A 72,089-nucleotide genomic window follows, 5' to 3' on the forward strand; every position below is an offset into this window, starting at 1 on the left:
TACCTGTATAGAAAGAGTTCCAATATGGTGCCAGACCGTACTGCTTGGAAGTCGTTATTAAGATTGTAGGACCCATCCAGTAGACTGACGAGATGGGCACCTGGACTTAGTGAATTTGAGTGTGAGGTAATCTACAGAGCAGGGAAGAAGTATGGAGATGTGGACAGGTTAAGCAGGAAAATAGCAACCGTACAAGTGCTTGGTCCAGATATTGTTGAATGGCAAACGGCACAGAGCACCAACGAGGTGTGAAGCAGTATAGCATGTCAAATAAGTTCAGCATGCGTGATGAACTATTGCGTATAGGAACAAAATTAGGACTACGTGTGGTTGTGCGAGTAGAACTGAAGCAAGAAGTATACCTGAAATGCATGGTCACATCTTATTGGGCAATGGGGTCATAGGGCAACGCATCGTAAGGTGGTGGAAAGATACTGGTGGCAGGGAAGAAACAGTGATGTCGTTTGGCACATCAGAAATATTGTGAAATGGGCACAGTATCCTGATCTGAATCGGAAGCAGATGATATTTCCGAGGTTTGTCATCAGCAACAGAATCATTTAGTTTGATTGATGCGGATTTGTTAGGAATATTCAGCTGCAGACGAGAAGGTAATTACTTCGGGCTAACTCTAATAGACCATCATTCTCCTTCCATCGCGATCTCGTACCGATGTCGGATCAACAGACCATCAGACGTCAGATATGACAACATTGAAGTTTGGGGTGGTGAAAACAGTTATGGACCAAGGGACGAAATTCACATCAGACCTGATAAAAGAGTTATTCTATTAAAAGTAAATACGTTAAGAACTAGTCCACTTTATGATAAAGCTAATGGAGGGACGGAACATGTTCACTGGAAAATTTGGAAGCTGCTTGGTTATTAGGTGAATGCACACCATTCAGACTGGGACACAAATTTATCCTTCATAGTGAGTACATATGACTCTGTAAGCCAGTGGGTGATAGTGAGGAGTCCGTATACTCTGATGTGATCGGATAAGATTTTAACATTGTATCGGTGTCTGTATTAAATAATTGAAGGCACATCATCAGTAAATGTGAACGATCCACGATTTTGCATATCGGTCATCTACAACCATTCAAGGGGGCACCAGACAAATTCCACGAGAGTTATTTACGAAGTCCATGAAGGAGGCAATTCCTTTTTTGTGTGTATTGTATAGGTTACTGCCGTTATATAGGATAAGGTTATATGTTAGTGTTAAGTATCATAATGCGTGCGCTTTAGAGACAGCTGGTTTCTGAGGGAAGTGGAGTTGATAATGGTCATTGTGCACACGTTATCATAGAGATAGATGTGCAAGGAGAATTACCGCTGGTGCTGCAGCTGGTTGACAGAGCCGTACAGCGATGGAGCAACTGTGGATGTGACGACAGATAAAGCACGGTAGTACCTATCAGGGAGGATACCAGGAGCGAAAAGGTATGCAATTTTTTATGTTACACAGAGCACACCTATCCAGTGAAGCTGGCGGCTGTTGGGAGATTAGTGCAATTAAGACAGGAAGGGTATTACTACTGGTGGAAAATGGGGATCGACACTTGGTGATGACCGAGGGTGAGCTTCAGCAACACCACACTCTGGTGGTCACCATATACCCGATTCATGAAGTCGCGACAGTTGCAAGCACATGCATCATGCAGATATCCAGGGGTAAAATTGAGGGTCGCCCTAACCAAAAATCGGTGATGGAACCAAATACATATTTTCAGATGGCGGGTACACATTAGATAATAACAAAATAGTGGCTGCTAGTTGCTAGAGCAGAGAAACCTCATGGGAGCAAATCGTTTGGAATTACAAGACAGTGGATTGTCGATCAGTGGTACTATGTGTGATGTCATGGGTTCTACGTTTCATTTACCAGCCACAACAGCACGAGTTACTCTGTTGATCATAACACAGCCACTGCTCTGTTGGTCACTTGAATCTCTAGAGATGTGGGCCAAACAAAACTCCACCTTCCTAAACGGCATCTCGGAACCTAGGCAGGACCATTCCTTAAGTCAGATGTTAGTTGCACAGAATGGGTGGATCACTTAAACAGCAACTGTTGCAGCGTATGGAACTGTATTGGAATGTTAGACTTCAGCGAACCTTCATATAGGGGTATAATGTCCTGGTGACTTTGATTTTGCTCTTCCTAGTTTTCATGTATCTGAAATGGTGAGATATGCGGAAAACCATTTCAGGGGTAATTCAGGTTACTATTGGCTGGATTCGTTGAGCGAGAGATGATAAATAGATATATGAAGTTGGAAATTAATATGGGACCTTATAGTAGTTAGGAGTAACCAATCTAGCAGTATGTACTTGCTATACAGATTATGGGCGAATGTGTTTTCAATAGAAAACCAGTATGAGACACAATCTGAGGGACTGGATCTTCTCTCGTGGGAGGAGCTTAGTGTTACTACTCAAGGTTTTTAAAAAAGGTATAAATAGTGAGAAAATCACCGTAATGTATTGTATCAGTACTGTGTGCAACCACAGTCTGTTGACATGTAGGTCACACTACATGCTCATGACGAGATTGTAAGATAAGGTCAACAACACTGATCGTAGAACACATGGTGGTAATAACCCTAGCAGGCAGGCTGACGTCATCACAGCAGGAGAAGTCTGTTTTTATGAACGACAAGACAAGATGCCTAGGGTTAGTGAAACAATGTACCTGAAACAGCCATAAGTAGGCCTTATTTTTGAGGTAGAAGCATCCTCTTCAGTAGAGTCCATCAGCACCACCAGACGCCAGGGCAACACTGGATAGCGCAAAAATGACCATTGCCCACAGCAGCTATGGGTTCGAGTGTAGGCTGTGCTTGTCGCCGCCAGCACTAAATTCCTCATGGGAGTTCGTGCCAATCACCATCAACCTGCCATCCACTCCTGGGGCGCCAGCACTAAAGCTCCCCCCTAGGACGTAGTGCTACAGCACCATCTGATGTCTGAGTCCTGCCAGGAAGCAACTGGTCGAACCCCACTTACAGCAGCCTCCACGCCGCTGCAGCTAACTCCTGCATAGCCAAGGGACCACTCCAGTCGCAGCTGCAGATGGAGAGATAGCACGACACTGACAGTGCGCTTACGGCCATCAAAAGTCGCCAGCGGCCCCAGCCAGATGTTCAAAAATGTTCATATGTGTGTGAAATCTTGTGGTACTTAATAGCTAAGGTCATCAGTCCCTAAGCGTACACCCTACTTAACATAAATTATCCTAAGGACAAACACACACACCCATGCCCGGCCAGCTGTCTCGAATGCGGAAAATCTACACAGCACCATCTCACCAGAATGTAAGGTACTGCTATTACGTCAGCGCTGGACAAGGTCAACAGCGTGATACGTGTTTTTTCTCACAGATCCATGACAAAACATGTACCGAGATTGAGTAAAAACTTCTTTATTGTCGCACCCTGTTTTCACTGAAACCACCACCACTCACCCATACGATTGCAGCAGCAGCCTTTGATGTAGTTGTTTCCCTTCTTTCCCAAGGCTTTTGTAGTTTTCCTGTAAGCGGCATCCATGTTACCCACAAACATACATGTGTCTACAGCTTTTCATTTGGCTTCCAGGTTCTCCTGAGCAGCCATTCTTGCCCATTTAATGTTTGAGTCGTCCGTTTTTCCTTTTGCCGGTTTCATTGTCTGTATTTTTATATTTTCTTCTTTTATTAATGAGACCTTAGCAATCTCAAATAAAGTAAAATTAAAAATCTTTGACAATATTATAAGCTACTTCTAAGTTTCGAAGTACCAACCAATACAATGAGAAATAATAAACTAAGATGTATAAATGTAAATAATAAACTAAGATTACTAAACTGAAGATCTCCTTTCTAAGACTGGATGATATCAACGCAATATCAGCAGACTGTAAAAATATAAGGCTCCTGGAGACGACACCACAATAGCAGAATCCCACATATGTAGCTCTGAAGAAGAAATAGATGTATTACCTTACACGAAAGTAATGCCTGAAAGTATGGTAAGGTAGATAATGACTGAAAATTAGTTCTGATTCGCCCCTTGCATAAGGAAGAACATGCAGTTACTAAATAGGTTAGTAATATTATAACATCTTTGTATAAATCGAAAATACGATGATTATATCGACTGCGATGTGGTACTTAACGTATAGGTGGAAATAGAAAACCATTGCAAAAGTGGCGCAGGAAATTAGTAGGTACAATCTTTTTAAGTAATTAAGTATTGGGACAAAGAAGAATGGTGCAGAAATAAAGTATTTCACTTTTCGTAAATATTTTAATCGTAATGGTAAATATTATTGAAACATCATCTCCACACCTTGATACAGCCGGCTAAAAGAAGTAGAGGAGAGAGCTGACTTCCAAATATCTTTTAGAAAATGGAAGAAATGTGAAGTGTCATGAATAATGCAGCCCACCAAAGCATCATGCAAGAAGAAATAAAACGTGTGACTATATATACGGGGAACACTTGATATATGAGTGAATCAATAACAACAAATGGCCACGATTAAGCACGTTTAATATCAAGAACCAAATCAACGGAACTGGTTTCTCAAAAATTATGAAACACTGATAACAAAAAGTCGTTTTCCGTTAGTTACAAAATTCATCTTTACAGCCCTATCTTTATTTCAGAGTGCCTAAAAAAATCTGAGTGTCTAATCCTATGTGATAGATGTTGAGCACAAGAACTTTATCTAAAATAGAGATATATTCCATTTAATAAACAAGAATTACGTTAGAGAAATTTTTAAAGTCAATAAACATTACCTGAAAATCTAGCTGATCTAGCTAGAGAATAACTACAATGATCTCATGCAATTCCCTCTAGAGCCATTCACAACTACTTGGATTATATGTAGGTAGAAGACAGACACTTATAAGTTCACGTTCCAGCAAATGACGCAGACAAATGTGAATTCCAAAAATAACGTATGGGCTCTGTAAAGACCGCAAACATATGGTGAGAAGATGAGGAAGTTTTGGAAACATAAGAACGATAACGGGACTCAAGCTCAAGTTCACTGATGATGAGCCGGCAGAATTAGCGTTTTTAGTAAAAGTATTATTTACGACTTGTTATTGCAATGCATGTACTACTCAGTTCATAGCAACGAAAAGCTACTAACTTCCACAACACTGAAAATTTTACAAAGCGTATATACTTATCGATCTGGGTCAGAAAGTTGTTAAAGGATGCAGGTGTGAACATTGGAGCACAATGAAACTCATCAGGAAAACCCTCGCGGCTCGTTGCCTTATTTCAGCAATTATATTTTTCCCTTACGGGCAGTCCAGCGTTAATTGATACCGCAGCCGTCGTGGCTGTACAAAGGAACTTTTTTAATATTTTACCCCTCAATAATCATGCCATATGAAGTTAAGTCCACGTGAGCTCTAGGCTTTCTCGTCTTCGGTACAAAAAAGGAATTCACGCGTGAAATTAAACCCTGAAACAACGACGTGCATCACACTGATATTTGTCGGTGTAACAGCTCAGAGAGAGTAGCGCAAATTAGCAACATCGTAAAAATGTTTTAATTGCCATAGTGATTTATATCGAGGCTACAGATGAAGATTAAAAAATGGAATGGGAGAAGTATAGACGACTTTGCTGCAAGAATCGTAGAACCATCATACGCGTAGGTGTAATTGCCAGATAAAAAGAACGAGGTATGATCGTTGTTCAGGGTAAATTACGGGAGTAGTAGTCACAATAACGCTGAAGGGGGAGACTAGGAGATGTTTAGACAAAAACAGTGCTATTCGTAATGTGTGGAAAACAGTAAAATCTATCCGAAAACCGGAATGCTTGGAAAACAAGATGTGAGAATTGGTTGATAATGCTTTTAAGAAACTAGAAGAAAAAGCTTCGACGAAATAGCAACAATGAATCTTCTGTATAAATGATGAGTTATCCACACACTATAATATGGATGGTTGACTGTAATCTGTAAGCATCGAATTCTAGAGACGTTTTGCGGGTATACTCCTATGATCCATGAACATGGCTTAACAACAATACAAAATGGAATGTCAGAGTTAGTTTATGTCTAAAATCTTGTGTTTTGTACTATTTCAGTTATTTAAAAGCATCAAAGAATTAATCTGGGGCGCCAAATTGAAGAAATACCCTTGAATAACATTCTATCAGTTGCTCGTATCTCAGTGCTCTAGAGTTTTCTTTAAATAATGCTCTTACATCTTACTGGTGACCATAGCATCCTTTCAGTATTAAAATATATATCTCTGTTACATTGTTCTTAATCATTTCACTGGGCATTTAGTCTTAATGGCCGCCTGCCATGTGCGCGTCATTTTCAAATGATGTGTACATACACAATGAATCACCTATAACATGCACCGCAGATGTTTGCAAAATGGAAATAGCTGTTGATGTGCGGTATCCACAGAATCGATTGGTCGTCGGGGACTCTTGTTACTAGCCAATAAACAGACTGTATTAACTTTAGAGGTAGTGTACTTTTTCTGCAAACATACACTTATTAAATCACAATGCTAAATGACATTAACGAAGTAAAAGTAGGTTAAATTAGAATGTCATTAGAGTTTGTTGCAGGATTTCAAGTTAGAGTTGTTTATGAGATATCGTATTTTGAGAAGTTTCGACATCGACACTTTTTCATACCATTCAACTTGCGTAGTTGCTAGATACGGTGATGTTATGATTGCTTATTATGTACTTGTGTGTTCCTTGATCACATTGGGACTTGCTGGTCAGTTAGCGTGTGACACTCCAAGCTGTAGGTCGTGAATGTGCCATGGCATTTACCAATGCACGGCCGACAAGATCACGGTTTATGAAGAGTGTAGGAAGAATGCAGTTCGCTCTTGTACGGAAACGAGAGAGTTTCGATATTAACAACCTCTAAAAGAATTTTGTATGCAGTAAGTCGTTCGGGCAATTCCCAGTATTCCACCAACTATACCACATACTTGTGCAACAATCATCTCCAACTTGGTGGCCAGGTAGTACATGTTTTATGTATCTACAGTACACGATTGCAGCAAGGAATTGCTGTACATGATTTTCCTATCAAGTCGTATAAACACAGCCGAGCCATTGAAACTATTAGCGTAATATACACGTCTGGAGCGTACGCTACTACTTTCTATTTTAGCCTTGATCTTAAGCGTGTGTGGCGTTCGTGCTCTTCAACGCATTCTTTTGTTCCCTTCCAGTTTTATCTATGTGTACATCACTACGTCAATGCGTCACATTATTACTACCATAACGTGTAGGCTATCAGTCACATCCGTTGTAGGCTGATAATTTTAATTTTATTACTTGCTGATTTGAAGATATGTTCCTTACATTATCCTTCTGAAGGATAGTCTAGCAAAAACAGTAAACTTACAGAAGGATAGGGAAGATACTGGCCTTCACCAGCATTCATTATCTGTGACCTACCAACCAGAGTTAAATTTCTTGCATGAAATATTAATGGCCAACAACTATGAAGATGGCCTTCAAACAAAGGAGTAATAATGATGCAAACAAAATGAAAAAGCAAGCCAAAACAGCACTTCATAATTGAAAGTGAAACTGAATCACGAAAGTATTCAGCCACAACGATCATAACTAAAATCCTGAAGAGTTTTCCAGCAGAAGTTTCAAAACGTGGAAAACTCCAGAAATGAAGATGAATCTGTGCGGCATAACAATTTGGAGTACATTACCATTAATAGTAATTCTGTCAGAGAGAATACGACATGGAGTATCACCTGAGTTATCTTGAACAATGATTATAAAACCAACTGCAATAAAAGTAGCATAATGGAGTGTAGGTGAATTTAGTCATGTGCTGCTAAGAGGATTAGATTAGCGAAGTAAATACAAAAGAAGTACTTGAATTTCCGACATTGAAAGTAGTAGACACGATTTGTGGTTTTGCTTGTAAAGGAACAGACCATTTTAGATGTAAGGGGAAATAAAATGCTGAATGACAAAAACAAAAGTATAGTGAGAAAGAGAAATTTATTAAATAAGAATACAATTACATTACAATGCATTTCGTGAATGTAGTTGTTGGGAGTAGGATTCTACGGAAGTTAAATATGTACAATAAAGTAACAAGCAAAATTAGGTTTGTAACTTTTGAAAATTGCTGAGACATAAGAGTTCTGTAGATTATGTGGGTAGATGGGATCACCAAAGAAGCTAGGGTCAAAAGAAATTCATAGCACAAGCTGATTAAAAGAATGACTGAGGGCTGGTTGCTATGAACTGTTCTGGGGTATCAACAGAGTAGTTAATTTGAGAATAGGGAAATATGGGAGTGATAAGAATTTGACAGGGAAATCAAAACTTCAACACAGAAATTTCAAAATGATATCGATAGCAGTAATTATGCAGTCCTAGAGATAGTGTATGAGTCATTGCTGTGGAGGGTAGCTTCAAAGCCATCTCCGTATTGAAACCCACAACAAATAACGTGACTGATGGAAATGATATGTCCACACTCAAGCTTCATTGTCTATGAATGCTAGAGAACTATGTATGAAGGTACATAGTGAGTATGATTCAAAAGCTTTGTTGTCTTCCGTACCGATACGACAATAGATATCAAGTCAGAACTTCACAGTTTATGCCCAGTGTAACAGTTCTGCAGATTGCGTAAACGTTCAGTGACTTCATCGCGTGATTGTGGTCTGACTTGATGTCATTCTAAAGCCGCATGTTTCACACCATTTTATCGTTCATCCTCCCTGTACCTTCTTCCAAATCGCATGATAGTCAGTTCAGCAAGCCTCTGTAACTCACAAAAGTTGACAAATATCCCGTGTTTGTATATACATACTAATACCATGAAAATTTTTATCTTTAGTTAATTTCTAGTAATACAATCAAGCTGAAGAGCGTATATGATGGTTCAGGACAGCTTATTTGACTATAACGATAAGTACTAAGTGCCTGGTTCGATTGCAACACAACAAGCCCTGTCGCCTCTTCATACTCTTATTAAGGACCATCAAAATAGCCTGTATTGGATTTCTAAAATCTCAGTTTTCATAGAAGCAAATTAATATAATTATCTTACCTTATTACACTGGCATGCAGAAGAGTAATCATAAGCTATACACACTATGTGATCAAAAATATTCGGACACTTGGCTGAAAATAACAAGTTCATGGCGCCCTCCATCGGTAACGCTGGAATTCAATATGGAGTTGTCCCACCCTTAGCACTGATGACAGCTTTCATTCTCGTAGGCATACGTTCAATCAAGTTCTGGATGGTTTCTTAGGGAATGGCAGCCCATTCTTCACAGAGTGCTGCACTGAGGAGGGTATCGATGTCAGTCGGTGGGACCTGCCATGAAGTTGGCGCTTTACAACATCCAAAAGATGTTCTATAGGTTTTAGGTCAGGGCTCTGTGCAGACTAGTCCCTTGGAGGGATGTTATTTTCGTGTAACCACTCTGCCACAGGCCGTGCATTATGAACCGGTGCTCTATCGTGTTGAAAGATGCAATCGCCATCCCTGAATTGCTCTTCAACAGTGAGAAGCGAGAATATATTTAAAACATCAGTGTAGGCCTGTGCTGTAATAGCTACAGGCAAGACAACAAGGGCTGCGAGCCCCTCCACAAAAAAGACGACCACACCCTAACACCATCGCCTCTCAATTTTACTGTTGGGACTACACACGCTGGCAGATGACGTTCACTGGGCATTCGCCTTACCCACACCCTGCCATCGGATCGCCACGTTATGTACCATGATTTGTCACTCCACACAACGTTCTTAAACTGCTAAATCATCCAATGTTTACGCTCCTTACACCAATCGATACATCGTTTGGCATTTACAAGCGTGATGTGTGGCTTATGAGCGGCCACTCGACAATGAAATCCCAGTTTTCTCACCTCCCACCTAACCGTCATAGTACTTGCAGTGGGTCCAGATGCAGTTTGGACTTTCTGTGTGGAGATCTGGATAGATGTCTGCCTATTACACACTACGACCCTCTGCAGCTGTCGACAGTCTCTGTCAGTCAAAAGACGGGGTCAGTCAATACAGTTTTGTGCTGTATGGGTCCCTTTATATTTACACTTCATTATCACGTCGGAAACAGTGGACCTGGGAATCTTTGCGAGTGTGGAAATCTCGTTTACAGACGTAAGACACAAGTGATACCCAATCACCTGACAATGTCCATGAGTTCCGCAGAGCGTCCCATTCTTCTCTCTCACGATGTCTAATGACTACTGAGGTCGCTAATATGGAGTACCTGGCAGTAGGTGGCAGTACAATACACCTAATACGGTTTACAGTTAATTCTGATCACATAGTATACCAGCATATATGTGATCAGGAATAGGATGCATGCATGTCATCATTCTGTTCATTTTGGTAAAAGGACAAGCGGGAAGTTTTCGGCTGTGAGGAGGCAAACTGCTCGCAATAATGAGAAAGGACGGGGGTGGAACATTCAATCGCTGCAAACTGCAGAGAGAATTCTGACCAACGGCAGGCAGTTTTCTCTTCTTATGTGAGGTCTCAGTGCCACAAACTCTTCCCGTTTCCATAAGTTGTGATGTCTTCTGAATTTTTTTCTCAATAAGAGACACCATCGTGGTCTATTATTTCAGTCATCCTGTGTACTATGCGAGCAGCAACATGATTTACACAGCGAGGCGTCCAGTTTTCTTTGAGAGCCAAAGGATCTGAATGTCTTAATGTTGATTTAGCACCTGACACAGACTTCGAAGCCTTGGTGGAAAAGAAAAATGTAAGTCAGTGTACAAGGCTGTAGCCATACACTGCATGGACGTGTTACAGAAGAAAAAAAGCAATACATCAGACTGCTTATGAAAGAAGACAGGGAACCTCTCTTGCGATTGATAGTTTGTGCGCACAGTAAACGTGACAAAACTTCACACTGGGGTGGGGAAGCGACTTCGATCACTGGCCACCTACTCCAGTGGACCAGTACACGTCTATTTAATGGGATCACCACATATGGTCGAGCCACCATGCAGACAGTATTTGTTTCCCAATATAATGGAAGACAGGGATGCAGTAATATCAAGTTCTCTAGCTAAGATTTAATAATGCATTGGTTTTCTCTGCTTGATGTTACGAAATAACGAGGGGTAGAGAATGCTTGGGTGACATGAATGCACCCCGAGAGACACAGATCTTCCTCAGACTGCAGTATCTCTATGTAGTTTGAAGATGCACCAAATTGCACTAGAAAAATCCTCATCCTTCTTCAAGTTACTGTGTGATTTGGTGTCTTCCTAATTTTCCTGGTAAGATACACCGCCATTTGGCGCTGGCCTTACACTTTCTACATGATTGGCTGATCAATTTTCCATTAGCACTGACTGGCCAAATAGAGTCCTGCCACATTAACGCAACTCACTCTGTTTCTCCATGGGATGCAGAAGGTCTTAGATATAACGTTCTCCAACTTCCATTCATTTCCAGCTTAAATTATAACAATCCCAAGTACAAAGCTGGAGGGAAGTCGTGGCAGAGACTGAGGAATAGTTGCATGATGCAGAGGGACTGTCAAAGCACCACGCTGGAGTTTTGTTGTATGAGGTCCTTAGCAGAGAGGTTCGAAAAAGGTGACTCATTTTGAGATGTGAGAGTGGTGTGAATATCATCCCTCAGTAGCTGTAATCATTAAAAGACATCTCCTTGGGATCTAACACAAGTATGTGGCTGAATGGATATACTCGTTTCCAAACCACAGACAGCATTCCTGCCAGACAGTATAACTATAGCAGCGACTCTTGTGTATGCCTGTAGAACCAAGACTACTTTTTATACATGGTGACAGGGACAGTCATTGTGATCGTATTTTTAATAGCGTGGTCCGTAGTTGTCGGTGGTGGAATCTTTCTAAGGTTAGCTTCAAATACTGGTTCTCAATAGTGTTGCTCGAAACGAACATCGTCTTCTCTCCAAGGATTTCCTTCTTTGTACTTCTTCGATGTCATCCATCAGTCCCACCTGATGCGGATCCCACACCGCACAATAGTACTCCAGAATAGGGCGGACAAGCGCAATATAAGAGGTTTCTTTAGTGGACCTGTTGCACCTTCTGTGTGTTCTGCCAGTGAATCACAGTCTTTCGTTTGCTCTACTTACAATATTATCTATGTGATCATTCCAGTTTAGGTTATTTATAATTGTAATCCCTAAGTATTTAGTTGAATTTACAGCTCTCAGATTTGCGTGACTTATCACGTAATCGAAATTTAGCTGATTTCTTTTAGTACTCATGTGAATAACTTCGCACCTTTCTTTATTCTGGGTCAATTGCCACTTTTCGCGCCAGCTATTACTTCTGTTTTATTCGATGAGTTCCCGTCTGTTAGTACGAACTGTGACCTTTCTGACAGGAAATGACGAATCCAGTCGCACAACTGAGGCGATACTCTGTAGGCACACAGTTTGATTAGAAGACGCCTGTGAGGAATATAAAATGTGATACATAGCATAAAGTCGATATTTACAGCTTCTGTGAGCCCCGTATGTGGCCAGGCACTGGGTTACTGTAAGGGAGCTCGAAAGTGTGGAGGTTCCTGTGACAGAGATATATTTTAGCACTCTGTCACGAGCAAGAAATGAGTTTAATATTCTAGTTCTGTGACGCATTACGTAACATATATGAAGTTGATTAGAACAGATTTTTTCCTGCCTGACAAGAAAATACATAGAGGAAATGTAGCCTATGGCATACTTTACAGAATTTTCACAACAAGTAGCGATACTTAACGAATGAGAAAAGGCTTGTATGCCCTGATTTCTTCTGCCATCAAAAATTATTTGGATAAGAGGGAGAGATTAACATTTCATGCGAGGAATTAGACGTGTATGGTCAACAACGTCGCTTTCTTAGTCTGGGTAAAGTGGATTTTTTAAACTGGGAGGTCTGTGTCGGGGTAGAAATTGTTAGAACTACATTATACTTCCAAGCCACCGCTGTATGTTTCATAGTCGGAGGTCAGCAACACGAGGCAGCACATTGTCTCAGCCTGCGATTGCTAGTTAGGTAGAATGACTGCGTCGGTGGATCTGCCCTTGTCTGGAGATGAAGTGACCAGTGTGCTGGGTGAGTGGGGAAAGAAGTGGAAGTGTATTGCGTGAGAGGAGATTCAAAACGACAGGTGTTTGTGTTGGACGTATTGATAACATTTTGATCCTACCAGTCTACTAATTGCCTTCCATGGTCAGGGGTTGGTGCGGCATGGAGCACTCTGGCACACATGTGTGTCCCCGACGGCAGCTGCAACAGTGGCAGTGGTTTTCACCGTCCTCTAATCATAGCCGCCAGCGGCATATGAAGACATTGGTTTGCTGCATGTGGACACCAGGACATGAGTGCGAGGGATGTATGAGAGTTTTAGCAGTCTGCAACATCTAGCCACAACACCTACTGCTACAGACTGGATCACGAATTAAGTGTGTCATGATTAGTGTTTCTGAATGCATTGCAGTGTACTCTGTCTTCCAGAGGTATGTTGCTGTTGTCGTCGTTTCTATCCCATCACCTTCCTCCTCCTTGCAAATGAGGTACAGAGAAACGATTTAGGATATCTATGGAGCTTCAAAAAATAAAACACATTTAACAGACCTGTAATAGTTGTAAATTCAAGAGCTTTGATTGTATAAACTCATGTCGAAATCTGAAATTCCAAATATCATTTCACACATTACAGAATTAAGTTGTGATGTCAAATAATAATGGGTTCGGTTTATTTAATGAAATTTCTTGTCACAATGATAACACAGTTTTCTATGCATACAAACTGCTGTGCAGAGCTGATCTTTTTTTTATTTTGAGTTGTTTTAAAGTGTGTGTATGTTTTTGAAGCGAATTGCTTAAATGTCTATATTAACAATTTAATTGATATTTCCTGTAGCACATCTTCTGAAGCAACATTTGTTACATTTCTGATATTCTCCACCAGATTTAATAACTCTGGAAGGAGTTCATGAGGTGTACCACAAGAACGTGTGCCAGGAATTATGAAGCAGTTTAGAGTCCATGGCTGAATCAGATATCCCATGCTAATTCCTATGTTATCTGCAAAGCAGACTACAGCTCTTTGAAGCGAACAATTTTCTTTTTAAAGTGTATTTCAAGTCAGATGTCTACTAATTTTGTAATATCATCATGATGTGTGTATGTGTGTGTGTGTGTGTGTGTGTGTGTGTGTGTGTGTGTGTGTGTGTGAAATGACTACTGCATCTATTTTACAACCCCCACATAATGATCAAGTAACGGGAAATTAATCATTTATAGGCTTTTGCCATATTTCAGGATCAATTGCCACTCAGGTACTAGGTTTGGAAGGAAGGCATCTCTTGTGAGCACGGGTGTCCAACAGGTTGATTCAGGCATGTAAAAACAAGACGTGACCACATGTGGCTGGTAGCTGTTTTTTATATAAATTATATGCCTTAAGTACAACAGCCACGTTTCTCAACATGTCAACTTTCGACAAAATAGCGTTAAGACGTGACCACTGGAGGTGGCATAGACTACTGAAAGATACTTTGCTTTTTTCCATGATTAACTTGCTGCTACTTGTACTGTCTGGCACAGACACCAGTGGTTCCAGGTCAGCAGTGCACAAGACCAAGTGTGGTGCTACGTACATGGGCATGCATGTTGAGGCAGCTGACAGCAGTGTGGCGAGCCCACTGGCACTTCCGAGTCCCTCATTGTAGCCGAACTCCTGGCAGACTGTGTGTAAGCTATTTAAATAAAAAAATTCCAACACACTGTGTTAACTGTTCAAACAATATTACATACACTGCAATCGAGTTCCCACCAAAAAATAATAAATAATAAATAAATAAATATATGTGTATTGCATACACCACCATGTTCCCATAAATCATTTTAAAAAAATATTTCACACAGGGTCTAAATTATGTACAGAATATTCCATCACTGCAATCGTTTACAACCAAATAGCCAATCTAATAAATCTCTTTCCAATCTTTTGAAGGTGTTAATTAATTGATGATGTTAATTAATTAGTCAATAAAATTGATGCTAAAAGTGTGCTTGTAATTGTGAGGGCACTTCACAGAGGGATGGGGGAAGGAGAGGGAGGGGATGAGGAGGGGGAGGGTTGGGGGTTTCTCTCAAGGATGGATTATCCCCAGCGGGTCATAATCCGGTTAGTGGAACAATAGATTAGGGGTGTGCCAATGAAACAGAGGGATTATGTCCACAGGGTTTTAATCCACTCAGCAGAACAATAGGTTAAGGACCTGTGAATCAAAAGTGAACAATAGGTTTGCCTCTGAATGTGTACTTCACCCTAAGGCAGGTAAACTGCAAAAGCCAATTGTCCTGATACTCTCTTTGCCCTACTACTCCCACTTTGTTTGTTAGGTGTGACTGGCAGTTGTGCATCAGACACTGTCTATGGATTTACTCGTGCTTATGGTAGAATAGTTATCCAGAATCTTCCTTTTTTCTTTTGGGTAAATATCTCGATACATGCATTATCAGTCTGGTCTGTAGGGGTAGAAACCCTTCAATTTCTTGTGATCTGTCATGGTTCTAGTAGAATTGTCTTTGTTTTGGTCAGAAGTTAAGTTTCAGCATAGAGGTGTGTTCTATCTGTGACTGGAAATGTACGAGAGTTCGCGCCCTTCTAGTATCATTTCTGATGAATGTAGGCATCCGTTAGTGCACAAGTCTATCACCAGAATATTTGTAGTGTGCTAAGAACCCCAACGAGGCCGAAGTGCTCACCCTCTCGACAAGTTCCCAGGGTGAATTGGGTGTGGTTTTATATAAGAGTGCGAGGTATCGCTAGTTTTGGGAGCATCAAGTTCTATAATCATATACTTGAGGTGTTAATGGGACCATAGAGCACATCCTTGCAGTAGCTGCAAAGGGTTGCCCCGTCGTCTGACTACTGTAGCGATGTTACAATGCCCTTGGGTGTGTGCTCAGTTTACAGTGACCAATAGCGACGCATTCATTGTGTAAGTACCCCACATTGGTACTGGAACTGTGACTCCATCAACTCACACATTCATTACCACCTTGTAGGTATCACAGATTTCGTGTGTACTGGATCTGCAACAGGATCTAGCAGGTCCTTATAACTAACAGTGTCTTATAAGTTCACAGAAATAAATTTATCCTGATTGGCAGCATGCAGATCACAGACAGGTCCACAACTCGCAGAAACACCATCTCACGATTGAGCTCCCCACCGTCCAGCAGCACAGTGGGGACATCAAGCTGCTCTCTGTCATGGAATAACAAGTATATCACTCGTCGTTTGTCATTTTTTCGGCAAGCATTCATCAATGCCACTTAAAATTTCGGCCATGTCGATAAAATTAGCGATTGATGTTTATTCTGCTTTTTACACCATAGTGTGTTGGAGCAATATGTTATAACTATGTCCAAGGGTGCTGTCTTCATGGAAGGGGAGTGAAGAAAGGAGAAAGAGGCCCAGGCATTACAAAAAGGAGAAAAAAAGGGGAAAAGGGAATTATTGCTAATCTGCTTAAAAACAGGATCAGATAGGTACATAAACAAAAAGAAGCACATTAGCCGCACTAGAATAACCGAAAAAGCATGTTTAATTTAGTTACATGCATATCGAATTTTAATGTATGGTGATTGATAAAGGTAGTTTTGGAAGAAGGTGGTGATGGGTAGCACTGGGTTTCTGATTTAGTTAATGACAAGCACTACTTTAAGTTCGTCCTACAGTGTGGCCCTCAAACCGTTTACTTCTAAGTCCTTTACTTACACAAGTTAGAAGCTGATACACTAGATATGGTACACTGTAGAATTTAATTGCATATGATGTACTTTCTTAGATATTTGTGAGCATAGAAGTTAGGTTACCATTCTCTCATATTACGTCGTTCCCTTTTGAATCTCACAATACTGAAAATACTGACGTCCATATCACGTGTGGTTCTTTTAAAGTGAAATTTGCAACTAAGTTGTAATATGCTGCCCACTCGTATAATATTTAGTACCTAGAAAGCTGTTTTATCGGATAGCTAGAAAACTATCCAAGCAATTCTTATTAGTGGAGTTTATTACAGTAAGTTAGATTGACAGTACTTAACTTCGCGTTTTCATAAAGAGGTGTGGCAAGCAATTGGCGACATGCAAATAATCAATGTCATTTGGTATATACAATTTCAATGCAATTAAGTCACAACTAAAGCGTTAGGATGACGGCTCATCGTCTAGTGCGGCGACAGCTAGGCGGAGCGGTGCTTATATTCTCTTCATATAGGGGCTGCTCCTGTCGTGGTGACGTCCTAGTCTGCGTACTATTAGCTGAAGTCGTCTCACAGCCCTCTGTGCTCCAACATTCCAGGCTGACGTGCCGGCACTTGATGTTACGCCCGAACGTATGTCTGACCATTTTTTGACATATTTGCTAGGGTTGTGGACAATGTACCAGAAACAAAATGCATCAGTTTTGTACAGAAAGCCACAATGGACTTCTGGAAGGGGCACTGCGCGACCCAGTACATGAGTGATCGACAGAGGGGCAATCTGGAGGGAGAGAACACGTGAGTCGATGACTGATGTGGAGTGGTAGGCTGAAGAAATTCCCCAAGCATCCAAGGTGATATAATGTGTGTCCACAACAAAATCAAGAAAGTGTGATGGACTTGGGCCTGATTACCACTCACAGATATGGGTTGCACTAGACAGAACAGCGCCCCACCACACCATGCGGTCTGGCACAAGCCAGCACTATGGGACTAATACTGTTCCCAGTGGAATTAAACAAGAAACGTGGACATGACACACCCTGGTGTGTCTGTAGCAGCCAATGCAACTTGCCTGCCTGCTAACACACTGGCGTGGCAGCACTGTGTGCGGCACAACCCACCTGGAATCCGGCTCTTGGACGAGAACTGAACTGAAGAAATGAATGCCAATGCAGCAGAGACAACAAAGAAATGTCTTACTATCCAATTTCTGCACATGGAAAATTGTACACCACACAAGGAATGCACATATTAGCATGTAGTACAGATTACAGTAAAAAATGAAGTAGTGGGCCACCTCCTCCACAATATATTTCCATCAAAGAACCACATAATGGTCGCCAGACGAGAGTCTTTGCGGTTGACAGCTGCATCGCTATTAATACTCTCGAGCTGGCATGCTAGATATGTCCACACATCATCTCCAATCTCCACTCCGTGTCTCACCACCCTCTCAGTATGACCCCACAATCTTTCACCTAGACAAACCACACTACACTCAAGACACTGCATGTGGAAAACGTTTTGTACATGTGGAAAATTGTTCACATTAAAGTCATTATGGTAGTTATGTGATGGGTGTTGAACGCCCGCTAAATCACACAGAGCTAACAGGTAATTGGGATTTTGGAAAGGGCCAAAGGAGTTTCTGTCGGATTAATTTCACAATTGTAATTTATTATCATTTAGTTCACAAAGACAGGGCTGAAGGCCGCCGGATTAAATCTTCAAAATTCCAAATATGCTCAGATGATTACTGAAAGCAGAAGGCCACAATGTTTTGAGTACTAACAGGGCTGATGGCCCGCAAGGTGCACAGAAGAAAAAAAATGCTGTAAAATGGCTGAAGGCTGCAAGGTTCAATTCTAAAAATTAGGGAAGTATATATATTGCAACAATCGGTAAAACAATGCATTAAGTTTACAAATTTCTTTTTGAAACACCAACAGTGGAAAGCCCACAATAACTTGTAAAATCTTTAAGAGTTAATTACAATAACTTTTCAGGAGTATAAGACGATAATATTTGGGCTTGAAGGAAATTCTAAGAACGTGTTTCCAGGGCTGAAGGCCCACAACTACCCTTGCCAAACAAAAAATATAAAATACAGTTCAATTACAACAACATTAAGTCTGCCAAAGGGATAATTAAGAAAACGGAACTCAGGAGTCTCCAGTGGATCGGTCTACCCTCGTTCACTTAGGCGAGACATGTGGTGAGTCCAACTACACTTAATTCGTGTGAACCCAACGAAGGGACAGTCAAGGACCGACCGACCAACCGCTTGCTTGCCACGACGGAGTGCACGGGAATTCAAGCCCCCCCCCCCCCCCCCAAAAAAAAAAAAATTTACAAGTATCACTATTCCCAATCAAACGTGTATGTGAACTGAGCTGCCAAAACTACACATCATGTTGGGCAGCAACAACACGTGAGGAAAAGACACTGCATAAAACTACATTAGCAGCCAGGGCAGGTAACCAGAACACTAACGGCCACAAGGCAGAAAATTTCGCTGGTGCACTTGGCTATGGGTAAATTAATTTGATCAATTCCACCCGACGGCGGCTATCTCGAACACATCACTCGTTGTTGCTCACAGGAAAACCTCCACAACAGTAACGCCGTAACCAACAACGTAATGCTCAAAACCACTCAACCTTGACGTCCTGGGTCGGCGAGCGACGATGCTCGTACCGATCGGACAGCTCCAGACAGACTCCGACGCTGCACAGAGACCCCCAGCGTCCCAGTCGACTATGTCGCACGAAGATGTCCTCGGGCCAACCGACCACCCAACAATCCACCAAAGGCTTAAGTGACGCGTGGCGGCAATGGTCGGGCGGGCGATGTCCACGCAGGGCTCACTGCCGCTGCCAGCCAGCGACTGGCTGGCCCGGGGTGCGCTCCAGACGCGTTGCTACTGACTGCCAGGGCCCAACCCACGACCCGAACTGCCGCCGTGAACTTTCCTCCTCGCACGTTCCGGGTGACCTACGCCAGATGACAACCGGGAAGTAATAGCAGCCGAGCACAAATCCTATCAGAAGGGATATATCGATACGGGCTACTAGCGCAGATGACGATAAGGCAAAACAGCCACTCAGTAACGCCAGCAATTTAGATCAACGTGTAGAGATGGAAAAACGTTAAAACAGGGTGTAAAATACCAAACGGTGGGACGGCGAGCCATGCCCAGCTCAGGTGTGACGACTAAAACACAATTAGTTTCAACTCATACGTGCTGAGTCAACATTAGTGAAACCGATAAGCTGCAAGGGTGGATTCCTGACTTAAAGTGGAGGAGGAAAGGACATATGAACCATTGTCCGTAAGTGCATCGTTGCTATGTCAGTTGGTGCTGATGAATGGACGCTTCTCTGACCACCTATCACGTGTTTGTTACATCTTGCAGTCTGTGTGATAGTCGCAGCCTACGGGAAGTATCAGAATGGTTTGGTAGCCATGTCGGAAACTAGCTGAGATGGTGATTTTCTTTGGTCAACTAGGTGGAAACAGTTGAGGTGGCAGAACCCATTACTCCAAACCTGGTATATGGACAATCTACCACCTCCCTGCACGTATGTCTGTCTGTTTGTAAGGATCCATGATCACACAAATGCCCGAAATGGACTTGAAATGTTGTGTGATGTGGTTGGTGTCTGAGGATCCTTCTCCACCATTTCCATCTGCACAGCGGTACACAAGCACAATAGCAGCCAGTTCCCGACTTGAATACCAGACCATTCTACAGCTAACAGTATGTTGCAGCAGTCACACAGCCTGCACCATATGAGGAGCATGTGGCACAAAATCATAGTAGCTGCCATTCGTCAGCGCCATATATAATGACAATGATGCATTTCTGGGCATATGTCACAGGACTTTCAGTCAGGTATTTGCCCCTGCATTTTGTCAGTCTTATTAATGTTCACCCCATATTTATAAATATTTGTACAAACTCTACTGGCACATTTTTAATATAACATGGTTTCTAGTGTGTCTTTCTCTAATAAACTCAACATTTTTCTCATTGCAACAAGAAACTGCATGTGCATATTACCACTTCTTGTTTGTATGTAATTAATATCTTTAAAAGATATTCATGGTACGGATACATTCAATCCACTACACTTTTCTGATAAACAATTAGATTATTTTGATAGGTACACACAATTTTGCACTGGATAACGTTTGGTTATGCATACAAGGAATTTGTTTTCACTTGCAGACAATTTATTGATCATTTAATGAACACTGGATTTTGGTGTTTTGGCTTGTAAACTGTATTTTATTATGCTTATCATGTTTACATGTCTTTTCTTTGTGAATATTCTCAATGAAAGACACTGATGTCCAAAGTTTTTATCAACATGATCACCTTCGCTCTTATAATTATGATGTGATCTTACAAATCGCAATTAGACATTAATTTTTTGTGATAATCTACCTGTTTATGCACATCATCCTCTGCTCATTTTGAGCTAGGATGCTTTCCACCATTATGGATTTCATTATGTTACATTGCTCTTTTATGGTGTGTATGTCTGAGGTTTGAATCTATATCTGCAAATGTTTTTCGAATCAATAAACAAGAGTGGACATTAGAATAACTTTAGTTGATCATATTTCTTCATTTACCAGCCTATCTTGCATTCATAAAATGTGAACGTACATATGCGCTAATTAATGCCATTTTGCTACCATACTACACTGTCACGCAAAGTAGGTAAATCAGATGCTTTGTACCGGCATGTATACAGTTGGGAGTAGGGGGCACACATATAGTGATTCTGTTCATTTCACGTAGGAGATGAGCAGCAACTTTTGGGCTGTGTGGAGGACATCAGCTCACAACAGCAGCGAACACTTAGGACGGGGCTGTGGTGGAGGGTGGGGAGGATATCTGGTCACTGCGAAGAGCAGCCAAAGTGCGCCCCACATCTGGCAGCTTTCTGTTTTGAACTCAGAGCGACAGACGCTCGCTATTTTTGTAAAATCTGGGCGCAGTTTTCTTATAAAACCTTAATTTTTGGGCAGTAATGTGGCAGCTCGGTGGCTGTCGTTTTGGACGTTGTGGAGAAATGGTCGCTGAGGTCCACGGGACAGCTGACAGCTGACAGCTCTCACTGTACGTAGTAACCCTGTTATCACATCCCGTTGGCTCCCGTTGGCAGAAAGCTTCCCACACAAAGTCCTCGCTGAGGCCGTGATTGGCTGCTGGATTGTTAGTCAGAACATATTTGCAGTCACCGTCGGAAATTGGTGGGAAGGCATGGTATTGGCGCCTATGTTGACAGAGTATGTTAGTAGGAGACTAGACGAATTTGTTGTAAGGACATAACTCGTGAAACTTCTGTTTATCGGCGGCGATTGGTTGAGTTCTGGCACAGGCAGGGAAGTCGGTCTCTGGGTGCAGGGTGGAGGATAATTCGGAAAGTTGGTCCCTGGCCGGCAAATGAGACGGTCGTGCACTTTGCCAGCCTTGTTGCAGAGTAATTCCATTCACAGTTTCACTTGTGAAGCCATCCGGTCAAACAGTACTTTTTTCGCTCTCGCAATTCAGTCGATCTACAAGCTTCGGCCAGCCACGGCCAGCTTCGGCCTCTAGGGTTTCAGTTCGTGTTCCAGCCACCTGAAATTCAAATTGAGGTTTCTCAGCGATGGAATCCGTAGAACCACTTTGCCTTTTTAGATGATGTCGTGTAACTGCATCCAGTCACCCATTTGAGTTTGAATATTACACATATCACCTCTTTGCTCCCCCCTTTCGTATTAGAGATTCTACTAGATTCCACGCAGTGTCGTTTGCGTTAGGTTCTTTCCAACACCTCTGTCAGATAAGGACTGGTTACTTGTTTGGTTGATGGTCATATACATGATCGTCCCTTGTACAAATCCACGATATTTTCTGTGTTCCATTTAAAGAAAGTTAATTTCACCGTAATTTTTAGGATAGAAATTATCTTTTAAACAGTTACACTCACCAGAACCTTTTCCTGACATCATTTTTTGCGAAGAACATTCATCAGTTTGTTTAATGAATATGTAATATGAGGAACTAGTCGCTCGGTGTAGGATTTGTACCAGGGCCATTAAAAGACTGCATTACACAGCTTGTGCAGATTCATTATAAACCCACCTAGATGTGTTTTGCATAACGTCATTACTTTGCCCCCTAAGCTGCGTATCAGTTAAGGGTCTAGAATAGCAAACGCTTCACTAATTTAGACGATACCCTCCACTGTCATTGTCTGAAATAAATATGACCACTTATCAGTCGAAGAAAATCTGTGCACACTCATGTTGCCAGAGGACTTTTCAAAGAGAGCGGTGTAGCATATAGAGGTTCTCTTAGGGTGGGAAACTACCCCTAAACGGAGAAGAACTAGCAACAGCATGGCGATGGAGACAGTGAATAATGTATCTTCATGAAATGAGACCTTTTGTTGAAGTCCCCTAATCGGATTATTGGACGTGCATTGATAACGAGGAGGTAATAAGGACAGGACAGAACATTTAAGGTATTTGAATGTGATACGGACGCTAGAGAAGCTGGAAAGAAAAATGTGAAGACCGATTCATGATTTAGTAGAGGTCAGTGAACTGTATGGGCGGAAGATAACAATAAATGGTTTGACTAAAATATGGTAACATAAGAAGTGTCATAAAATAACATGACAAGAGTAAGATTTATGTGCAAAGCCGCGGAAATTTAAGTTACTGCGACTGGTTCGAAAATACCATTATTCTTATCAGAGCTGGCATCAAAAGAATGTCAGCAACGACAGTCCAGATGTACATGCCGACGTCACAAACAGACAATAATGAGATAGAGAGTGTGTAATAGCTGGCACATGAATGGAAATGGAGATATTATACATCAGGTAGTTTCGAATAGTAAGGGAATGAGTAATGTGGAGCCCGTAGGAAATTCCAGGCAGTTATATCAAATACAGCATTAAAAATCACCAGGAGATACCGCAAGTTGGCACCTCGCATCGTGGTCAGACAGAGATTCCGGACACAAATACTGAATAGTAAGGAGTATGGGAGAGTGGGGGAATTAGGAGCAGTGGGTATAACGACGCGTGTCACTACGTATGTAACTGTGTCGGATAGTCTCAACAGATTGGTGCTGCCATCTTGTGTTCAGTTGTAGAAACAAGCATACAGAACACGGGAACCGTTACTTGCCAATAGTCGGCACAAAAATGTGTTTTGTCATTGTTTCTTCTAATATTTTATCTCTGGTTTCTAAGAGGTAAGTCATTTCCTGTTGTGTTAAAATACTAGTTTTTTTTTTTGTTACGCTGGTCTCTGCACATTAAAACTAACGATTACGTAAGTATTATCTCTCTTAAGCAACGCGCGAGTGTGGAACGCTAGTTTTATACACTAAAGTGCCAAAGAAACCGGTGCACCTGCCTAATAGACCGTGTAGGGTCCCCGTGAGCAGGCAGAAGTGCGACAACACGACGTGGCATGGAGTCGACTAAGGTCTGAAGCAGGCCTGGAGGGAACTGACACCATGAATCCTGCAGGGCTGTTCACAAATCCGTAGAAGTACGAGGGGGTGGAGATCCCTTCTGAACAGCACATTGCAAGGCATCCCAGATATGTTCAGTAATGTTCATGTCTGGGGAGTCTGGTGGCCAGTGCAGAAGAGTGTTCCTGGAGCCCCAGCGTAGCAGTTCTGGACGTGTGGGCTATCACATAGTTCTGCTTCTATTGGAATGCACAATGGACATGTATGGATGCAGGTGAACAGACAGGACGCTCACGTGCGTGTCACCCGTCATAGTCGTATCTAGATTTATTAGGGGTCCCATATCACTCCAACTGCACACGCCTCACACCATTACAAAACCTCCACCAGTTTCAACATTCCCCTGCTGACATGCAGGATCCATGCATTCATGTAGTGTCTCTACACCTGTACACTTCCATCCGCTTGATACAATTGGAAGGAACCCGTCCGACCAGGCAACGTGTTTCCAGTCATCAACAGTCCGGTGTCGGTGTTGACGGGCTCAGGCGAGGCGTGCAGTCATCAAGGGTACACCAGTGGGCCTTCGGCAAATTTCTGTAGATTTCAGTTTCAACAATTGTCAGCGTGAAATCCATTCAACGAAATATCATCGATATGGGCATTCGGAGCCATTAATGTTTCGTGCAAGAAACCTAACTTTGGTCTCAAGATCACAGATATGGAACGCAGGTGAAGGCCAGTATCCTCCGTTTCCTTCCTTTAGTTTCACTGTCCAATAAGATCCCTCTGTTGTACGGGTGCACGGGTGTACGTTCCCGGCATCTGAATGGGTCAGTTACTGTTGCTATAGCGACAGGTTAGCAAAATTTGAACTTGGGATTTAAGTCGGCTCACGCGCGATGGGACACAGCATTTCCGAGATAGCAATGAAGTGGGGGATTTTCCCGGACGACCATTATCGAATGTACCGTGAATATCAGGAAATCGGAAAAACATCAAATTTCCTACCTCGCTTTGGCCGGAAAAAGGTTCTGCAAGAAGGAGACCAACGACGACCGAAGAGAATGGTTCAGCTTGACGGAAGTGCAACCCTGCATATATAGGCGTACCCGGCCGCAGAACCGTATTCTACCTGTTTACTTATTTTGTATTTGAATACGCATCCCTGCACCAGTTTCTTTACCGTTGGGGAGTGTATAAGCCATGCTTTTTGGGGTAATTTAGCACACAGAGACCGAGTGCGTCGTTTGACCCAACTTCAGTTCATACTAACTAAGCTAGGTAGCTAAATGACATTTAATGAAAGTCAGACTAACATATGCAACATTTATATAAGAATAGGTTCATCTGCTCAGATGCCGAGAACGTTCACCCGTAGAACAGAGGGAGTTTCTTAGATGGAGGGTGAATTAAGAAATGTCGGCAATGTTGTTCATAGTGGGACCTCTATCAGACAGAGTGTCTAAGACCTCTGAGTAGTATGTGGTGAATTCGGCAAAGTGGCGAGGAATGGTACCTGTGTACTTCTTGTGCTTCTTCGTGTCAATCTGAACGCAGTGGGTGGGACAGTCCTGAAACTTATAGCTGTGACTCCTATCTAAAGAAGTATTAGTTACTTTACAGATATGAAAGAGACCAATTGCTGAATGCGCTTATACCCGAGTATTCTTCATTTTTGTCGCTGTTTTGAAAGGAAACTATTATTACTGTTTTGTGTCTATTCCATAGTCAACTAAGCTTCTACTTTCGTTATTCTCTTACTGTAAACTATGTTCTTCTGTTTTTTGTTAAATAAATGTATTATTCAGTCCATGTTTGTCGTATTATAAGATGTGTCGAATTAAATAATTGCGCTAATTTACCCACTTACTGGGTCATTTTACACGGTATGTCTCGTAAAATGACGCGATGTAATGATCTCATAGTTATCAGCTGAAACGTGTAGCTGTATATTTACGGTTTTAAGAAATTTTGGAGTAAACGCATGCGGCTAATGCCATACGAAAATTGGAGCCTCTTGGTACAGTAGAATAGCGTTAGTAGTCAAAATATCTCCGGTGCTCCAGATTCCCCCATTTCGCCTGCCCAGAATCAGATCCAGGTTCAGAAATGGTGTAGAGTAGTACAGCCGACCCCAGAGGTGGCGGGGAGCCTATGTTTTCAGAATGTCGAACGACTGGTGGTTGACAGGCTGACAAAGGCCCGGAGAGAAGCGACTGTCAAAATAAGTGATTTATTTTTTATTTGGTACTAGCAGTTCGTCGACATTAGCAAGCGACCAGACTCCAGACTCCTATACCACGGGAAACTGGTCAGGAGCTGGCCACGTTCCAGCTAGCGACCGGCAAGTTGGCCGGAACAATTGCTCGTTCTCTGCTTTGTCAGCGCCTACACTCACCGCCTGGCGCGCACCCCTATTGTGTAAGCCGCAATACAAGTGTGGGCGGCATGTGGAGATGGACTGAAATACTGCAGAAGCAGCTAACTATGCGACGATGACCGCACATGGGCGGCCGAAGTGCGCAGCCGACAGCATTGTCTGAAGCTGGCTGCTGTGTCTGAACTACGTCCCATTGTCACTGGTTGGGAGCACAGCTACTACTGGATTGAGCGGGGCAGGCCTTCTGCACTGCGTCACCAACTCCAGACACTGGACGTACGGCAGAAAGGTGCTACCACGATGGAAACTCCAATCTGTGGCTATCGCTGGCAGCTCCATACTGTCTCATCGTCTGGCATAGCCAGTTCGTCTGGCGGAATGATGGGATGCGAATAATTCTGCTACAAATCTACAGCTGTTTATTCCAGTCAGCAGAGTAAATACACTAGAGGACATTAAAATTGCTACACTACGAAGATGACGTGCTACAGACGCGAAATTTAACTGACAGAAAGAAGATGCTGTCATACGCAAATGATTAGCTTTTCAGAGCATTCACACAGGGTTGGCGCCAGTGGCGACACCTACAACGTGCTTACATGAGGAAAGTTTCAAACTGATTTCTCATACACAAACAGCAATAGACGGGCGTTGTCTGGTGAAACGTAGTTGTGATGCTTCGTGTAAGGAGGAGAAATGTGTACCATCAAGTTTCCGACTTTGATAAAGCTCGGATTGAAGCCTGTCGCGATTGCGGTTTATCGTATCGCGACATTGCTGCTCGCGTTGGTCGAGATCCAAAGACTGTTAGCAGAATAGGGAATCGGTGGGTTCAGGAGGGTAATACGGAACGCCGTGCTGCATCCCAACGGCCTCGTATCGCTAGCAGTCGAGATGATAGGCATCTTATCCCCATGGCTGTAAATGATCGTGCAGCCACGTCTCGATACCTGAGTCAACAGATGGGGACGTTTGCAAGACAACAACCATCTGGACGAACAGTTCGACCACGTTTGCAGCAGCATGGACTATCAGCTCGGAGACCATGGCAGCGGCTACCCTTGACACTGCATCACAGACAGGAGCGCCTGTGATGGTGTACTCAACGACGAACCTGGGTGCACGAATGGCAAAACGTCATTGTTTCGGAAGAATCTTGGTTCTGTTTACAGCATCATGATGGTCACATCCGTGTTTGACGACATCCCGGTGAACGCACATTGGAAGCGTGTATTCGTCATCAGCAAACTGGCGTATCACCTGGCGTGTTGGTATGGGGTGGCGCTGGTTACACGTCTCGGTCACCTCTTGCTCGCATTGACGGCACTTTGAACACTGGACGTTACATTTCAGATGTGTTACGACCCGTGGCTCGACCCTTCATTCGATCCCTGCGAAACCTTACATTTTAGCAAGATAATGCAGGTCCTGTACTGGCCTTTCTGGATACAGGAAATATTCAACTGCTTCCCTGGTCAGCACATTCTCCACATCACTCACCAACTGAAAACGTCTGATCAATGGTGGCCGAGCAACTGGCTCGTCACAATACGCCAGTCACTACTCTCGATAAACTGTGGTACCGTGTTGACGCTGAATCGGCAGGTGTATTTGTACACACCATCCACGCTCTGCTTGACCCAATGCCCAGGCGTATCAGGGCCGATATTACGGCCAGAGGTGGTTGTTCGGGGTACTGATTTCTCAGGGTCTATGCACCCAAATTGCGTGAAATTGTAATCACATGTCACTTCTAGTACAATATAGCTGTCCAATGAATACCCGTTTATCATCTGCATTTCTTCTTAGTGTAGCAATTTTAATGGCCAGTAGTGTATTATGCTAAGTTACCACTTCTGGTCAGTTACTCGCATCACCACCGAATCCCCGGTGATGGAGAAATCCCCCTTCCAATGCAGTGTATTACTGCTGTGCTAGCAGGTTTCACTGGATGAGCCTTGGCTGCCTTAGCTCAAATGACGACACGTGGTTTTACCAGCTACCGGTGGCTAATGCAACATTCCACTGCTCCTTCTCACAGACTTCGCTGTTAACACGGTAGCGAGATTACGCAGGACACAACCAGTGTTTCACGTCTCTCTTAAGACCAGTCTACGCAGCATATCACACGTACTAACCAAGCTTATATTACTTAAATACTTGTTGGTTCACTTTACTCAGCCAAAGCCAGGATTAATTCCAGACTGTAAGTGCTAAGTTTCTTCTTATGTTACTCATTCGGTAATGTCTACCCACTTAAAATTTCATTAGTTCTCCAGGACCATTCACTACTTCTCTCGCTCTGTCTGTCACGCGTGCTTTGCAATTCCGTGCTCAGTTCCGTGGTCTCACACTTTCGTAACAACCAAGAAACATACCTCTCTCTTACACTTACACTACGGTATTGCCCAATCATTGACTTTATAGCTCTAGCGATGAAGTCCACCGCGATTCGTGTTTCTAGTGGATCGATGTGCTTAGCAGCTTTCTGCCACAAATAGATGAAGCTTAAGCACAGCAAAATTGCAGCTGGCATGGCCGTAGAGACTGAGCTCAAGGCCACGGTTTGTTGTCATTGTCCTTTCCCAAATTGCTTAACATGCTCCATCAGCTATTCTGCAGAAATTCGCCCCTCATGTGCGGCTATTAACTGGTTCAGGGAATGGATTAAGTCTGGTTTGAACATGTAGTTCTGGAAGGTTACATTGTGTTTTGGAAATATCTCCAGTGGTTCAACTGGCCAATGTAGCTGCAGCTACGTTATCGTCAAGCGAGTAACACCTATTACCTTTGCTGGAGATTTCAGATGGGCCCTGTTATGAAGCATACTTTCCCATTAATCAAATACCCAGAAACCCTCAGTTCTGACCGTCTCGCTTCCGTGATCCTTGCTTGAGCGTGGCACTCGGTACAACTGCCGTGCTGTCGTAACCTGAATAAATTCAGCGCAATCCTGCTTGCTGGACATAATGTCTAGCTTTCACAATACATTCTGTACAATCCCATCCTTCTCTTCGGCTTGTGAATAGATGCACCGAACATGCATTTGCAACAGTTTCAGTCACTTGAGCTGATCACACTGTATTCATGCCACTATCCTCACTCCTCCTCAGTAAGTTCTGTCACGGAGCAGCTCTTCAAATAAAAATAAAAATGAAGAAACCATTATTGTAATAGAAAATTTATCAGCCTTAACATACACCTACTTGGTACCTAGCATATAACACTCTGATCACAAACCAACTTATCAAAAAATACCCCTGTAACTTACTCGATATTAATGCACGTGTTATCTCTCGAAAATAATTCGTCCGTAATTTCATATTTACTCTTCTGAGTCTTCCTTTTCGGCTCTATCTGTAGGTCCTTTCTGGCTACTCCTCGTATCGACACTAGAACACCCCTGAACGGTTGCAGGTGTCCAATAAGCGCTGCTGTCGGGCTTGTTGGTAACTGTAACCAAACGTTGACAGGAATTGGTGACTGGTAGCCTCCGTGGTACTTTTTGACAAATTTCCTTGTCTTGCCCCTCAGTCAGCCTGCAGTTATGTTCTGAATCACAAATACAAGAAAGTGTTTCTCCATAAATAGTTATCAACGAGCTTCAAAATTCCTGTGTCTTATCTAGCTATGAATATTTACTAGGATTTATGAAATCAGTAGTCTATTAGCAGTATCTTTTAAGTGTCATCAAATTAGCAACACTATGTTCACCGATTTCGTAGCTATACATGTAGTTACTTGACAATACGTATGAATTCTCTCATTAGTCACTGGCGTTGATTCATTCTTCTAAATCGTCACCAAAGCCTTCCATGTCATTTAAGCTGAATTATTACTTTTTTCATTATGTCTGCTCAGTGTTTCGAATATTCACAATACCACTCTTCATAAAAATGTACAATTACTGTTAGTGCTAGAACGAAAATTTTTCACAGACAACAAATTTTTAATCATCTGCTCACTAGCTCAGATACTACAGTAAACAGTACTTGACATAATTTTAAAATTTCATTTGATTTCAGTTTTAAGCAAAGGAATAGCACAGCAGTGTTCTTCAACTCTGAAGGAGATCGTTGGCCGCTGTTCGGACAGCAATATCGCCAAGGTATCTTTGACACCGTGACGCCCATAGAGAGGTGGAATACCTTGCCGTCCGTATAATGAATACCAAACCGTAAAAGCCGCTCAGCGTAAATTTTATTTTGAATGTTTCATGAATGTCTAATTTGTAACCGTTGCAGATGCCACGATTTTTCGGCACAGCGTCTTCTGGCCACTTTGCTGGCGGAAGTTCAAGAGAACTCAGTACAATTTCGACAGTACATACAGAAGATGGCAAGGAGACTATGTGCTAAAATATTGTGGCAGCAAGTTAATGAAATTTTGATGGAACAATTTATCCTTTTCTAAGCTTGACGCATCAAAGGAGAAATATTTACTTTTTCCTTCTACGACGGACTACCGCCTGTTTTATTTTCAAAGCGGACAAGCTTCCTTCGCAATTTCCGAGCCGGTGGTTCCCAGGCGCCGGGCCATATCAATTTCTCCTTCTTGAAGTCACTTACGTCAATGGACTTTTCCGTTTGCAACGCCAGAATTTCTCCCCAGTCATCTCCGCTCCTCTCGAACAATTTCTCAACCGATTCACTTGCTCGCTATGCCATCTGGTGGCATTCGGTCCAGTGGTGGACAGTATTCATAATGTTCTTTCTCGTCGCTGTTTATCGACAGGAAATTTTAAGGTCATAAGAAATGTACTTATTTAAGCATACATGCTCTTCAATCACAAAAAAACGTCAAAGTGAGTTTAGTTGAAGCTGTCAGAGAAGAATTTCGATGTAGGACGGTATCAGCAGAAAATTCAATCACAGGAATGACGCAGCTGCTTGGCACAAGAATTACCTCGCAGTAACTTTACGACTCTGTCAGCAATGGGCTGAGCGCCAGAAAGATATGTTGGACGAATTCCAGCTTCAGATGAGTGCCATGTCCCAAGTCCTAAGAAGATATGGCCGGACACTAATCTTTGCTGTTGTCCACCTGTTAACAGATCGATCCTACTGGTTGTGATTCTCTCGTTTCAACGCCATTAGTGCCACCACATAAGGACTATCAACTACTGCTGTCCTTATTACGTCTTCGTCAAAGCATAGTGTACTACTAGTTTCACCTAGACGCAGACATCAGCCTGATGCTATAGATTTTACTTTTGCTCGGATGAGCTACTGAATAAAAAAATTATCAGTGACGAGAAAATGAATTACAATTAGCTTCAGTGTACCATATTGTCTATGAATATCCCGTGAAAAGACCTGTGTGTGCAAAAGACGAAGTAACAATCAATAACGCTGAAATGCATGAAGCCACGAAATTTACCACTTTCTGAGCACAAATATAAAATCCAAAGTGTGTTTCTCTCAGAAAATTAATTAAGAGCCCAACACACCTTTCTGATACAAGACGAATTACGTTGCACAAACATATTACCTAATGCGAAGAATTTACGGTCCTAGCCGCCCCAGAATGGAGAATTGCAAAATCGCCACGCTTGCGATAGCATGCGTACGCAACATATTTGAAAACGCCGTAAATAAAAACAGGATTATCCGGTGCTTATACCTCGATTTCTCTTGGCGATGTCAGGGTGGGGTCACGTGTTTTACAGTGTCCTCGGGCTCGTTTACCCAACAGAAGGATCATCTTAGTGTCAACATTCTACAGTATAGCGTCAAAGCAACGGTATTATACACTTCATCTTGCTTAGGTAAATACAGAAAATCGGTTGTGTCTCTGTGCGTTTGACGTGATCTCCGGTGGACTTCATGAGACTTACGGAAGCACCATTAGTTCATGGGAGGTTCCTCGGAAAACCTCGCAATAGTTTTTTTTTCTTTTTTTTTTTACTGTATCTTCGCTGTTAGCAGAGAAGGAGATACCCAGCTAAGGATTCCAAGACGGTTATGCACAGAAAATATCTGTAATTCTTATATTCCCAAGATCCCACTCAAACTATGTTGAGAAGTTTCTTATTGTCTTCACCTCTTCCCCAGCTAGGGAGGTTCAAAGTTACCATCTTTATACACTAAAATTGGGTGTGAGGCTTAATTTAAATTATAAATAACCGCAGCAGATCGATAAAATTTTAATACTCTCTACAATCTCGTACAAAACAGGCATCTCTCCGTTTTCAGAAATCTTTGTTTTCGGCGAACAACCCAAAAACTTAGTTTCCTGGTACCAAAACCCAGCCGTGGCTATGTGTAGGAATAGCTGTAATTTTAACGATATATTCCCAAGATCATGAGCTGAATCATCCTGGAGAATTTTCTGATAAGACGGGGAAGTAACAAATACAGGAAGCTACTTGAACCGTCGATGTGGGCGGTTCACAAACAGCAACTCAGGTGCACATGTTATTCCAAGAACGTTATCGTGGACGTAGGGGCCAGGTGGTGCTGGTGAAATAACACGCACCGCTAGGGTTATCTTTTTATTTTAAAAGTCTTTCTCAATAATATATTTATAAATCTGACATTTTGAAAAAAAATTTCAAAAACAATTTCGAAAACCTGACAAATTTTCCTTATGAAAAGGAGACTAACAGGTATGACGTTAACAACTTCCCAATAGTAAGTTTTAACTTGACACACACACACACACACACACACACATATATATATATACATATATATATATATATATATATACATATATATATATATATATATATATATATATATGTTAACGTCATACCTTTCATTATCCTTCACATAGAGAAAATTTGACGGCTATTTAAGAGTTTTTTCTATGTGTTGTTGTTGTTGTTGTGGTCTTCAGTCCTGAGACTGGTTTGATGCAGCTCTCCATGCTACTTTATCCTGTGCAAGCTTCTTCATCTCCCAGTACCAAAAGGGACGCAGTGGTTGGGAAAGGAGTGAGCCAGGGTTGTAGCCTCTCCCCGATGTTATTCAATCTGTATATTGAGCAAGCAGTAAAGGAAACAAACGAAAAATTCGGAGTAGGTATTAAAATTAATGGAGAAGAAGTAAAAACTTTGAGGCTCGCTCATGACATTGTAATTCAGTCAGAGACAGCAAAGGACTTGGAAGAGCAGTTGAACGGAATGGACAATGTCTTGAAAGGAGGATATAAGATGAACATCAACAAAAGCAAAACGAGGATAATGGAATTTAGTCAAATTAAATCGGGTGATGCTGAGGGAATTAGATTTGCTATTTGCTATTTAGGGAGTAAAATAAATGATGATGGTCGAAGTAGAGAGGATATAAAATGTAGACTGGCAATGGCAAGGAAATAGTTTCTGAAGAAGAGAAATTTGTTAACACCGAGTATAGATTTAAGTGTCAGGAAGTCGTTTCCGAAAGTATTTGTATGGAGTGTAGCCATGTATGGAAGTGAAACATGGACGATAACTAGTTTGGACAAGAAGAAAATAGAAGCTTTCGAAATGTGGTACTACAGAAGAATGCTGAAGATAAGGTGGATAGATCACGTAACTAATGAGAAGGTATTGAATAGGATTGGGGAATAGAGGAGTTTGTGGCACGACTTGACTAGAAGAAGGGATCGGTTGGTAGGACATGTTTTGAGGCGTCAAGGGATCACAAATTTAGCATTGGAGGGCAGCGTGGAGGGTAAAAATCGTAGAGGGAGACCAAGAGATGAATACACTAAGCAGATTCAGAAGGATGTTGGTTGCAGTAGGTACTGGGAGATGAAGAAGCTTGCACAGGATAGAGTAGCATGTTGAGCTGCATCAAACCAGTCTCAGGACTGAAGACCACAACAAAAACAACATATAGAAAAAACTCTTAAATAGCCGGCAAATTTTCTCTATGTGAAGGATATTGCAAGGTATGACGTTAACAACTTCCCCATAATATGATTATAAACTTGTTATATCTATAAGAGAACAATTCCTTTAAAAAAAAAACATCTTTAAGTAGCTAGTTTGTACTAAAGGTAAAATAGTTGTCGGTCGTCAGTTAAATAAATTATATTACACCTGTCAGTTGTTACAAGATGAATGTGAATAAGGCAGCACACAAAGCTTCACATTAAGGGCAGTTCCCAAAAAAATTTTCCTTAGCTCGGTGAGGGAGTGACACATGTAAAGGGGCCCAAATCACAATAGGCGGAATAGTTACTGGTGGTCTACTGGGCCACAGCAGATCAGACCCAAAACTTCCATTACAAACCACCACCTCCCCGAGTTACCCAAAACCAGAAGGTGTAGCAAGGGCAGAGCCTGCACAGACTCCTAACCACAGCAACACGCAACATCAGCCCTAAATCGCCCAATCGAGGCGTTAATGAAACGGCCCGATCAAGAAGAAATTACCAAATGAAACTTCCTGGCAGATTAAAACTGTGTGCCCGACCGAGACTCGAACTCGGGACCTTTGCCTTTCGCGGGCAAGTGCTCTACCATCTGAGCTACCGAAGCACGACTCACGCCCGGTACTCACAGCTTTACTTCTGCCAGTATCTGGTCTCCTACCTTCCAAACTTTCCAGAAGTTCTCCTGCGAACCTTGCAGAAATAGCACTCCTGAAAGAAAGGATACAGTGAAGACATGGCTTAGCCACAGCCAGGGGGATGTTTCAGAATAAGATTTTCACTCTGCAGCGGAGTGTGCGCTGATATGAAACTTCCTGGCAGATTAAAACTGTGTGCCCGACCGAGACTCGAACTCGGGACCTTTGCCTTTCGCGGGCAAGTGCTCTACCATCTGAGCTACCGAAGCACGACTCACGCCCGGTACTCACAGCTTTACTTCTGCCAGTATCTGGTCTCCTACCTTCCAAACTTTCCAGAAGTTCTCCTGCGAACCTTGCAGAACTAGCACTCCTGAAAGAAAGGATATACTGAAGACATGGCTTAGCCACAGCCAGGGGGATGTTTCAGAATAAGATTTTCACTCTGCAGCGGAGTGTGCGCTGATATGAAACTTCCTGGCAGATTAAAACTGTGTGCCCGACCGAGACTCGAACTCGGGATCTTTGCCTTTCGCGGGCAAGTGCTCTACCATCTGAGCTACCGAAGCACGACTCACGCCTGGTACTCACAGCTTTACTTCTGCCAGTATCTGGTCTCCTACCTTCCAAACTTTCCAGAAGTTATCCTGCGAACCTTGCAGAACTAGCACTCCTGAAAGAGAGGATATAGTGGAGACATGGCTTAGCCACAGCCTGCTCCACCTCCCGCCAGAGGGCGGTAGCGATCCAAACAGCGCGCCAAACCGAAAGTGCCTCCGCAAACACTGTACGCGAAGAGAAAGCACTCCGCCTGGAGCGCTTTTCGAAGAGCCGGACACAACTGCGGCTCAATGGTAGACAGTGGTTGTGGCAGAGAAAGAGCGAAGGTGACAGTGACAGTGTGAGAGAAAGAGAGGGACACATTTGGGGTGGAACATATTAAGTCCCACAGTGAGAGAACAATGCGAGGAAAAATGAGCAGTGAGATGGGACAGCAGCAGTGGAAAGGAATTAATGAAATCGTAGCTGTAAGAGAGCAAGAGGGAGACAGTGACAGGAGACAGTAATTGTAGGACTGAACCAAGAGGACTGTGGCTGTGAGAGGGAAGACAGGTAGAGACACGAAGAGATAATGGTAATGAGCTGGGCTGAATGCGTGAGTGAGAATGGACAAGTGGAAAAGATCGGTATGGGCGCCTTGCAGCGACAGACTAGTACGTGTGTGTGTGTTACAGTTAGGGGAGATTACGGCAGTTTGAGGTGAGTTGAGAAAGGCGTGAATACGTTAACATGCCAAAATGGCTGGGAAAATTCATTAAGGTGATTAGGAAGGTAGAATGAGGCATCTGGTATCCTACTTTTTGTTCAGAGTCTTTTAAATAAGAGAATATTCGTATTTTTTGTACTCCGATTGGAGCATTTTCCACTGGCATTAAACTGAGGTTCACTGAGGGCGTTAAAAGAAACAAGTTTTAAATGAACAATTTATTAGGTTAAAAGACAAATCTGTAACGCGTATGACCATCTACCAACCTTACTTAGTATTACAGAGCTGCACTGTGTGAATCACACCAACTGAACCTGTAGGTTCTCGGAGTTACTCAAAAGTACTGAGGACGTGCCCTTACGACGTTCTAAAATAGACCCGATAGCCTCTAACTTGACGAACAGTAACTGTGTTCGTTCAGTTAGTAGCTAGCGGGTCACTCTTAGGGACTGTGCTTATGACCAGTGGACTGGGAAACGCATCCATCTACCAAAACAAAACTGGACATGAGACAGATAACTGCTATGATCTGACTGAGCTGTGACCAAGTATTGTTCTAATTTGGCGGTGCTGTCAACAATGATCACCGTAATTTATCGGCCTGAGGCGTGCAGAATGTTGCCGTCTCTCTGAAGTACATGGCGAAAGTTGTGCTTCCGCCGATATGAACTCTAGAGCCGCGGTCGTCGGCTCGAGTGGAGACGTGGCGGCGTGAACTTGTCGACCGTTGTGTTTACGAACCTTCTTTAGGTGCCGCACCTACCGTGGGAATTCCGGCCAACCGTGATTATTCCGAAAACATCCTACCCGAATGCGGTTAACTCAGTGTATTAACACAACCAGGTAGGCTGCGTCCGCGCTGCCAGCCTTTATTTCCGAATAGTTTTGTAGCCTATGCTACTTGAGTTCCATGAATTTTGACGAACTGAAATAATTTCAACGAAAAGGAAGCCATATCTTCTGACGGGTGCACAGAAAACGTAATGCGTATACGTGCAGATTGTGCGTTAATTCCAAAGGTAGTAAGTGCAGAGGACGTAGAAAAGTTTGAAAACGCAGTAGCATATCTGAAAATCTTAACCACCTGACGAAGCGGATATGCAGATAAATAAACGAATCCATAATGAAGGAAAAAGAGTCCACGAAAAAAGACACTGTCCATATTCCAAACTGCTGAAGTGGAATTTCGTAGTTTGAAAGATAAAAGTATAGATTTTATCTTAGATATGAGGAATTGTGTAAAAAAGAGGAGATAAAACATGGAAAGTCTGGAAATTTGGCGTTATTTCGGAAATTCAGCTGAGCGATGGTAATTTGAAACTTGCTTCAGGCAACAGTTTTTGAAAATAGACTTTAAGTCGGTTACTGAAAAAAGAATCTTAAAGTTCAGTTGTGAAGGAGCAGAGAACGTATCTTCTCAACGTGGAACTGTTCTTGTGGACGAAACATTTGACAGATGTTGGAAACAAAGCAAACGAGTGCACATCATTGACGCTAACATCGAAAGTAAAATAGTAGAAATCAGATTATAACCTGTCTTTACTCGCTTTGCTCCCAGAAAAATGTCAAAAGGAACTGAAAAATAAGAAGCTTTTGGTGGTCACCGAAAACTGCTATACTAGACTTTAATGTGCCTACAATTAAACTGAAACCAGTGTTCCCCAAAATAACCCTTTCCCGTTGCAGATTTTGACTTCAACCAATGTCTGTGGAAGGAAGTACAAGAATTGGGACTAACGGAGAAATGCAGAGAAGGAGTCCGAGTGTTTTGTTGTATGTGTGCTGCTGTGGCACATCTTCCACGAAACAGTTCTGATGAAACGTGGATGGAATAATGGAGGTGATGCACATGAAATCGGAATTACGTGACCAATCAATGTGAGAAAAACCTGGTACACCAATTGATAAGTGGAATGTGTGTAACCAGCGGCACAGGAACATGAATACTGTCGAATATTGGCCTGGGAAACTAAGTTCGTCAGTAAATTAAATACATCAGAGCGTTTACTTTTTTACTAACTGAAGTGAAGAAAGAAGCAGTAACTGCTACACTAGAAATAAAAACAATATTACATCGGCTTGCCTATTCAAAAAATATAACAATAATGATAATAATAAACATAATAAAACAGTGAGAGATAAAATCCAAAAAATGACGCCAGAAGCTAATAATGTGCCGCAGTAATGTTGCAGAAAGGAAACAGGGTAAAAATTAAAAAATTAAGTATCATGTAAACATGCCTATTTACTACATGTGCAGCCTTTCCTAAGCTTGCATAAAGTGGGAAGGGACATTGTTACAAAATGGGCATGCCTAGTCAAAAAAATACAATAATAATAATAATAATAATAATAACAACAGAACTGAGTGAGAAATAAAATTCCAAAAATAACGCAAGGAGTTATTAATGTGCTGCAGTAACGCTGCAGAAAGAAAACACGGTAAAATAAAAAATAATAGGGTAGAAATAAAAAAAAATTAGTAGACATTTAAACATGTCTTGTATAGCTTTTCCTAAGCTTGGATAAAATTGCAAAAGGGTATTCTTGTCACAAAATGGGGTGCTGAACCTCCCCCGCTGCTGCGGGTTCTATCGAAAAATCCGCAACTGAACGATTGTAGTGGGAAACATCACGTTGGCGCCACGGGTCACATAGCCCACGGTTGGAAATCCCAAGACACCACCTCCGTCGGCTCGATCCCCATTCAGGCCTTTCAGACTGCCAGTGGAGCCTTAGGAACCTACTTTGACAGAGCTCTGCAGAACCGCGACCACTGCCTTTCTAACGTGGCTGTGTCGCACCCCCCCCCCCCCCCCCTACCCTCTCCCCCTTTTACCACAAATGGAAACGAAGAACTACTACACGAGTGTGAAGCACCACTTCAACCCGCACCATGAAGTCACTCACCGTCATTGGTTCAAATGGCTCTGAGCACTATGGGACTCAACTGCTGAGGTCATTAGTCCCCTAGAACTTAGAACTACTTAAACCTAACTAACCTAAGGACATCACACACATCCATGCCCGAGGCAGGATTCGAACCTGCGACCGTAGCGGTCTTGCGGTTCCAGACTGCAGCGCCTTTAACCGCACGGCCACTTCGGCCGGCCTCACCGTCATTATTTCGGTCTACACCACTTTGGAGTATACATGCACACCAGCATAGAAGCATATTCAAGAGGCTGCGCAAAAATTGAAGGAGCTAACAGATACGTCCATGCACAACAACTCCGGAAGAATAATCTATATTCTTGGAAGTAGCGCTGAGGTATTTTAAGGTTTCGAATGTCATGATCACCGACGACAATCTATGCATCACTCTGCAAGATCGGTAAAGCACTATTTCTGTTCACGTACAACTGCTTGTGGTTCAAGTGCATTCCATGTGTTGTCATACCGTTAAGGTTATGTGTATCAGTTCCTGTGTCTGTACATCTGCTTTCCATTCATGCGCTCTGAGATCGGAAGCGCGGTCCAATTGCTCTCCTTATCTGACGCCTCTTTGATTCTCATTTGTGGAAGTGTTGTGTCTAGACAAGACAGCCTAGACACAATGAGAGGAAGCCGAAAGGCACGCGCTAAGTTAAAGCAGGAGGGCGTGAGATGTGAAACAGGATACGTAATGAATGCTATAAAGAAAAGTACGTAGCTTCTGGAATACTTAACTTTAATCCATCCTTTTGGTACATCTGGAGATTGTGGCGATACAAGTGAGACTCTTTAGATACATGCAATGTTACTAATGGCGCCTTGCTAGATCGTAGCCATTGACTTAGCTGAAGGCTATTCTAACTATTGGCTCGGCTAATGAGCAATGCTTCGTCCATGTAGTCGCTAGTAAAGTCGTCCGTACAACTGGGGCGAGTGCTATTCCGTATCTCGAGACCTGCCTTGTGGTGGCGCTCGGTCTGCGATCACACAGTGGCGACACGCGGGTCCGACATGTACTAATGGACCGCGGCCGACTTAAAGCTACCACCTAGCATGTGTGGTGTCTGGCGGTGACACCACAGGAAGCATAACAGAGGACCTGCGGAAGTGACGCCGGTCCGCGGCAAAGAAGCATTTACTAATGGACCGCGGCCGATTTAAAGCTACCACCTAGCAAGTGTGGTGTCTGGCGGTGACACCACAGGAAGCATAACAGAGGACCTGTGGAAGTGACGCCGGTCCGCGACAAAGAAGGATTTCTCGCCTGGATATTAGCAGCGTCTGATGAGATTCATGCGATGTCTGTCTACCAGGTGGAGTGCGCCGGAATTTTCCAGATATACAGGGTGGTCCATTGATCGTGAACGGGCCAAATATCTCACGAAATAAGTGTCAAACGAAAAGAACTACAAAGAACGAAACTCTTCTAGCTTGAAGGGGGAAACCAGATGGCGCTATGGTTTTCTCGCTAGATGGCGCTGCCATAGGTCAAACGGATATCAACTGCATTTTTTTAAAAATAGGAACCCCGATTTTTTATTACATATTCGTGTAGTACTTAAAGAAATATGAACGTTTTGGTTGGACCACTTTTTTCTCTTTGTGATAGACTCCGCTGTAATAGTCACAAACGTGTAATTAAGTGGTATCACGTAACATTCCGCCAGTGCAGACGGTTTTTTGCTTCGTGATACATTACCCGTGCGAAAATGGACCGTTTACCAACTGCGGAAAAGGTCGATATGGTGTTGATGTATGGCTATTGTGATGAAAATGCCCAACGGGCGTGTGCTATATGTATGCTGCTCAGTATCATGGACGACATCATCCAAGTGTCCGTACCGCTCGCCGGATAGTTACGTTATTTAAGGAAACAGGAAGTGTTCAGCCACATGTGAAACATCAGCCACGACCTGCAGCAACTTATGATGCCCAAGTAGGTGTTTTAGCTGGTGTCGCGGCTAATCCGCACATCAGTAGCGGTCAAATTGTGGGAGAATCGGGAATCTCAAAGACGTCGGTGTTGAGAATGCTACATCAACATCGATTGCACCCACACCATATTTCAATGCACCAGGAATTGCATGGTGACGACTTTGAACGTCCACTGGGCGCAAGAGAAATTACGGGACGATGACAGATTTTTTGCACGCGTTCTATTTAGCGACGAAGCGTCATTCACCTACAGCGGTAACATAAACCAGCATAATATGCACTATTGGGCAACGGAAAATCCACGATGGCTGCGACAAGTGGAACATCAGCGATCGGGTTAATGTATGTTGCAGCATAATGGGAGGAAGGATAATTGGCCACCATTTTATCGATGGCAATATAAATGGTGCAATGTTTGCTGATTTCATACGTAATGATCTACCGATGTTACTACAAGATGTTTCACTGCATGACAGAATGGCGATAACTTCCAACATGATGGATATCCGGCACATAGTTCGCGTGCGGCTGAAGCGGTATTGAGTAGCCTATTTCATGACAGGAGGATTGGTCGTCGAAGCACCACACCATGGCCCGCACGTTCACCGGTTCTGACGTCCCCGGATTTCTTTCTGTGGGGAAAGTTGAAGGATATTTGCCATCGTGATCCACCGCCAACGCTGACAACATGCGTCAGCGCATTGTCAATGCATGTGCGAACATTACGGAAGACGAACTACTCGCTGTTGAGAGGATTGTCGTTACACGTATTGCCAAATGCATTGAGGTTGACTGAAATCATTTTGAGTTTTTATTGCGTTAATGTGGTATTTACAGGTAATCACGCTGTAACAGCATGCTATCTCAGAGATGAAAGTTCACAAAGTTGCATGTATCGCATTGGAACAACCTAAATAAAATGTTCAAACCTACCCACGTTCGGTATTTTAATTTAAAAAAACCTACCTGTTACCAACTGTTCGCCTAAAATAGTGAGCCATATGTTTGTGACTGTTACAGCGCCATCTATCATAAAGTGAAGAAAGAGGTCCTACTAAAACATTCATATTTCTTTACCTATATACACGAATATCTAATAAAAAATGGCGATTCCTATTTTAAAAAACGCAGCTGATATCCGTTTGATATATAGCAGCGCCATCTAGCGGCCAACCACAGCGCCATCTGGTTTCCCCCTTCAAGCTAGACGAGTTTCGATCTTTGTAGTTTTTTCGTTTGACTCATGTTTTGTGAGATATTTGGCCAGGTCACGGTCAGTGGACCACCCTGTACATTATGCTGTACTCATAATTGGCAGTCGCAACATTGCACAGTTTCTGTAGCGTATAGCATTGTTGCGTAACCAGCGCATGACCGCGGCTGAACGTAAAGGAAAGTGTGCATTGATTACAGCGCACGATCGTAGTACTGATTGTCCCCGTTTTTCTTAACGTAGTAAATTTACCTATCTCAAGATTAATTTCCAGACCAGACTTCCAATTCTGAAGTAGTATATCGACATCTCTATGAGCTACTTCAGTTTGTGAGCAACCTTTCGAATCACCGTGTTGATAAGTGTCAAGCCGTTACATGTAAAGGAGTTTACCTATCACAACAGCATGTACACTAGTTTAATTTCATCACATATTAACGAACCTTACTCTGTATCAAACGTATGGCGCCTTTGGCTTTACATCTACATCTATAGTCCCACAAGTCACCTTATGGTGATGGCGTTGGATACTTTGTGTATCGTTATCACTTCCTGATACAGTCGCCCTGGCAGGGCGGATTTAAGGCACCCAATCCGCCGCTCAGGAAGCCATGGTGAGAGGGGCGCTGTAGCCGCCGTAACTGTAGGTTTCTGTACTGGACATCTCGCAAGCAGTGGCAGCGGCTTTGGGCACCCAGCTGAGACATGCATCGCGGGCGCCCGAGATAAAGATGTGTAGTGCTTTCCACAGTCACTGATTGGTGAAAGTTTGCGACGGAAAAGGGTGGAGGGGTGGGGTGTGAATTGATATGTCACGTGTCTGTCAAAATGTTTTCAAACAACACCTGTCCCTGTGTGTGGGCTCGAATCTTAGTAGTTTTATTTCAATTACATTTTCAAGAAATATACGTAGAAGAAAGAAATATATTGGTCGACTGTTCTATGAATGGACGCTTACTATTCATCGCAAGTGAGCTCGTTCGTGAGTGTAATTACTACACAATTGAATGTGAATTGTTTTTCTTCACTTTGTGTGGTGCTGGACCATAGTGTGATGGAGGATGCCTCTGTTGGTTGAACTCCATTGAGCATCTCCATGCTTCTTTAGCACTTACCAAGTGAACCAGGAATGAAACATGCTTATCTTCTTCGGATCTTTCCTATTTCCCCTGTCAATCCATTCTGATACTGGTCCCAGAGTGACGAGCAACGTTTGAACATTGGTGGACCGATTGCTTTTTGAACTACTCCCTTTGTTGAAGGACTCCATTTTCTGAGGACGTCTCCAGTCAAGAGTCCGGCATCTGTGTTACCCACGATAATGTTTATGCAATCGTTACACTTCAGATTACTCGATACACATACTCGTAGATATTTCATGTTAAACTACTGCTTTCAGTGAATGTTTTGCAACTGTGTGATCAAACAACAAATGTTCTTTCTGCCTGTATCTACGTAACGTGTTACACTTGTATATGTTGAGAAACAGTCGCCCCTCCTTGCACCAAGCGTCCATCCTTTACAGGTCTTCCTGCATTTTGTTACAATTTTCCAGCTTCGCAACTTCTCCGCATACAAGACACCGTACTCGAAATGCTTCATGGAAATTCCGACTTTATCGGCTAAGTTAACTTACATTAATTGTAAAAAGTAATTGTCCTTCAGAACTCCTCTGGGGCATGACCGAAGTTTCTTTTCTGTCTCAAGACTTTTCTCAGTTGATAACGACGTGTTGTATTCTAACTACTAGAAACTGTCCCACCACACAGTTATACTCATATTCCATACGCCCTTGCTTTGTTCACTAGGCGGCACTGCCAAACTGTATCGAACGCCTTCCAGAAGTCTAAGAACACGCGAGCTACATGGGCGGATGTATCTAGTGCTTTCAGCGTCTAGATTACAAACAGAGCGAGCTGGGTGTCACAGGGTAGTTTTTTCGGAACCTATTTTTATTTCTAAGGATGGTATTTTTGGTCTCCAGGGATTTCGGAATATGGGAGCAAAAAACATAGTCAAGATTTCTACACCAGGCTGATGCGGTAGACACAGGCCAACAACTCTGTGTATCGGCTCTGCCCATCTTAAGAGGGGGAACGGCGTGTTTGTTTCACAATCATTAGGAACGCTCCCGTCCTCTAGAGACCTACGGTGTACAGCTTTTAGGAGAGGGGTAAGTTGATTCCCACGCTCTGTGTAGAAGTCGAATTGGTATGGAAGCAGTTATAATGGTCTTCCCTTTGGCGAGCGATTTCAGTTGCTTCTGTCCCTTGGTCGCGTATTTCGGTAAGTACCACTCTGTCGTTCGTACAACGATTCAAAAGAGGCACTACAGTTAGATTTTCACCTGTGAAAGAACTTTGTAAAAAGGCGTTTAGTTATTTGGCCTTTCCTGTGTCATCCTCCATGGACCAAAGCAATCGTTTCAGGTACCACTGCAGCACAGGGCAGCAGCTTGAAACCTCTCGACCAATATAGCTTCAAGCTGTTTAGGTTCAGTAACCTATACCCCATGCATCCGCACACAAGACGCGCTTTCCCTACTCCGTTTCTACCAAATTTTGTCAATATCGTAAGTAATGTAAGGCTACATACGAAGGCTTAGGGTGCATTATATGTTATGTTGGTACGCTATCTCTAGTCTATAACAACAAAGAAGGTCAACTCACGCAAAGGTGTAAAAAGCTTCATGGAACCTTAGGTTCTGTATCAAAAGAATAAAGGTGACGTAGAAAAATCCGAAAAAGAGGGCATCACGACCGGACAACAAACGTTATCAGATCTTGAAACCTACCAAATACAATGGAAAGGGGAAGAGAAACCACATGTTGCTGGGAATTACTTATGTCAAAAATGGTTCAAATGGCTCTAAGCACTATGGGACTTAACATCTGAGGTTATCAGCCCCCTGGACTTAGAACTACTTAAACCCAGCTAACCTAAGGACGTAAGACACATCCATGCCCGAGGCAGGATTCGAACCTGCGACCGTAGCAGCAGAGCGGTTCCGGACTGAAGCACCTGCAACTGCTCTGCCACAGCGGCCGACTTACTTATATCAGTTCTACAAAAACACTTCCCCCGTCCTGAGTGGCCGAGACAAGAGGACTACGTAATGGCAAGTGTCAGCCGTGAGTGCTGAGACGGCGCACTGTCCATAGCGCAATTGCGATATGAAACAGATGTAATTAGCGATCAGATTAAACTGGGAAAAAGGGAAGTAGGAGCAGAAAGGAGAGGGAACCATCAAACATTAGGAGGGAAGAGAATCTGTACACTTAATATAATAAGCAAAAATGTTGTGTTACACGGACACCTTAACTTCCGTAAATAATTTCACAGTTATGTCGAAAGTATGCGAATAAAAACTTCCGAAGATTTCAATTTCTTCCAGGGCCCTGAGTATCCGACCTTTCTCTGCAGTGTGTAAGACAGTTAAGTTATCGCTGACCTACAGCTGCTGATGCTGGTTGTCAATCATATGGATTGTCAGAGATGACCTAGAATTGGACGTATCTTTATGTTATTTAAATCTCGTATAGAAATTTCTGCTTGTCCGACCAATGTATCTGCTCTTACACAGCTGGCTTGTATCGAATTCCAGGATAGGTAAAAACATATTTTTTGAAAACTTCACGATTCTTTAACCTACTGCACATTTTTTTACTTGTTTGAAAAATGCCGGAGATACGTTGTCTGACATTAGTTTCTTCCCGTCAATACCCGCTGATACATTTTCCATGATATGGTATCCTGTCAGACGTTCTTTTTGATTTTTCCTACTTGGTTTACAGTGATTCCCTTCCTCCCCCACGCTTCACTAGTATTTCTTTATTCAGTTGCTCGGTCTTAGACCCTGGATATTCAATACATGAGCCAAAGTACTTTGTTACACTGAACTCCCTTTCATATGACTCTGATTTGAGGGGAAACATTATTCAATCAACAGGTGGTTAGGTGTTACATTCAGAACGAAACCAGTAACAGACTCGTTTACATAGATGTCAAAGCCTACCTTACCGCCTTGTAGGGTGATCTCTAAGTCTAAGTAGGGAAACGTCCTGTTGATCTGCTGAACAGAAAAGTAATCTTTCGATGTATTGTTTCAGGTTTATTATGTAAGCTTCCACACTGTTCCTTGAAAGACTCTTTTGACATTTCATATTCCTGGTTTTATGAGAATGCTTGATAACAGGAAGAAACCTGGATTGGGGATAGGCAAGACAGTGTCCAATGTAACGAAAAAGCGAAACCAAGCAGCCTGGCGAGACTCGGAGATGCGGCGCGAGGATGGCATAAAGTTGCATCACTGGATGAGGCTCGAGTGACCAGTGCATTTTTTCGGTTACAACTTGTTTCCATCGTAGCGGCAGAGCAATGTCGAGGGGAGAAAGTTCTATCATTGGGAGCCTGGTACTGTGCTGTGTTCTGAAGAGTGACTTCAGCAGATAGCGATCCATCTCTATTGTAAGAAACATGGCATGCCGAAAATGAGAGAATTGCCCCTTGGGCACCTTTTTCTTACTTTTTGAGGATCTCTAACGCGGACCTAGCAACTGGGCACGAAAACGCGTGTTTGGAAAAATTGCTTGTGACGTTCGGAAGTTGACCCATAGCGAAAATTCTTTTGGAAAAAAGGGGTGGATCGAAAAGTTGTAACGCCGGAAATGCATATCCTCCTATTTCCATCTATTGTACTATTATTTTTTTTCCTTGTTTTGTTACCTCAAGATATGACATTTCTGTTTCTTGATATATTGTAATTGTTTTACTGTTTGTATATATATATATATTTATGCACTCATGTCGATGTATAATTGGTTTGTTTCGTAAATATTATTTGTATTTTTACGCTGGGTCTTGTCTAGGGAAAACTGCTATCGAACGATTACGTCGATAGGTCGTGTGAAGAATCAAAGTGTGTAGGATCTTTGGTAGGGTTAACTCTGCCGCGTGAAGCGCGGGCGGAACAGTAGGAGTCTGGCTGGAGTAGCGAGTGGAGCAGGTGTTGTGTGACGCTCCCGCGAGTTGCCGCGCTTTCGGGGTTTGGCAGCATGTAATTGCGCTCGACTCGCGATGATAGTTTCTGACATGGTGTCGCGGGCGGGAAGCATTAGCTGGCGCACATCAAGAGCCCGTTTCGCCTGGTGACCGTGTCGAGAAGAAGGCGCGCCAACATCCAGCTTCTGCAACAGCGACGGCCGACAATGAGTGACTGTCGCCACCTCCTCGATCGACGGCTTCAAACCTTCAATCAACCAACAAGGAAGACTAAAAGCACGTAAAGTTTCAGAACTGTATGGCAGACCTCAGTTTTTCAAATTGTTCCATTTTCCTCGCAAAATTACAGCAACTTAGCATGAACCTTTGTTGCTCATTGTCCCAATTGCATTGCCAAGCAGGGTCCCTTCCTTTTCCGAAATGAACCCGAGTGTCGTTGAAATTCAAACGCCAGCATAATTCCATTTCACTGCTTTAATTTCAAAGTTCAGTTTATGCATTAGCTGGCTACAATAGTTAGATTACACAAGCACAAATTAAGAGTGCGAGTTTTGTTACCGTATTTTAGCTTACCTGTGACTGCAGCTCAGCTTGGTACGTACTAAATTTTACTATTGTTAATTGTTCAGAATCGTATAATTCAAGTTCAAAGTTAAATCTCTTCTTTCTAAATTGCGTAGATTCAAGTAGCTTTAGAAATGATTGTTGAGGTAGTCCAAGACTAACTGTATTTCGATGTGCTTCAGAAAGAAAGCTCACTATTAACTTCAGTCACTAAATTAACTCTCGATTTTCCGGTTTCATTAATTCTTTTGCTAAATTAAGTGTAGCGAAATTTATTACTTCTGACAAACTTTCAATTTTCACGCTACACGTGTCAACCTTCAGTTGCCACACTTCTAGTGCTAATTATATGTGTAATAACCTTTCTTTTTCAGTTATTATAGTAATTGTCCATAGGACTGGCGACCGTAATTTCCCCCAAATCTCAAATATCTAATTACCGCTAGTTGATTGTTAACGTAACGGCCGCACATTTACTTTCTTTATTAACTTTACCCCTTTTCAAAATTAATTTCCACCAGTTTCATTTGCATTTTTCCTTTCATTTAGATGTAACCCTTTCCTCCCTCTTTACCGATAGATTAACTTCGGTGACGATTGCTTTTCCCAAATTTCCATTAGGTTCACGCGGTTTAATTTTTCACTGTCATTAAGGTCGATAAGTGAGGGGGGAGGTTACACGTGGCGACCTGGTGACAGGACAATCTTCGGATTTGAGGTTGTTCTGGACACGAATTTTGTATGTTGCAAATCTCGTAACAAAGTACTGGTTACGTACAGGCCGTTACGTCAGCGAGAATAAGTAGTGGGAGTAATCCTAATTATATTTGAGATTTGGCAGTTATATTGAAAATTATTAAAATGAGTGAAGGCAACAATTGCCAAAATTTGGTAGACTTGGATACGGAACAATCGGTCGAACAGTGGGAAACGCGCGGTACCCATTGTTCAGGGGCAGGCGGCTAGCATGAAAGACGCGACCGCCGAAACGCAACAAAGAGCAGAAATGGAATTCCAAAGTTTAGAAAATGTTTCGGGATCAGAACTGAAAATCAAATCTGAATCCCTTGATGACGAATACGGGGGGACAATTAAAGAGGAAGCCGCTACGGAAGTAAAACCGGTAGTTTCCGGGAATTTAACTGATTTATTGAATGTTTTGATTAACGAAATCATGAGTCAATCGGCCAAGCAAGAAAATCAGGCTGCCAAACAAGAAGCTCAGGCTGCCAAGCAAGAAGCTCAGTCTGAAAAATTTGAACGGATGCTAGACAATCAGAACAAAGCTATTAACGTTGTTATCAACAATGTTGGAGTTGTTAACACAAAAGTTGATAAAATCAAAGAAGATATTGTTGTAATTAATACCGAAATCGGAAATCTTAAACAGGAAATGATAGGCGTTCAGGCGGAAATTGCGAGCATAAATACTCGTTTTGATTCCGAAATTAGCAGAATCGAGAAAAGTGTAGGAGACGCAGTTGCTCCGATCATCGAGAATAAGGTGACGGAACAAATTCAATTAGTGAGAAAAGAGGATCATCAGAAGGTGGAAACTTTAAAGGCTTTAGTATCCGAAGTAGATACCAAAGTGACGAAGCAGGCTAATACCTGCGAAGAGAAAAAGAGGGAAGTGGAAACGCTTGCGACAACCACTTGCCAAGTGATTACGAGGGTGTCGGAATTAGAAAGGAAACTTGACGATAAACAGAGCTATGTGCCAATCTGTGCACATAGTTCGGAGTTGTTGACGAAAGAGGAGCGGTTCGACCCCTTGAAAAAAGGCGGTATACACCCGACGGATTTCATTAAAAATTGTGAAAGAGTTTTACCCAGATCATGGACTAATGAGAGAAAAATTAATGCGGTTATTGATGTGTTGGCTGGTGATGCCAAGCGTTGGGGCTTAAACCTCAACATTACGAACCTGACTTTTGACGAGTTTAAAAATTTGTTTCTGGCTGAATACTGGTCAGAGCAGAAACAGCAAGGTGTCTGGCGCGAATTTGTCGTATCGAGGCCTTTCGATGCGAATTCGCGCGTTTCGATGAAGGATTTTTGTGAGGGCTGGATCCGCAAGTTGGAATATTTGCGTGATCGCCGCACGGAATCCGAAATAGTCTGGGAACTCTACAAGAAGCTTCCGGATGATACAAAACGCTACGTAGGAAGCAATTACAGGACAATCAATGATTTCCTGGAAAGAGTTGAGGACGAGGACAATTGGCGCAATAATCGCGACAGTGGTGGAGGCCGTGGTAACAACAACAGGAACCACAACAACGATAACTATGGGAATAATGCATACCGCGATCTTGGCAGCAATAACAATAATGGTTCGGGCCGTAATGACAATCGGTACAATGCAAATAATAACCGGAATGACGGAAACCAGTATCATACTAGCATGATACGGGCTGCGCAGAATAGTAATAACGCCAAGGGGGTGACCAGCCGCCTCAGCAGTATCCGGGGAGCGTATCTGCTGGGACGAGACAGGGAAACCATTAGCCGCGCCGGTGAGGGGCCGACCGGGCGTGGAGAAATTTTGGCGGCCCAATAACAGGAGAAAACCCAGGTGTCGTCGTTATGAAAATTCCGTATGGAATAATCAACGGCGGGAGAGTGTGCCAGTATTAGGAGAAAGGAGTGCGCCAACAAGTAGTAGATCAGCTGTAGACACGGCAGTAGAAAATACATTCACTGTCAGTGAGAACAATTTAAGTAGTGTTCCGGAAATCGACTATAAAGTGGCAGCTGTAATACCCACAGCGGAACTGGAGATTGAGTTTAAGAATGATTCGCAAGTGTTGAAAGAAGATCAGATGTCGGATAAAACGTCTGTCATCGAGCGAGGGGATGCAGAGAGGGATGAGGTTTGGTTAAGGCAGTTCGGTCGCTTATACGACGAACTAAGAGATTATAGGGGCCTGTACGGGAGAAGTGTTTATGGGGAGCGCGGGCAGGATTTGCCGCGTCTCGTCCCGCAGGAAGATAGTGATTGTGAAGTGATGGAAAGTTCTGGCCCTAACCGGCAGACTTTACTAGAAACAGTTTATGTTAATGGGGAGCACGAGCAAGATGCGTCGTGTTTCGTCCCGCAAGAGTTGAATGTTGAAGTAGTAACGGAAAGCTCTGGCCCTAACCGGCAGACTTTACCGAAAGTTGTAGTGGTAGAAGTAGCCGACCCATCCGACGCGAACATCCAGTTTAAACATTGCGAGAGTATTAAGGAGAAAGATTACGAAAATTTTAGTGATAGCCGGAAACGATTGGTAGAAAAGCACGTAGATTACAGCGTGTATGAGGTTAGAGCTGACGTTATACGGTCAGACGGTAGCAGTGTGGGTTGCGCAGATCCAGAGGAAGTAATTTCAGATGCTACTGGGCACATTCTTCCAGGCAGATTGGCAGATGAGATCAATCTGACCAAAGTGGAATCAACGAAGGTGACAATTAGTGAAGTGACAGCAAAGCAGCACTCACTAGTTGACGAGTTACAGGAAAAGGTTTCGGTATTGGAGGCGAAGCTACAGACTAAGCCTCAGGACAGACGTGTTGAAATTAAAACTGTATGTGAACAGAGGCTGAAAAAGCCGCCAGATAAACCGGATTTAGGATCAAAGCCGGATGGTTTTTTCTGGAATGACCTGGATATAGACGAGGATTTACTGCGGGAAAATAAAGAAACAGTCGAGGACAAGTGTAGACAGATAGTAGTGTCGGTTAATATGCACGACCTACAACTAAACGTGTTGATTGACACCGGTGCAGAATTGAGTGCTGTATCTGGGAAAATATTTGAGTTACTGAAAGACAGACCCGGCATCGTAGTTATGCCAGTAACAGGAGTGAAAATTATCGGTGCTACTGGGAAGGCCAGTAAACCGGTCACAAAACAGATTTTTGTCAACTTCGAGATATGTGGGGCACGATTTGAGCAAGAGTTTGTCGTCGTGCCAGACTTAACTACGGAAGTAATTATCGGGTTAGATTGGCTATTAAAGTACCGTGCAGTGATTAACTGCGAAAGCAAAACTTTGACATGTATGTCACTAGTTAAAACGATAGTAGTTAGCTTTGACGAGGCAGGAGACGGTGTGCATAGGCAATACCAGCCTATACACATTGTTAACTGGCCGAATGGTATTGATGTAGGTATGAATTTGAACTACTGTAATGTGAGAAATCTCGGCATTGACAATAGTGTAGAAACTGAATTGGAAAGTATTGTAGACGGTATGTCAAACGTAACACACGAACAAAGACGAGGCCTGTATGAAGTGATGATGAGGAATAAGAGTGTGTTTTCAGACAAACCGGGTCTTGTGGAAGGATATAAATGCAAGTTGCATGTAATTCCGCACGAACCATTCTTCGTGAGACCGTATGCTATACCGCTGTCCAAAAAGGAAGCAGTGCAACAAGAGATAGATAAGATGATCGAATGGGGAGTGATTGAAAGAAGTACGAGTCCATATAATAACGGTTTGGTCATTGTAGCAAAACGGGATGGTAGTGTGCGTATTGTGATTGACGCACGCACGTTGAATAGGGTCGTTCAACGTGAAACAGACAGACCAGAGAGTATGGAGGACATTTTGCAACGTTTTCATGACGTTAAATTCATGACTAGCCTCGATCTGACGGCTAGTTACTGGCAAATAGAACTCGAAGAAGAATCTAGGCCATACACCGCCTTCTTGTTTGCGGGCAGGTGTTATCAGTATAGAGTACTGCCGTTTGGACTTAATATATCTGTGTCCGTATTCATCAGGGCCCTAGATAAAGTGCTAGGACCGGCTTTGAGTTCAAGATTAACTGTATATGTTGACGACCTATTGTTGGCCAATGCCACTTGGCATGACCATTGTGACCTGTTAGATGAAGTTTTTAGAGCATTGCGCCGTGGCGGAATGACTCTAAAGCTAAAGAAATGCGAATTTGTGAAGCAGGAACTGAAATTTTTAGGGCATGTAATTACCACTGCTGGTATTACAAAGGACCCAGAGAAACTAGAGGCAATAAGGAATTGTCCTCCACCCAAGTCTAGGAAACAGTTAAAAAGTTTTCTAGGGCTAACAGGATTTTACCGTAAATTTGTAAAAGGACAAGTGTTTAATGATGAAAATTTGAATAGCCTCTTACGCAAAAACGTTCCGTTTGTGTGGACTGACGGGTGTCAGGCCGCTTTCGAGAGATTAAAAGATGAGTTGTTAAGATCTAACATACTATTTCATCCTGATTTATCGCTACCCTTCCATCTGGAAACGGATTCGTCGAATTACGGGGTGGTGGTAGAACTGTTCCAAGAAGTTGGTAAAGGAGAGGATAAGGAACACCGGACGATAGCGTTCGCGAGTCGAACTTTATCAAAAAGTGAGCGAAACTACACGATTTCTGAGAAAGAGTGTCTCGCTATCGTGTGGGGATTCAAGAAGTTCAAGGGTTACCTATGGGACCGTAAGGTGATTGTTCATACGGACCATAAGGCGCTCACTTATCTGAAGGATTGTAAACTACTTCACGAAAGACTGACTAGGTGGTCGTTGTATTTACAGCAATTTAACTATGACATCTGTTACGTAAAAGGGACCGACAATTGCGTAGCGGATGCGCTGTCGCGGTTGCCCGAGTCTAATCAAGGTCTATTGAGAGATGAGGCAGATGGAGTGGTCAAATTGTACTATTTTAAAGAAGTTGAGGGACGTAAATTAATAATGAACATCTGTAAGAATCTACGTCGTCATCAGAACGAGGATGGTTGTTTAAATATGGTGAAAACCCGATATGATGAAAAGAGTCCAGAAGGAGAGAAATTAAGGAAGTATTACAAGATATACGATCATATCTTGTACATACGTAAGGGTGAAGATAGTAATATTTGGCGGGTATGCTGGCCCACCAAATACGTCACGGAAATAATAGACTACTACCATTTGGCGTATGGTCACTGTGGACCAAAGAAATGTACGGAAAAGCTGAGTGAAGTAGTGCATTTTAACAACATGTTAAAACGAGTTACTGACAGAGTGAAAACTTGCGATTTATGTCACAAGGTGAAGGTTACCAACTGTACGAGTCGTGGTCCTATGCAAAGTATAAGGCCTAACAACACCTTTGAGTTACTGTGCGTGGACTTGTACGTACCTTTGCCCAAGTCATCAGGAAACTTTGCCTACATTTTAGTAGTGCTAGAAGCTTTTTCCAAGTTCATCAAACTATACCCGATTAGGAAAGCTACAGCCAAAGCGGTCTATAGCAAGCTTGTGAACGATTATTTTGTTCATATTGGTAAGCCCAAGGCGATTCTATTAGACAATGGGGCACAATTTACTTCTAAGTTGTGGAATGAAGGCATGGAAAGTAGTGGGGTCGAGGTGATCCATATTTCTGCTTATTGTCCGGCTGGGAATCCCGCTGAGAGGTATATGCGCGAGCTAGGCCGACTGTGCCGTACCTATTGCCATCACAACCATAGGGCATGGGGCAAATATGTAGCAGTATTTGAGAGAATTATGAACACCTTGAGACATGAATCGACGGAATTTTCTCCAGAGGAAATCCTGTTGGATGACAGAAGTAAAAGTTTAGTGGAAGAGGTAATCAAATTACCTCCACGGATTGACATTAGTATTGGTGTGGAAAAAGATCGTTTGCGAGAAGTAATGAAGCTAAAAGCTGATGCTCGCATACGTCGTCATGACGCTAAAGCGCGTTTTGCTAAGTTTGCGATCGGAGACTTAGTACTTGTAAAAGCTCATGAGAAATCGAGCGAGATAGACAATGAAATCTCTAAATTTAAGTTTGTTTATAATGGACCATATAAAGTCATTGGTATACCTCACACAAATGCTTATTGCTTAGAGTATCCAAGCTCTGGAAAGCTATTAGGTACACGAAACATTGTAGACCTGAAATTGTACCAACCAAGGATTGATTAGTACCACAGATAGGGTCATTTGTGCAGTATGTAGATATAGAGTGTAAGATTTAAGGATGTGCCATGTGGCGATGCTTTTGCCTGACCTAGAGGTCATTAAAGAAGTTGTTTTTAATAAGTAATTTATGTTGATTAAATGATTTAAGAGTTACTGAATATTAATCAATTTAAAAATCCAAACTGCTAGTTTAAGTTTTCAGCTGAGTCACAGTAGATTAAGCAATGTAAATATGATTTTGTAACTAGCTGTGAGATCCCATGAATATGTGTTTTACTAGTCATTGCCGATGTACTTAGACGCTGTTTTAAGTTTCAGGCTTGTACATGTGTGATGATGGACAGTGTTGAGTTATCCACTGTGATAGTGTTTATGGACTCCTTGAGATTACTCGGGAGTGAGTTTTTCCGAAAGAATTCAGTGAAACGGACGTTCTGGAAATGCCGTTACACAGGCGAGTGAGATCAAGCGTGCCGCCCAGGCGGGCGCAACAATACTGGCGAGGCGGTGCCGCTGTCGGCTCTTGGGCCGCTGTCGGCATTCTTTGTACTTGCGAGTACGGAAGGCGGAATTGTTTTTCTTCCTGGACAGCTGAAAGAATTCTGCTGTTAATATTTATGTTTTTGTCGATCTGCTGTACATTATTTTCTTATTTAGCGTCAAGTAGATTCTCGTGACGAGAATATTAATTATGAAAAGGTTATATAAAATGTGTATTCTATGTAATTAATAATTAATTTGCGTATTTTGATCTACCTGTTTTATGACCATGTACTCTGATTAATTTTGTAAAGAGTATTCCATTTCTCATAGTGTTACGAATTTTAATGATTTTGGAATAGCTAAACCATTTTCTATATTTTCTATGAATTTTAATATGTTGTCAACCTGTTTTATTTTGTGCAAGATGACAGAGTGGAATAAGATTAGGAGTGTCTCCACTCAGTCATTATGGTCTAAAAATTGATTTATGGTTAATTAGACGAATGCTAAATTTTGTTGATGTTTGAGCATATGCATTTCCGCTGTTTCTTTTTTGGGACATTTTCTGACTCTGTTTACGTTACATGAACATCCTCAGACAATGTGGGGCACGTGTAACGCCGGAAATGCATATCCTCCTATTTCCATCTATTGTACTATTATTTTTTTTCCTTGTTTTGTTACCTCACGATATGACATTTCTGTCTCTTGATATATTGTAATTGTTTTACTGTTTGTATATATATATATATATATATATATATATATATATATATATATATATATTTATGCACTCATGTCGATGTATAATTGGTTTGTTTCGTAAATATTATTTGTATTTTTACGCTGGGTCTTGTCTAGGGAAAACTGCTATCGAACGATTACGTCGATAGGTCGTGTGAAGAATCAAAGTGTGTAGGATCTTTGGTAGGGTTAACTCTGCCGCGTGAAGCGCGGGCGGAACAGTAGGAGTCTGGCTGGAGTAGCGAGTGGAGCAGGTGTTGTGTGACGCTCCCGCGAGTTGCCGCGCTTTCGGCGTTTGGCAGCATGTAATTGCGCTCGACTCGCGATGATAGTTTCTGACATGGTGTCGCGGGCGGGAAGCATTAGCTGGCGCACATCAAGAGCCCGTTTCGCCTGGTGACCGTGTCGAGAAGAAGGCGCGCCAACATCCAGCTTCTGCAACAGCGACGGCCGACAACGAGTGACTGTCGCCACCTCCTCGATCGACGGCTTCAAACCTTCAATCAACCAACAAGGAAGACTAAAAGCACGTAAAGTTTCAGAACTGTATGGCAGACCTCAGTTTTTCAAATTGTTCCATTTTCCTCGCAAAATTACAGCAACTTAGCATGAACCTTTGTTGCTCATTGTCCCAATTGCATTGCCAAGCAGGGTCCCTTCCTTTTCCGAAATGAACCCGAGTGTCGTTGAAATTCAAACGCCAGCATAATTCCATTTCACTGCTTTAATTTCAAAGTTCAGTTTATGCATTAGCTGGCTACAATAGTTAGATTACACAAGCACAAATTAAGAGTGCGAGTTTTGTTACCGTATTTTAGCTTACCTGTGACTGCAGCTCAGCTTGGTACGTACTAAATTTTACTATTGTTAATTGTTCAGAATCGTATAATTCAAGTTCAAAGTTAAATCTCTTCTTTCTAAATTGCGTAGATTCAAGTAGCTTTAGAAATGATTGTTGAGGTAGTCCAAGACTAACTGTATTTCGATGTGCTTCAGAAAGAAAGCTCACTATTAACTTCAGTCACTAAATTAACTCTCGATTTTCCGGTTTCATTAATTCTTTTGCTAAATTAAGTGTAGCGAAATTTATTACTTCTGACAAACTTTCAATTTTCACGCTACACGTGTCAACCTTCAGTTGCCACGCTTCTAGTGCTAATTATATGTGTAATAACCTTTCTTTTTCAGTTATTATAGTAATTGTCCATAGGACTGGCGACCGTAATTTCCCCCAAATCTCAAATATCTAATTACCGCTAGTTGATTGTTAACGTAACGGCCGCACATTTACTTTCTTTGTTAACTTTACCCCTTTTCAAAATTAATTTCCACCAGTTTCATTTGCATTTTTCCTTTCATTTAGATGTAACCCTTTCCTCCCTCTTTACCGATAGATTAACTTCGGTGACGATTGCTTTTCCCAAATTTCCATTAGGTACACGCGGTTTAATTTTTCACTGTCTTTAAGGTCGATAAGTGAGGGGGGAGGTTACAAAGTCATTGGAATCGTAAAGCGATGCGTTTTTCATGGCGGAATTTTTGCTGAAGCAGCAGTCATCCCATTGGTGGGCTTTGTTCTTATTCAGCGATTGGTGGTCATGTCTCGTTTGAAGAAATGCAAGAGGAGGCTGTGCGACTCAGGTAGCAAATAAATAGTGCAAGAACAGAGAAGAGTGCGCAGCGAGGAGCTCAACGCAGGTCTTCGTGTACAGCAGACTGCCGTGAGCTGCCGTCTCCACTATAGCAGACAATCGAGGGTCCACAGTTTATATCTTTAAGAGCCCAGCCCCAATCCCATACTTCCAATGGCAACGCTCTTCAAGCCTCAAGCTGACAATTTAGAGTGAGCATTATTAGCGGAGAATTTAGTCAGATCACAGAGGTAGTCTGTTTAAGTGCACCAGTGTTTTAGTAGATACACGCATTTCTCAGTTTAACTTTAAAAAGCACTCCGTCTTCAGGCCACAAGTGGCCCATCGAGACCATCCGACCGCCGTCTCATCCTCAGTTGAGGAAACGGATAGGAGGGGCGTGTGGTCAGCACACTGCTCTCCCGGTCGTTATGATTCTTTGACCGGAACCGCCACTATTCGGTCGAGTAGCTCCTCAATTGGCATCGCGCGGCTGAGTGCACCTCGAAAAATGGCAACAGCGCATGGCGGCTGGATGTTCACCCACCCAAGTGCCGGCCACGCCCGACAGCGGTTAACGTCGGTGATCTCACTGGAACCGGTTCATCCACTGCGGCAAGGCCGTTGCCAGTTTAACTTTAAGGCCAGAAGAGTAGTTAGAAACTCGCAAGACATTTTTAGAAAGTCAGTTGCAGCCTTAAGACACGTTCTCAATTCTTACAATAAACTGAGAGAACTGCCAGTTCATTTGGTGTCGTCAATGCAGTGTAGCTTTGTAAAATTAACTCGGGTTTTAAGATGAGCAGATGCACTTCATGTTTGTGTTTTTGACTGATTAAATAAATGTATTCGCTTAAAACTTGATTCACTTTATATCTTCATTGGATCTCATTTTGATATTTTGCAATTCTCCACTTTAGCATCCACAGCTAACGCCATAAATTCTTCACATTAGTTAATTCGTTAGTACACAGTAACACTGTCTGTGTCGTAATGATACGGCCAACAGTTAATTTTCTGGTAGGATTTCTATTTGAAACACACACTTTGGTTTTTAAATTTACGCAATGCCGAGCGTAAAAAATGTTCAAAAGTGTGTGAAATCTTATGGGACTTAACTGCTAAGGTCATCAGCCCTAAGCTTACACACAACGTAACCTAAATTATCCTAGGGGCAAACACACACACCCATGCCCGAGGGAGGACTCTAACCTCCTCCGGGACCAGCCGCAAACCGTAAGTAAGGTACTAAACACTAGACTACATAGTCAAATACACAAGTAGAATATACTTCAAAGAAATTCCCGAAAAACCGAGACTAAACTAAATTAATATGAATTGCAGAAACTGCTGCAGTCAGAAAAGCGTCCTTCCGTACCCACAACTGCATATACGTTACGGCACAGAATAGCAAGAGGTTTGAAAATTAGAATATTGTATTAAAACTCGTTCACATTCGTACAAGAAAAGTGCGGTTATGCTAAAGGCAGAGACAGAACCAGGAAACAAGTGGTAGGTCGCAAGTGGGTCAGACCTCACACGTTACAACACCACACAGAGATGGCTGGTTCAAATGGCTCTGAGCACTATGGGACTTAACATTTGAGGTCATCAGTCCCCTAGAACTTAAAACTACTTAAACCTAACTAACCTAAGGACATCACACACGTCCAAGCCCGAGGCAGGATTCGAACCTGCGACCGTTGCGGTCGTTCGGCTCCAGACTGTAGTGCCTAGAACAGCACGGCCACTCCGGCCGGCGTTAACACAGAGAGAGAGGGAAAGCAGAAAATAGGACAGGCCAGAGAACCGACGGAAATGTGACACGTATGTTCGTTAGCTCATAAGAGATGTCGAAAGAAACTGCACCTATTTGATAAGAACCCGTATCCGAGAATCTGCACAGCTGTTAAGAATCTCTTATGCGAATATAGCAGAATAAGGACACAAACGGTCACTACGAACCGAGCATCACCTCATAGCCTCACATTAGCTTGCTTCCAATACTCGGGCTCACAAGGAGATGGTCATTGGTATCGATGTCGTTCACACTAACAGAACTCGATTCCATGATTGCGGTACTGCAGCAAATCTATGTTCTAGATGCTCCGGAACAGTCTGACAACCAGCTGAAAATATACCTGAGATGACGGCATAGGCCTTATGAACTTCATACTGTGCGCCACCTACCATTGCTGATGGACAAGCTGACTGTGTTCCGACAACACCACATCGCGCAGTGCTGACACCACAAAACTTCAGCGAGGAAACCGGCTAAAAGGCCTTGTGGGGTCCACATTTCTGTCCAACACTTAGACGCCTACGAGTGTTGGAACCTACATGGCCGGTAGGAAGGAGATCGGGCGACAACACGATTTCCGACAACACCAAATCGCGGATGGATCAAAAAGGGTCAACATAGAATTCTGAGTGTTATCGAGCACACTCCAGCAGCTAGTGCGAGACCATTCGTGATGGATCACAGCCGCACCGGTAGCGCCACAGCGCGAGGTCACTCCCTCTTCGCATGGGCCTGACTCGGCAGCCGTCAGTGGGGGAATCCAGCATGCAACTGAATAAGGCATCGGCTAAAGGGAAAAGGCAGTGGTTGAACAAGACAACGGTAAACATTGACCTTTGTTTTGCTAGCGTCAGAGACACCTCATTGGTACCCAACAGCTATCCTGACTTCATACAGAGATCTCCGCTCAACCACTCTGCAGCTACATTGACACTACAAACACTGTATCCAACAGTTCCAACAGCTCTTCCCCTCCCTCCCTTCTTCCTCATCTCCTTGCGCCTGGTAAATCCTCCATTTTGATCATCGTGCCACGTCACTGTTGTGTTTAGTGCTGTTTCTCCTGTGCATCGAGAATTGTGATTTTAACCCTTTCGTGGGCAAAATTATTGAGCAGTTTTTTTAATGAATGAATGAATGGAGAGCAGATAGTAGTTAACAGATAGGTATATATAACATATAGAATATCAAATTTGCTCCAACTGTGAAAGTGAGGTCACACAACAAGGTGGGAAGTATTCTTCCCACCGCCCTTCCTTGGAGTTAAATGACAAAAAAAACTTTTTCAATATATGTCATATTTATTTGATAAATTGACTTCTCTTGTTACAATGATTGTTCACAATTACTTGGCATGAAATTTTCTGAAACATGGGTCTATGCAAAGTGGTATTTGACAATATGTACAAACACAGCGAGTGCTCTTTTTCGCAGCATTGGTACTACAATGACGGCCAGTAGGTTTCTCCTAAAATGGGTTGATGCTCCCGTACAGTCATATGACGAAAATCTTCAGGTACTTTACCCCTTTTTGCCAGAAAGACAGGTTTTTGTCCACGCCTGTTTTGGGATGAGAAGCCAGCGATCAATTGTCTGGCTAGATGTATCCTGTATGTGAGCTGATCATGCTGTCCACTTTCTCTTTTACTTATTTTCCACAGGATAAAACTGTTCACTGCAGCAACGTCCACCAGGAAATAAAATATTCTGTGCCACCATTTTACAGAACGTCTGCCAATAGCATTCCTTTATCGTAATTGATCAAACTTATCGAGACCACCCATTATTTTGTTGTATTCTGCCACAACTTCTGGACAAGAAATCTCTGTACTAGTACCATCCTTGTTTTTCCTTTTCGCTGTTGCTGTTTCTCATGGGTCATGAATTGAGGACTGGAAAGTGTCTGGACGGTTATCCTTCCATTTTACTGCAGAAATGGCTCCTTTTGTTTCTAACTGGAATTCTCCTCGTTCCAATTTTACGTTTTCCTTCATAAATTTGGGTAAATCAAAAGTATTTACGTTATACTATAGCTTTGAGGAAAAAATCGCTAAATGTCACGCAAACAGCACTGAAAGCCTCCTCTACAGGGCAACACTCTGTTATACAATGCCTCTGCGTGAAGGTACAGCAAAAACTGCGGGAACTTCCGATTGGAAACAGTACCCTATACTGTTCACTAGGTGGTAGCACCGTACAGAGGTGGGAACTGTGAATCCCACGGCACTAGGAGCGAGTTCATTGTAGTGGGAAGCCTGTTTCCCACGGCTCACGGAAGGGTTTATAGTGTGCTGGCAATGTACTTAGTGTTACTGTCAGTGTTTGTTATGAGCTACGCCATCCATAGATACTTTTATGCTCCGGTCATACTGAGCTTTGTTTCTTTTAATTGTTCCAGTGTGTGGTTTCTTTGTGTGTGCTACGTTTTTCGGTTTTTGTCTCTATTTTACAGTCGTCCTTTTTTTGTCTATTGTCTTCCATGATGTTTCCCTTTCTTTGTATCTATGTTTACCATGTATTCTCCTTTGTTATTTTTAAATATCTTCTATTGTTTGTTCTATGTCTTTCGGCAATTTGGAAAATTTGTGTTTTCATAAAATTCCTTTGAAATCAATAGCTAAAACTCTTGATTCATACGTACATCTAGCGGCCTCGAACCGAATAACTTTGATTTCGACGAAGGTGACAGTGAAGATAGCGGCGTAGGACCCTCTACTAACTTTCGAACGGCTAATACTGACTGTTTACAAGGACTTAGTTGCAAGTCAAGAAAAAATCTACAAGCAGAAGCTACGACAAGTCCCTGCTACAAATTCTGCAACAGAAGAGGGGCGAAGGAAAAGACAAAAATAGACGAATATTTTCTGTTGTCACTGCTCCCCGTATTTAAAAAATTTTACGACGACCAAAAATTATGCGCATGGAAAGATATCATGAATGCTATGCGGCAAGATCTACTGTCAGGGAACCAAAATAAAATGCACACCTCATAGCCGCCAAACTACAGCCAAAATGTTTTTCAAGAGGGTACATCTGAAATGACAGCTGTAGAGGTATTTTCAAGATTTGCACCAGGGTGGCATCTTCAAGAGATTGTGTCACCATCAATAAGTACTCAAGATGCTTGGGAAAACACGTTTGACAAGTCCTCAATTTCGAACTTAAATTTATTTCATTATTTTTTGAGATATCTACTAAGAAAGTTTTTAATTGCGGTTTACCTTTTTGGATTATTTTCATGTAAATAATGCATTTAGAACATCAACTTTCTCCTCCTGATAAAATTTTTAACATACAATGCTAATACAGCCTTTTCCTTCCTCTACTGCTAAATAGTTTTAATTTTACTCCTGTTACACGTAATTCTTACTTTAGGGGCATTGTCAATCTTTCTAGAGGTGGTGCAGCCTGTCGCTTCGAAGTATTTAGGTAAGTTATGCGGGTCTCGAGGGCTACCAGTACCTTGATCAAAACATCATATACTCGTTGTAAAATAGGTAAGGAACTTATTTGGATGTCCTCTCGAAACAGCTTATGAAATTGCCTGTCAAGAAGCCTGGAACTAATTATCGGATGGACCCGAAACTTGTTCCCTTGCTTATTTTTTCGATGCCTCAGAATTTGCGCACAAACACAAGCAGCATCCACGAAATCAATTATAGACTGCGCAGGGAGGCTACTATTTAGTCGCCAGTGGGCTTTGGCGGCCGACTCACGGGTGAGTATACTGTTTGGTTGCTGGTGATAAAAGTTACCATTGCGTGGGGGCACTAAGTGCTGTGCGGAACTTGGTGCAGGCAGCAGCAGGTACGAACGGAAAGTTGACGGTGATGTGTCACTAACTCCCTTGAAGAACTCACCTCTGGTGGCGACGTATGCAGCAGTGTCTCGGGCCCGTCTCAAAGTTCAGACCTATTTATATCAAATATTTTGTTTGGATCATTCAACAGCGTTTAAGAAATTTGGAAACTTCATTTTAATAATGATGTGTTTTCATTTGAATCTTGGTATCCACAAATACCAAGTTTATTGAGAAGATGATAAGGGTAATACGAATACCGCAATCCACAATGCCAAATCTCTTCTCAAGCCTTTTATAGAAGAGCCGTTAATCAACATTAATCCTTCACCGCCAAAGTTACGAGCTGAGTCTCAAGTCCATACAAAAAGACCATCCAATCCGCCCAGTTTTCAACAGTGTGAACTGTGCCTCTCACGACTTAGCGAAATTTCTGCAACACTTATTGAATAAAACGGTTTCCATAATAATTATTCGGTTTCCAACAGTCGAGAAGTAGTTAGTAAAATTAAAGACGTTCGCTATGATAGAACGTTTGACATTAAAAATCTCTACACGAATATGCTAGTATTTGCAACCCTAGATATAGTAGAAAAAAATGTTACGTTCATTCAAATAGCACTTCTCTAACGAAAAAATCACCGATTTTATGAATTTACTTCGTATTGTAGTGAAATATTGTTATTTTGAATTTAATGGAAACCAATATCAACAACTAGATGGCCTAGCAATGGGGAACCCCTTAGCAGGAATCGTAGCAGATTTGTCCATTAATTCCTTAGTAGTATAATTTTTCAGTAATGTCTCAGCATTATCTGTAGGCATTCTTTCATACGCAAGACATGTCGACGATATCTTGATTATTTAAAAAAGGGCCTGACGACGGTATTGATCGACTTTTCAAAACTCTTATTGAGTTTCACGAAAACATTTCTTTCACTTGTGAACTTGAAAATGCATTTCAGCAGTTTAACTTTCTAGATCTCACTCTTACGATAGTGGACAACAAAATTACCTTCAATATCTTCCGTACAGCAACCAGTTCTGATCAAATTATTCCTTTCACTCCAGTGCACCCACATTCTCATAAGAAAGCCTTTTTTAATTCAGCTATCCATAGAGCCACCTCCATCCCCTTTTCTAGTGAAAAACTCAAATGTGAAATCAGTCTAATTAAAATTATTGCGGTCAATAATGTCTATGACCCTTGCGTAGTAGATAATATTATTAGTAGTAAGAGTAACAAGAGAATCATCACAGTAGGCATTTCTATTAATGAACCTAATGAAAAGAAAATTTTTTATCTCTATCATTTCTTGGTCCATTTTCTTACAAAATACAGCGTCTGCTCCAAAATAAGTACAACTGTAGGGTAGCCTTTTTGCATTAATAATTCTTTAAAAGAATACGATCATACATAACTTGAAACCTATGCTTCCCCTTTTGAAAAATTTTGGTGTTTATAAAATTATTTGCGACAATTGTCCCGCCTATTAACACAGGGCAAACAGGCGGAGCTATGTCGACAAAATTCTAGGGAAAAAAGGCACCAATGTTCATAATTAAACCTTCGCCAATCATTTATTAATAACAGGACATAATCCTAAAGATGTAAAAGATCTCTAGATCTTGCACTCAGAGAAACAAAGGCTTTAAGCTTAAGACCTTAGAGGAGCTAGAAAATTTTAAATATGTATCTCTAAAGGACGGTCTCATTCTTAACGAAGAACGGAAATTAAGCAACAAAACTTTTTTCAAGGTATAAAGACGCTAATTAAAACAGTCGGAATTGTGATACTCTCCTCAATGTAGTCTCCTAAACATGGTTTTTCCTTCCAATCTTACATTTTCTCTGATTATTACCTAAACTGTATTTTCTTTTGTAAAAAAAGACCGTTAGGTTATGTTGTAACTTTCACACACTGGTTCTTATTTGTTAGCAGTAATGTTTAAAATTGTTCTTGCAATGCCTCATTTGCTCTTCAGTTGTTCGTATTTCCATTGATTCATTCATGATAGATGGCACGAATCTGTTTTCGTGTCCACCTCGTGGCTACCCTGGCGTGTTAGACATTTTGTCTGACGGTAGCGGCTGTATATGCCGCTCTTGTCCCTAAGCGAACTTGGGGTTGTCATTATATTACATGGAAAATTTTATCTGGTTGACAATTATGTTACGCTTTTACATTTTAGTTTGTATGATATTTCTGTTTGGCGAGAGCGCTTTAGCTCAGACGTTTTAATCCTTGATGTGATTACATGTAATTAAATTCTGTTTATACATAATTTATGGAAGATATCTCATTCAGTGTATATTATTTCAATCCAAGTCATTATATTTTTGGGCATCTTCTGATGAAGATTGCCCTAGTGATGTCGAAGCCATGGTCAATTAACAAAAATTTGCGCAATGGAAGTGGCTGTACATACGTTTCTGTAATTGAATATCCTGTTTCATAATGCACTGATTCCGTGGGGGGGGGGGGGTAAGGCGTTCAGTGCCTGATCGTTGGGGATTCAGGAAGTCATATGATTATTGGTAACTGTGTTACAGTCCTATTTCGAAAGGTATCGTCCTTTGACAGTGGTTGTGGATTGACGCATGTTCGGACGTAGTACTGGTCGAGTTGAGTCATGAGTTTCTGTAAAGAGGGCTGGACGGCAAACTGTTTAAATTTCGACGTCATAACGTTGATGATGTGCTGTGTAGAAAATAGTGATAGGGAAGTGCTACAAAGAGTTGGTCAAAGCAAGAAGTGCTATCAAATGAGCATAACCGCGCAAATTTTTGTTGGAAGTCGAGATGGAGTGAAAATTTCTCTACATTTATAAGTTTTCCGTTTTTATGGCATGTATTTAACATGCCTTGACTTGTAATTTGTGTTAGACTTGGAAATCAATTTATGCTTATAATATATGTTACGACTGTCGTATGTCCGACCTTTGCATCTGCACAGTGAGTGTACTAATGTGTGCAAACTTAGCTTACCACTTGGCGCGCAAATCGACAAACCATATGAAGTGTCTTCCCGCCCAGGGTGTAAACAGACGTTCTCAATAAATATGACCCTGGCCCTAGTAATGGTACTTGAATTACGGAACCATTGCGGCACCTCACCTCAACCTCTCGATACCAGCACAATTCTACTGTGTTTCTGTAAAGTAGTTAACATATTTCTGAGACAACATTCAGATTTGATTTCATCAATGTAGAGGTACTTTCATACATCGATATGTTTATATTGCAATGATATTATTCTAAAGTTAATTCTTTCTTTTGTTGTACTTATAACTCTGATTTTTGGGCGCGTAAGCGGTTATTAGAGAGTCAAGACATGGTCGTCATGTTGAAAAGACGCAAATTGTATTCAGTTTATAAAATGACAACTTTAACAGTGAGGAAGATATTTTGAACTATGTTTTTTATTGTGAAGTCATGTTTTGAGAGTTACGTGATATTGCAACAAAAGTAACAAAAAAGAAGTGTAACTTAAATTCGGAGTGCTGATTACTTTTTTTACATCACCATTGTGCTAACTTGCAAAAATGTTATCTTCAAGAATGGTTTATGAAACACATCTATAAAACTTTTGAATATCGCAGAATAACACCTAGGCCTCTTTGCATCAGAGCTTGTAATCATCACTACCTAGATTTTCGACGATTGAGCCATGAGTCCACAACGAGACCAGCGTGGGAAACACGAAAAAATGAGTACCTAGTTTATCCATTATTTCATGAAATGACATTATTAACTGTGCTCTAATGACACCTGCCACATAAGATAACTTTGTTGTTGCCCGAAAATGCAATATTTAGCAGCGTGAGCAACAGTACAAATCATAATTAATTTTGGAACTTTGTTGTGGTAGGGTTGTTTGACTCTGTAAGGCTGCTAATATCAGGTGCAGGTCATTACAGAAATCAGTAGAAATGCTGCTGTCATGAACCTAGAATGCATGAATGAATAAAAGCTAAAGTTTCGGGTCTATTCTAGAAAGAGAACACAGCTATTCCCTTTTTTTTCTACATATGATTTATCCACTGTTGCTTTCGGGGGCCAAGTGATAAACAACAATCATGTTCAATTACTTTTGACACTCAATAACCAAATATTTAATTCTTGGACATATTGAAATGACGATTATTAAAATATTTACCTTTACACATGAACAAATTTTTTATGTCAGGAAAGAATGATTATTAAAAATCCTCGTCAGCTCATTTAAATCTATGTTGTCATAGCTACACAATGCACTGAGTTGGTGGAGATTAAATTTACTTTTGAACCAATGAAAAATAACTCATGTACTCAATATGAGGGTAGGTTAATACCTTAGCTTTTGTTATTCAGTGGACAAGGCATATGCAAGTTGGAATAAGCATAATCTAGACTCAACATTTGCTTTGGTCTAATGCGCGATGGGAATTTGCCAACCATGATATGCAATGGTGTTTTTTTTATTTTATTTTTATTTTTTATTTTTTTTTATTGTTCCGTGGGACCAAATTAAGGAGAAGTCTCCATGGTCATGGAACGAGTCAATACACGAAATTATAACACGATATTAGAAACAGATAAAATGTAATATAAAAAAAACATATTCAGGTGACAAGTCGTAAGTTTAAATAAGGAAAATCAACAATGTAACACTGGAATTTGCTTAATTTTTTAGCTCTTCCAGGAGCTCCTCGACAGATTAGGAGTGAGCCATGAGGATACTCTTCAGTTTAGACTTACAAGAGTTTGGGCTACTACTAAGATTTTTGAGTTCTTGTGGTAGCTTATTGAAAATGGATGCAGCAGAATACTGCACTCCTTTCTGCACAAGAGCCAAGGAAGTGCATTCCACATGCAGATTGGATTTCTACCTAGTATTAACTTAGTGAAAGCTGCTAACTCTTGAGAATAGGCTAATACTGCTAACAACAAACGACATTAAAGAAAATATGTACTGTGAGGGCAATGTCAGAATTCCCAGACTATTGAGTAGGGGTCGACAAGAGGTTCTCGAACTTACACCACACATAATTCGAACAGCCCGTTTTTGAGCCAAAAATACCGTTTTTGAATCAGAAGAATTACCCAAAAAAATAACACCATACATCATAAGCGTATGAAAATATGCGAAGTAGACTACTTTTTGTGTTGAAGTGTCACTTATTTCAGATACTGTTCTAATGGTAAATAAAGCAGCATTTAGTTTCTGAACATGATCCTGGACATGGGCTTTCCACAACAGCTTACTATCTATCCGAACGCCTAGGAACTTCCGAACTGTTCCGTCTCGCTTATAATATGCCCATTCTGTCTGATCAAAATATCGGTTCTTGTTGAATAGTGAGTTATAAACTGTAAAAACTGAATCTTACTGTGATTTAACATCAAATTATTTTCCACAAGCCATGAACTTATTTCATGAACTACATTATTTGCTACTGTTTCAATATTACACACAAGATCCTTCACTAACAAGCTGGTGTCATCAGCAAACAGAAATAATTTTGAATCACCTGTAGTACTAGAAGGAATCTCATTTATATAAATAAGAAACAGCAGTGGCCCCAGCACTGACCCTTGGGGAACGCCCACTTAACAGTGCCCCATTGGTACTGAACATCACTACCACTCTCAATATTGCGGAGAATTACCTTCTGCTTTCTGTTCTTAAAGTAAGAGGCGAACCAATTGTAAGCTACTCCCCTTACTCCATAATGGTCCAACTTCTACAGTAATATTTTGTGGTCAACACAGTCAAAAGCTTTCGTTAAATCAAAGAAAACACCTAGCGTTTGCAACCTTTTATTTAATCCGTCCAAAACCTCAAAGAGAAAGAGAATATAGCATTTTCAGTTGTTAAACCATTTCTAAAACCAAACTGAACATTTGAAAGCAAATTATGTGAATTTATGTGCTCCAGTAACCTTGTATATACAACCTTCTCGATAACCTTAGCAAACACCGATGGCATAGAAATAGGTCTATAATTGTCAATATTATCCCTGTCTCCCTTTTTATAAAGTGGCTTCACTACTGAGTACTTTAATCGGTCTGGAAACCGACACTCCTAAAGGAAAAGTTACAGATATGGCTAAGTACTGGGCTAACATACATAGAAAAATACTTCAGTATTCTGCTAGATACCCCGCCATATCCATGAGGGTTCTTGGTCTTTAGTGATTTAATTATTAACTCCATCTCCCTCTTGCCAGTATCATGGAGGAGCATTTCAGGTGACAGTCTCGGAACACTTTTTTCTACGAGCGCTATATGATTCCCTGTTGGGACTAGGTTTCTATTTAGTTCACCTGCTATATTCAGAAAGTGATTATTAAATACTGTACATATATGCGACCTATCAGTAACACGGACATTCCCACTACGCACTGATTCTATATCCTCGACCTGTCTCTGCAGACCAGCCACTTCCTTTGCGACTGACTATATGGTTTTAATTTTATCCTGAGACTTAGCTATTCTATCTGCATACCACATACTTTTAGCCTTCCTAATAACAGTTTTAAGCACCTTACAATACTGTTTGTAGTGGGCTCCTGCATTTAGATTCTGACTGTTTCTAACGTTTTCGTATAATTGCCACTTTGTTCTACAAGATATTCTTATCTCTCTAGTCAGCCACCCACGCTGCCTGTTTGTGCTAGTACCCTGTTTTGAACGTTCTAACGGAAAGCAACTTTCAAAGAGCACGAGAAAAGTCTTCAGAAAAGCATTATATTTATCGTCTACTGTATCAGCGCTATAAACATCTTGCCACTCTTGTTCCTTGATAAGGTTTACAAACGTCTCTACAGCAACTGGATCAGCTTTCCTAAACAGCTGGTGACTATATTTAACACGTGTTGCAGCACAAAAATCTTATAGAGTTAAAATTTGTGCATCATGTTCTGAAAGGCCATTCACCATTTTGCTAACAGAATGCCCTTCTAGTAATGCTGGATCTGAAACACTAATTCCCTACTCTGGCCTTGACTGAATTCACTTAGTTACCACTTTCCTGTGTTCTGTAGAACGTTAATCTGCCCCTAGTCGAAATATTAGCTAATGTGCACTCGCTATAGGTTGGAGCGACATGCACTGTTTGTTTGCCCACAAATATTCCCACAGGAATAATGAACTACCGCTTTGCTATCTGTCGCCATGATACGTGAAGCGTATCGTCCTCACTTGAGAGAAAGCAAAGCTTTCAATGCCCTCGCTTATTTCCACACATTTGTGCGGTCTGCCACGAGACGATAGAGAGAGAGAGAGAGAGAGAGAGAGAGAGACAGAGAGAGAGAGAGAGAGGAAAAGAGAGAAATTTTTAGGTCTCAAAATGCTTTCATATAATGGGGATATCTCCACCTTGTGGCATCAGCGTCGCCAAGTATGGCTTCAGCCAATCACCGTCTTGCTAGATGTGAACACCTTTTTATTTTTCTTGCTTGGTCGCTGCCTAGCCCTGTTAATGACATGCCGCAACTTGCCCTCGGACCCAGAAATATTTGCGTTAAAAGGAATAATGTACTGTTCTGGCCCTATATATTTCTGCGCTGAAGATCGTAGTTCTCTTAGTAAATGGGAGTTTTACGATATCATTAACCACCTGCTCGGTTCGTCTCCTAAATGCGTTTATTTAACTTGTTTGCTCATGCCAGTACATATATTGGTAGATACTGTTTTGTTAGTTTTCGGTACATGAGATTAACGGCAATTGCCTTTTGTTGATTTAATGTAATTACTATTTTCTGAGGATCTCATACTGTATCGTCCTGTCTTCGTAGATCAAGCTCATGTAAGGTCCGTAAAAGCCAGATGCCTTGCATGAGATACCCTAGGAGTTATTAGTTATTTTATACAACACTACAAAGGTACTTAATCCACTCTTCTAACTCATAAATTGCATGTTAATTTTATTATGCAATGTTTTTTTTATTATGTTAAGTACGTCATATTTCGTGTGACTTAATGTGCCAAGTCAGCAAGCTAATATGCCACATTAAACGTGGATGTAACGTTATGAGTATGTAGTCAACATATTTCACTGCCTAGATTTTGGTAGGAGGTAAGGAAAATTTGTTTCTATGGCTGAACACTAACCGGCGGGCCAAATGATCACCACGGCCAGTCTAAGATGAACAGTACGGCCCTGCCCAGGCGCAAATGTGAACAGCGCTTGGCTGGAAACGGGAAAAACCCAGCGTATGCATTGTGGAAGACAGTTGCTCGCTTATGCACAACGCAGACAATGCACAATAAATGGCAGAGTTTAAGACAGTCTTAATCTGTCAACTTACAGCTTTTCTAACTTCTGTAGTAAATCACAGCTACAAAATAGAGCAAATCTGAAAACATTTGTGATCTCAGAAGAATGGGCTGCATCAAATGATACAATAATATTTTCTACATCTACATACATACTCCGCAATTCACCATACGGTGCGTGGTGGAGGGTACCTCGTACAACTAGCATCTTCTCTCCCTGTTCCACTCCCAAACAGAACGAGAGAAAAACGACTGCCTATATGCCTCTGTACGAGCCCTAATCTCTCTTATCTTATCTTTGTGGTCTTTCCGCGAAATATAAGTTGGCGGTAGTAAAATTGTACTGGTATCAG

The sequence above is a fragment of the Schistocerca piceifrons genome, chromosome 5, assembly GCF_021461385.2.
Source record: "Schistocerca piceifrons isolate TAMUIC-IGC-003096 chromosome 5, iqSchPice1.1, whole genome shotgun sequence".
In the NCBI taxonomy this organism is placed as follows: domain Eukaryota; kingdom Metazoa; phylum Arthropoda; class Insecta; order Orthoptera; family Acrididae; genus Schistocerca; species Schistocerca piceifrons.